This window comes from Elephas maximus, chromosome 4, assembly GCF_024166365.1.
Source record: "Elephas maximus indicus isolate mEleMax1 chromosome 4, mEleMax1 primary haplotype, whole genome shotgun sequence".
NCBI lineage: Eukaryota > Metazoa > Chordata > Mammalia > Proboscidea > Elephantidae > Elephas > Elephas maximus.
Window position 1 is genome coordinate 99,755,797 of NC_064822.1, and position 72,089 is coordinate 99,827,885.

The 72,089-nt window shown below is 38.6% G+C and overlaps 1 protein-coding gene across 2 annotated transcripts; it reads right to left on the minus strand.

Moving 5' to 3' along the window:
* Positions 1-3,247: 3,247 nt before the first annotated feature.
* On the minus strand, positions 3,248-37,597 carry DBX2 (developing brain homeobox 2). Of its 2 annotated transcripts, XM_049882894.1 has the most exons (4): positions 37,006-37,597; positions 21,078-21,173; positions 11,647-11,834; positions 3,248-4,651 (listed from the first exon to the last, which is right to left on the minus strand). In XM_049882894.1, exons 1-4 carry the CDS (start codon positions 37,412-37,414, stop codon positions 4,322-4,324), a joined length of 1,023 nt encoding a protein of 340 aa, XP_049738851.1. In that variant the 5' UTR covers positions 37,415-37,597; the 3' UTR covers positions 3,248-4,321. The 2 variants fall into 2 exon arrangements, with proteins under 2 accessions (XP_049738851.1, XP_049738852.1); XM_049882895.1 differs by lacking the exon at positions 21,078-21,173.
* Positions 37,598-72,089: the final 34,492 nt, after the last annotated feature.

Sequence of the window (72,089 nt, forward strand, 5' to 3'; positions counted from 1 at the left end):
AGTTGGTTCTGATTCCTAGTGACCCTATGCACAACAGAACGAAACACCGCCTGGTCCTGAGCCATCCTTACAATCATTATTATGCTTGAGCTCATTGTTGCAGCCACTGTGTCAATCCACTTCATTGAGGGTCTTCCTCTCTTCCTCTGACCCTGTACTCTACCAAGCATGACGTCCTTCTCCAGGGACTGATCCCTCCTGACAACATGTCCAAAATAAGACACAGTCTCACCATCCTTGCCTCTAAGGAGCATTCTGGCTGTACTTCTTCTAAGACAGATTTGTTCATTCTTTTGGCAGTCCATGGTGTATTCAATATTCTTCACCAACACAATTCACAGGCGTCAATTCTTCTTCGGTCTTCCTTATTCATTGCCCAGCTTTCACATGCATATGACGCGATTGGAAATACCATGGCTTGGATCAGGCGCACCTTTGTCTTCAAGGTGACATCTTTGCTCTTCAACACTTTAAAGAGGTCCTTTACAGCAGATTTACTTAGGAGTATATAGCAAGGAATATATAAATTTTTGTATGAGAAACTGACTTAATTTGTAAACTTTCATTTAAAGCACAATAAAAAAATGGAGGGGGGAGGAAAAAACTATGGCATATGCTTCATTATATGTAAAGGCCAACTGGGCCTGATGAAATCACTGGTCATCAAAGGACTGAGTCATAGAGTATGATGGGGAGTATGTGGCTTTTAATGGCATGCATCAGAAAAAGTGTAAATGAGGGCAGAAAGGACACATGTAGTTTCAGCAAACATATTTATGATTTTATATTTGAAAAGTGAAAAAAAAAATCTGTGTATCAGTTATCCTCAGGGAAGGGGTAGAATGTTGAAGGAACATGTATGGAGTGCATAACCAAATCTGGGCATAGGTCCAAAACTCAAAGTATGACATGTTCACATGTATGGATTTTTAAAGTTTGAGAAAAGCACTGCACTAAATAACTGGGTTTCTCATTAAAACCTTATTTATTACTAAGAAAATAAAGCTACCCATTGGACATTGATGGTCATGGCCTTCACTGTCTCCAGATCCAATGATCATCTATAAGCTGCTTATATACTTCCAACCCTGAACATTTACATTTATAAAAGCTTACGAGATGATGTTTGCATGTATTTCTTCTCATCAGCTTAAGATTCATTTGACAATGTCTTCTAAAAAATTTAAGATTTCTTCTGCCTCCAGGCATCTATGGTCTTAGTGCTTATTAGATCATTATTAGTCTGGAAAGCAGACAATAAATACACTAATACAATGTGAGCACGTGGCAAAAGAAGTCTGTATGTGGATAAGAGAGAAAAATACAGAAGTAAGTACATTAAGGGTGGAGGGGTGGTTGGCAGAGCAGAAGTTAAAAGGGAAAGGAGATGCTTTATCTGTTAGGATAATGGGGCTCAGCAGCTCTCTCCATTAAGTCAGGTGAGTGAAGCAATGTAAAGGCACACTAGGTATGTGTGTGCACTATGTGTGTGTGTTTGTTTTTCCTAAGTACAGGCAGTCCCCGGGTTATGAACATCCAACTTACGCACAACCTGCAGTTACCAACCAAACCCTGTAAAGCCTATTTCATTAAAAATTTGAGGTACATACAATGGTTCATAATAACAGGTGCTACTTTGCAACACACATCAAAACATTATTATTACTGAATTATTATGTTAAAGATGTTTTAGTGTACCTGGAAGTTTTTCTTTAATGTTTTTTATGCATAGGAGGGTACACTATACAGTATATACCAAGACATACATTTGACTTAACATTAGATATGAACTGTACACCTAGCTGTTCTGACTTACAAACTCAACTTAAAGGCAGACTTAGAAACGGAACTCATTCATAATCTGGGGACTACCTGTACCATTAATATATTTGCCCCAAGTGTACTTTTCCTAAGGCTTAATACATCCCCAGAGAAAGCCCATTAAAAGATTGATTTGTATATTTGAACATCACCCCAGTGTTGCAGACAGAAGCCAGACAGAATGGTCTCTTTTAGGAAATTGGAGTTCCAGGGTGAAATCTTAGGGGATGATCACTTTGGCCCCAAGTAGTCCACTTCTAAAACCTGATTAATTCAGTGGATATGACATAGGTTTCTCTCACTTGATTTTCAAGTTAGTCTCAAGAAAAAAATGACTATATATACGTATTTTATTATTTTTGGCGGCATGTGATAAAAGAATACATTTCCATTTCACACACTTCATAGGACTATTCTCTATAGAGTCTTTATGGCTAAAAGTTTTTGCAATTCCTTACTTTCCCTGAACTTCACAATCAAATCTAGTAGAGAATACTGAAGAAAAAACCATTTATCAAGAGAGACTTATACAATGTGCTTCTGAATTTGTTTAATAAATCTCACTGCAATTCCCAAAATACATCTTTTACAACACATCCCATAGCTGGGTAGAATACAATTTCACAATGGTATGCACTCCACATGGTTGGTTTGAAGAACTGAAACTGACTGCCAGGGTCTAAATCTCATTTATTAATCTCATGCCCTTGGTCAATTGCTCTACCCATACTCTGCCTTAGTTCCCTTGTCTGGTTAACAGGAATCATGATATTAATAGTGCCTACACCTCATAGGGTTATTGCCATGAGAATTAAATGAGTTAATCCACCCTAAAGGCTAAGTACACTCTCTAGGATGTAGAAGGCACCCAATAAATGTAAACGAGGTTAATAATATGTAAAGAAACCGTATCTTAAATCACTTTAAGACAGGCTTTAAAATCCCTCCCCAAACTGCCCACTATGAGGCACTGAGACAATCCTCTCAGATGACCTTTAAGTAAAAAAAAATCTTGTGATAAAAGACACAGGCTACACATAAATGGCTACACATAGGCAGGTTCAAATACGACTCGTACAAAATAACTCCTTGCTGTTGATTAAAACCGTTATCTTCTGAACTACTACCTTTTCTAAACACTCAACTTTCAAAATCTATAGCTAAAAAGGTAAGCAAATTAGAAGCCACCATCAAGACTAAGCTTTCTCACTAACAAAATGCTACATAAGGAACTTCTAATAAGGTTTCTTGTCCACAGGTTAATAATAACCTAATTTAAAACCACATCATTTCTTTCTTCTGCTTCATATCCTTCAAAGTGATATACAATTTCTTCTTGGACCTAGAATAGAAGTTTCTGGATGAACTAAGCAAATTGTTACCAGAAATGCAATTTTATAATAATACAATTTTTCAGAGTAGCCAGAAAGCATAGAACATCTGTGTAGCGTTTGTTAATATATAACAATAACCTAATATATATAGCGTATGCCACCTAAGTGGAAAAATGAGTCTACCATGAGAAGTGCAAACAAAAATCGCTACAGATTTCATCAGTATTACGTTCTGAAGTCTAGTTGGGAACATTTTAAAGAGGGTGGTATCACAGCTCCCTTTAGTCTAGGCTGGAGGTCACAAACTGCCTGGCATAGATGCTTTGCTTGGCCAACACAGTATTTTAAACATTACTAAACTCAAATATCTTTAGGTGAACCATGCCCTCTATTTACCTGACAGGCCCATAAAGGCACTGTATTTTGTAAACCCTGGTCTCCTTTCGGATAAGAAATGCAAAAGGTAATCACGAGTTAAGAAGGAACCTCATTTGCTGATGCCTGATAAAGTCCAAGGATTTGAAAATGAAGGGCATTAATAACTACATTTGGAAATTCTTCTAATTTGCTAGTTGGGTAAATTTTAAATATATGCTTTCAATGTATTCAATGTAGCTCACTTGGTTAAGATTGCTGAGCAGAGTTACTACAATTAATTTACAGCTGGATACCAAAAGAAATCAAAGACTAGAGAAATTTAAACATGTTGTGGTATCAAAGTTTGGGCTACAATCCAAATTTTATATTACTTTCAAAAAATAACATTCAGTCAATGGTTTCTTTTTCTTCATATAAAAGGGAGTGGATTTGCCTCGATGCAATATTGAAGAAAGAACTAGTTCCTACGATTTTATTTTAATGAATATTTATATATATATACACACAGAGACACAGAGATATACACATACTCAGAGCAGGGACTGAGCCAACCATTGCTCTTTTCAGTTCCATCATGCTTCCTGGGAGAGTCTATTCTACTTGGGAACTAAGCCTGAGTCTAGGGACAAATGAGAGGACCCTGGAGCGAGTTTCCTAAAGCATTAGTTCATGCATCATTCCAAGGGTGTTAGGTTTTAAGCGTTGATGAGGCACAATCTAGCTGGCTTTAGAGTCCAAACATTATTAGTTAAATGTTCTTTTAAATTAACAAGGAGGACTGCTTCCATTCAGATGGCTGTAGTAAGTACACCCTTGTCTCCTGCTTCTTCAGAACACAAATACAAGGCACCTTGCAGTGAATTTGCTTCCAGGAGTGGTGCCCCTGAACTCTCCTGAATCAGTCTTTCTGAAGGTTCTGGCGAATTCTCCCTCCATCTTGGACTTGAGTGTTGTTGGGAGATTTCCCATATTGATGGACATGGAGAAGGGAAACCCAGAGCAGATCTTGAGAGGGGATCTTCCTGAAGGCCTACTTCTTGGATACACCTGTTGGAAAGCACCTCCTTTTCTTTGGAATTTCGCCATTTCATCCTTCTGTTCTGAAACCAAATTTTCACCTATTGATAAAATAATTGGACAAAATGACCACTTATTAAAGATTATTTCACTTCATCATTTTAAACTAACTTCCTTTATAATCCTTTCTAAAGAATGCTTTATTATAAAAGCCAACTGACACAGTTCAGGTGGTTTTTTACGTGGGTTCCTTTTAAAAAACTGAGAAATCACTTTAATGGCCCCATAAACATGTCTGAAGCAAAATGACTGAGATAAATTGGCTACATCCTGTAAGTCTGACATCTTTCAAAACTGATTTCACCCTCTTAGATATTTTAAAGCATCACTTAGTCTGTGCTAAATTAATTACTCAAAGGAAATATATTGACTAGTAAGAGAATCTGAGTGTTTCTTATGTGTCAGGCATTGGGCCATGTACTTTACATGAATTGTATATCTGGATCCTCACAATGACTGTACGAGTCCCCATTTCACATTTGAGGAAACTGAGGCTCAGAGAGGTTAACCAGCCCAAGGTGACACAGAGAGTAAAATGGAAGCATTGAGACTAGAATCCACGACTATCCAATCCCAGTGCCCAGATTCTTATAAACATTCAGGCTTTATCGGGAGCTTTTGTGGAAAACATTTTATAATGCTTTGATAAATTGCAGGCTTTATACAGTTTCCAAATCTGTATTACTCCTAGGATTTATCAAATTCCAAGAACTGGGCTCAGTAAATAACAACTGATTGTAATTAAGCTGGAAGTGCTTATGATCCCAAAAATCCAGTGCTTATGATGGTGGTTCCTAATTTGAATCATACCTTCCCCTTGCCCCATCCTGGCATTTATCCACTGTGTAGTCAACTGTGCTTGAGAAGAAAACTTCACAATTGGTTTACTGACACCTTAAAAGCCAATCACATCATTTTCCTGTGCATTACATGGCATCCTTACACCAAAAACTTAGTAAATTTCTATTTTTAAAACAAAACCTGAACCACATTTACCTGAAACCCATTGCTGTTGAGTCGATTCTGACTCATAGTGACCCTAGAGGACAGAGTAGAACTGCCCCATAGAATTCCCAAGGAGCACCTGGTGGATTCTAACTGCCGACCTTTTAGTTAGCAGCCAAACACTTAACCATTGCACCACTCGTAAAAACCAAACCAAACCCATTGCTGCTGAGTCGATTCTGACTCATAGCCACCCTAGAGTACAGAGTAGAACTGCCCCATAGAGTTCCCAGGGAGCACCTGGTAGATTCGAACTGCCAACCTTTTGGTTAGCAGCCATAGCGCTTAACCACTACACCACCAGGGTTTCCCATTTTTACCTAGCGAGACGATAATATTGAAGTATAAAGTATATTAACCAAATATTTTTCCCAATAAAGGAAAAAATTCTGAGGTAGTTTTTCCCAATTGGCAAAACAATTTCTTCATTCTTTCAACTCGATTGGCAATGTTCACAATGGCTACAAAAGAAATATACCCCAGGCAATTGAGTCCTAAAGACTGCTGTCTCAGTTACAATCCTGTGATTATGGCTTTTCATAAGGAAAAGATTAATGTGTACATACCAAAGCCTTCGGTTCTACTCCTGAACATTTCTTATTTGCACTGGGTACTGACTCCTAGGAAGTGTGCCAAAGATTTCTAACGGGTTTTCACTAAGACAGTTAATTGTTCCCATTAGTGGTTCTTGTCTTTCTCTCATATTCAGTATTTTCTTCTCCCCTTAGTTTTTCCATATATTCAGAAATCTTTGTTGAGTGACGCGGCATGAAAAAAAAAAATCAAGAAAGGAGCTTCCTCACAATCAATGGTGTTGGGCTAAATGCATATGTTTAGGAAAAAATAAAAGTTCTACCTCCCAACAAATACAAACACAAATTCCACATAGGTTAAAGAACATAAAAACAAAACTATCAAAATTCTAGAAGAAAATATGAGGTTATCTGTAAAGTCTTGGGGAGATGAATGTGTTTTTAAGCATGGCATGAAACTCTGAGACCATAAAGGAAAAGATACACCAATCTGACTACATAAAAATCAGAAATTTCTGTATAATCAAAGACATCACGAACACATGAAAAAAAACCCAACAAAGCTGGAGAGGTTTTTCACAACATCTGTAACAGGAAAATGTTAATAGCTATAATGTTCCAAATATTTTGATTAACAGCCAAAATAATTTCCACATGTCAATAAAAAGATTAAAAATTGTACAACAGTGAAGTGGCCAATTCCAAGAGTATAAGTGGCCAGTATAACAATGAAAAGATGCTCGCATTAACAATACGTTGCCGTCGAGTCAATTCTGACTCACAGTGACCCTATAGGACAGAGTAGAACTGCCCTGCATAGGGTTTCCAAGGAGCACCTGGTAGATCTGAATTGCTGACCTTTTGGTTAGCAGGTGTAGCTCTTAACCACTATGCTACCAGGGTTTCCAAAAGATGCTCAGGATCTGGTAATTTGGAAAATTCAAATAAAAAAACAGCAAACGTCATTGTCCATGAGATTGGATACATTTTTTCAATGGAAAACAGCAATTTGCAAAAAAGGAGTGTTTGTTAATAATACTATTTGATATAATTCAGTATGTAATTTGATACAATACTGTATTTGCAAAGGAAATTTTTAATCTATTACAATTTAAAATGCACATAAGCTTTAGCACATAAATCCCACTTCTAGTTCCCAATCTTATCGAAATATTTTTAAGGTGCATAAAGATAAGCAATAGTGCAAATTAAAGTTAACTTAAACTTGAAGATGACTAAAGAATTATGATATATCCATGTGAAAGTTTATTAAGAGACAGTTGCTAAAAAAAAAAAAAAAGGGATAAATCTCTATGTACTAACACGGAAGGATGTCCATTAATGAATGGAAAAAAAAAAGTACAAAACAACATGCATTGTTATCAGTACTGTTCATAACAGCCTAAAACTGGAAACAATCCAAATATCCACCATTAAGAAGAATGGATTAATCGTGGTATATATATGGCTGCTAACCAAAAGGTCAACAGTCTGAAACCACCAGCCGCTGCTTGGAAACCCTATAGGGCAGTTCTATTCTGTCCTACAGAGTCGCTGTAAGTCGGAATCAACTCAGCAGCAACGGGTTTGGATTTTTTGGCATCACGTAGGGGGATACGACACAGCAATGAATTCAAATGAGCTATCTGCTACACACAACAAATGAATGAATCTCACAAACATAACGTTAAACGAAAGAAGCCCTTTATAGAAGAATATGTACCGAATAATTCTATTTATATAAAGTCTAAAAGCAGGCAAACTAGTTTATGCTGTTAGAAGTAAGGATGGTGGATACTTAAGGAAGGTGTCAGTATGATGGGGACTGAACATGCAGGGGTTTCCAGCCCAGTGGTAATGTTCTACTTCTTGATCTGTGTGCTGGGTATACAGGTGATTTGTATTGTACTTTAGTTAAAAGTTAACATATGAACAGTACAAGCCCATTTTTACTTAAAAACACATATAGTGGAGCCCTGGTGGTACAGTGGTTAAGAGCTTGGCTGCTAACCAAAATGTCGACAGTTCAGATCCACAGTCACTCCTTGGAAACCTACGGGACAGCTCTACTCTGTCCTATAGGGTTGCTAGACATCAGAATCGACTAGTCAGTAACAGGTTTTGTTTGTGTGTGTGTGTGTATACAATTCTGTGTCTCGTCTTCCTCATTTATAAAATTGTTAGTTGCCATCAAGTTGATTCCAACTCACAGTGACCCCATGTGTACAGAGCAGAACTGCTCCACAGGGTTTTCAAGGCTGTCACCTTTTGGAAGCAGATCGCCAGGTCTATTTGTAAATCAGGGATGAAGAAAGTACCTACCTGATAGGCTCATTGTAGGAATTAAGTGACTTACCAAATGTAAGGGCACATAGTAGCCATTATGCAGTATTTGTGTTATTAAATGTTTGTGCACATACAAAAAAAAAAAAAAGTTGCTGTTGAGTCAATTCTGGCTCATGGCAATCCCATGTGTATCAGAGTAGAACTGTGCCCCAATGGGGTTTTCAATGGCGGATCTTTAAGAAGTAGATCGCCAGGCCTTTCTTCCAAGGACTCTAAGTGGACTCGAACCACCAACCTTTCAGTTAACACCCAAGCATGTTAACCATTTGCACTACCCAGGGACTCCTGGGTATACATACACAATACCCCTATATACTTAATTTAAAAGTAATACATGATATGTCTATAAATTCAAATCAGAGAGCCTACAGTTGGGTTGGATTGGAAGGGGAAGTAGATGAGTTTCCATTTTTAACTTTACCTATTTCCTTTTTGTTTGAATTTACCATAGCTTCATTCTGTTATACACAGGATTGCTATGAGTTTGCAAATGACTTGAGGGCACCTAACAATAACAACATACCATGTATTGTGTAATTAGATATATACACAATTATGAAAATGTTAAATTACTTCTGAGATTTTCCCAACAAATTCAATAAGATAAAAAGTATTCATTCCTGAGGCACCTGAATTTTAAAAACAACATAATCAACTTTGTAAAACTACTTGCCGGTGCATAAGCACTGGAAGATAACATGCAGAAAGGGAAATAATAGGTATTTTGGGGGTGGCAAGATTATGGCCGTCCCCCATCAATATTTTACTATGGTTGTTTCACTACCTTTTCAACAGATAACTTTTAAAGAACACAGTATATTCTACTGGAGCTCTGGTGGTGCAGTGGTTAAAGTGCTTGGCTGCTAACCCAAAGGCCTGCGGTTCAACCTTAGCTGCAACTCTGCGAGAAAAAGATGTGGCAGTCTGCTTCCATAAAAATTTACAGCCTTTGAAACCAGATGGGGCAGTTCTACTCTGTCACTATGAGTCGGAATCGACTCGACAGCAGTGTGTTTGGTTTGGGTTGGTATATTCTACCCGAGATTTTCACACTTTTTCAGAGCACTGTCAAATCTAACAGAGGCACTTTCCACCTTTCTTTTAACACCTACTTCAAGTTCTAAGGAAACCCTGGTGGCGCAGTGGTTAAGTGCTATGGCTACTAACCAAAGGATGGGCAGTTCGAATCTGCCAGGTACTCCTTGGAAACTCTATGGGGCAATTCTGCCCTGTCCTATAGGGACACTATGAGTCGGAATCGACTCGACGGCACTGGGTTTGGTTTTTGGTTTTCAAGTTCTAACTCAACCAGATGCTCCCCGGTCTACTGAGCCGGTGCATTTTCTCCTGACTATGGAAATCTTTTCCAGTGAGATGCAGGCCAAGCCTACTGAGCCCTCGTGTGGTCCTCACTCAGGCCCAACAGCTCCTCTGAGGGCCAAACAGTCCATCACTAAACTTAACAGGAGTATATATACCAGTCATAGAGCTATCCTTTACAGAGATGGGCAGTAACATAAGGCTCCAGAGAGATGCATATCTTTGAGGATCTAGCTCCCCTAAAAAAACTAGTTGGCAGTAAATGTAACCTACCAGGTGATGCCCCCTGTATTATTATCTCACACTGTTATCTAATTTTTCATGAGCTTCTGCTTTGTTTTCCCAATTGTGTATATAAGTTCCTGGGGTACAAGAAATACAGCTTCATCAGTACTTATCCACAATCTCTCTAACTGCCTGTGCAGCACAGGGTCTTACACAAAGTAGACCATCAAGGTATAGCTAATGAGTCATCTATTATATACAAAAAATTGTTCTGTGACATAGACAGAATATCTGTATTTGTCCCCATTTTGTGAGAAACTGAGGCACAACTGACTTGATTAAGGTTATGGTCTCATAAGTTAGGAGCTCAGCTGGTAACCAAAAGGTCAGCAGTTCAAATCCACCATCCACTTCTTGGAAACCCTATGGGGCAGTTGTACTCTGTCCTACAGGGTTGCCATGAGTCGGAATCAATTTGATGACAATGGGTTTTTGGTAAAGTGAACACGAGGGAACCCAGATGGCAAGCAAAGAACCTGCTGCATTTCAGCTGCCACTGAGCCCCTTGCCCAGGTACCCCTGTGCAGTGGACACTCCGTTTAATCTCTAGGTTAAATGGAAAAAAACTCCAGAGTCAGGTTGCCTGGGTTGGGAGCCTACCTCCAAAGCAGCTTCATTATGTGACATGAACCTATGTCTACTTCTCTACATTTCTTCATCTAGAAAACTGGGGTGATTACCGTGCTAATTTTATATGGTGACTATAAGAATTAAATAGGAAAATGCCAGTGCTTTGCAGTGTTAACTGTTATAATAGGCCAGTCTTTAAAGGAGTATTCTGCACTCCCCCAAAGTCCAAAAAGTTTCACTGAAACTTATATGAAACATCAACATACAATGACGGTTCATGAAGTTTGCAAATATGAAATTATTTGATGGCCAAAAAAAAAGAAAACCATTGCTGTTAAGTCAATTCCAACTTATGGGAGCCCTGGTGGCACACCGGTTAAGGGCACAGCTACTAACTGAAAGGTCAGCAGTTTAAACCTGCCAAGCGCTCTAGGGGAGAAGATGTGGCAGTCTGCTTCCATTAAGATTACAGCCTTGGAAGCCCTATGGGGCAGTTCTACTCTGTCCTATAGGGTTGCTATGAGTTGCATGAGTACTTGACTGTACTTGATATAAACCCAAAGCAGAAAATAATGAAGCCCATTAAGAGGTATTTATGAGTCATGAGTTTATGCTTTCATTTTTGGATTGGAAATGAAGAGAAAGACAAGAAAATTGGTTCCTGCTTTTGTAAGGCATTATTAAGCCTGTTTCTCTGAGTGCAAACAATCTAATGATGTAAATGCCATGTGCTTTAGCATTTCTCCTCATTTGGAATGAATTAAACAGCCCAATGGCAAAAAGCTAGGCATATCACCAAATGGACCTATTTCCAAATAGGAATTTTGATGTGTATTTCCACCCACTAAAAATGATGAAAATTCATTGCAATATCACCTGAGGGTCCAGCACCATGCCCAGGACATTAAATATTTGCCAAATGAGCGTAGTTCATTGTACTCCTTCAGAAATCGGGAGCATAGCCTGCTCGTTAGTACCTGTGATTCCTTTAGTCCCAAATTGATGGCAAGTTTCTTTCGGTCTGTTTTGCTTATATATTTCTGCTTCTGAAACATTTTCTCCAGGGCCTTTCTCTGGTCCTCAGAAAAGACTGCTCTTCTTAAAATGCCCCTCCGAGCTTTGGAATTAGAGTCCTGTGTCAAGAGAGGCAATACACTGTCTTCTCCTGGAGGGAAAAAAACAAAGAGACACAAAGCCCAGTTATCAGCTTTAGAGAGGAGAAGTTGTCTATCTTTCCCAGGATAGCATCCTCTTACTCTGTACATGGACCCATTATCTCTTATCTGAACTCTGCATACTCAGAGCAATTCTTTTTAACCTCTTGGGCTCCACTGAGAATCTGGTAAAAGCTCTTTGTTTTTAGGGGGTCTCTCTCCTGTGCCTAAATTGCTTCTTTACTCAGGTATGAATGATCAAGATGGGAAGGAAGAAATATTTATAAACATAGCTGGGTGCCCTTTCTGTGATGACAGACTTCTGTACTCTGTCCTGGTTTGGTCCATGAGCCTCAACTATTACATACTATTTCTTATACAGCCTGTAACCATGTCCTCAAATACCAGAGCGGCCTTTTCGCTTGCTGTTTGGATTCTGACATTCTTAATTTATAAATGTATCTGACCTGCCATCATCCAACTGCCTAAGTATAAAAAATCGGGGGGTGGGGGGTGGGGGGTGGGAAGAGAACCCTTGAACGTCCAAAGGTAAAGAAATGCATAGGTAAATTGTTATATCCAGTCAACGAAATTTCAAAGAACAATTAAAGATGAGTAGTACTACGAAGGTCAGGCAGCTGCACAGAAAATACTTACGCTGTAATTTTTTAAAGCATGATATATAAGATACATACCATGCTTACGACTAAGCAAAAATGCTGAGAAAAAAAGACTGAAAAGGCAAAAAGAAACACTAAGATAGGCTATCGTTATAGCATTAGAAGGAGCCCTGGTGGTACGATGCTTAGCTGCTAACAGTTATAACCACTCAATGGGAGAAAAGACCTGGTGATCTGCTCTCATTAAGATCATGGCCTAGGAAACCCTATGAGGCAGTTCTACTTTGTCATATAGGGGCACCATCAGTTGGAATAGACTTGACGGCACACAACAACATAGAATTACAAATAATTTCTCTCCACTGTCTATGTTTTAAGTCTGGTTCTATTTTCTAATAAAAACAAATATTTTAGCAACCTTTTTGGAAATAAACTAGCAGTGGACTGAGTTTGTGAGTTTTGGCTAAGGGATGATCAGAGATGAATACAATCCATCCTGAAGGTGCTCAGAGCTGACAGGGCAAGGCTTTTTAAGAATACAAACAGTCACAATCAGCAGAACACAGCCAGAAGGCGTTTATACCCAGTTAAGAAGCCATGGAGTCTGGGGGGCAACACAGTAGGCCCTAAGAAAGAGAAGCAGCTAAAAGAATGCAGTTCCTCTTTGTGGCAGCCTAGAAAAAGGCAGGCAGAGCAGAGGGACTGACATTCACAGGCCCACGTAGCAGGATGAAGACAAGTGTGAAACATGGTGAATCTAGGTGGCTCACTATGGTATGTCCAGATTGTGGGGTATGAGCAGGAAGATTGCAAGAGATCAGCTGGGAAGGTAGACTAAGGCCAGTGGAAACTGAAACAGTGTGAGGTTGTTAACTGCCACAGTGGGAATTCCTTTGAGATGCTCCTGACTAACCTAGCATTTTAGAAAGGAAAATATTTTCTGAGTTAATAAAACATTTTTTATCAATATAAACAAAACCAAACTCATTGCCATCAAGTCGACTCCGACCCAAAGCGACCCTATAGGATTCTAAAACAAATTTATGGACCTATAAATCTAGGCCCCCCCAAAAAATCTACATATATCTTTTTCTTTTAAATAGAAGTTTTATAAGCAGGTTTCATGATTCTGACCTTTTTAGCCCCTTCTTCATCAAGATCTACGCATTAAAATAAAACAATGGGGAAATAAAACACATTTAAATGTCCCTAAAATTTGAAATAGAAAGCAATACGTTTTCTTAACGAGTTATTTTTAAGTAAAGAGAAAAAGGATTCCCATTAATCTACAAATAAATTGCTCTCTCCAATGTGGCATATACTAACATTTTGTAGGTCATGGACCAAATTAAACCTCGATCTCTAAAGTAGATACATGAAATGATTGTGAGGGTCAATGTGTTAACTCCTGTGTCTGGCCCTCAGGTTCCAGTTTCCTACATTAAACCTGAGTTCAACCAAAAGACAAGCAAAAAATATGACAAACATTGGCTGCTGTCGAGTCAATTCTGACTCATGGCAACTCCATGTGTGCAGAGAGTAGAACTGCTCCGTAAGGTTTTCACAGCTGTGCCCTTTTAGAAGCAGATACTCAGGCCTGTCTTCCGAGGCACCTCTGCGTGGGTTTGAACTGTCGTAAAGAATATCAAATTCTTCTATTCTTTGCTAATTGTCTAGTTTTTCTTAGCACTGCTCTCAATATACAAACCTTGCTTGTTTTCATAAAATGACCTACCTCAAGTTCCTATAAGAAGCACATTACAATGCTGCTATTTCTACCATGAATGTTTCTCCCCATGTCCTGCCGATGGGTCTTTTTAGGGCTATCCCTGGATCTACCCATGAAACACACAGATGAACTTACACCCTTTTTTAAACCTTCTAAGCCTATGAATAGGAGCCCTGGAGGTGCAGTCGTTAAGAGCTTGGCTGATAACCAAAAGGGTGCAGTTCAAATCCACCGGCCACTCTTTGGAAACCCTATGGGGCGGCTCCTACTCTGTCCTAAAGGGTCACTATGAGTCAGCATTGATTCCATGGCAACGGGTACGGGTAAGCCTATGAATAAGTGCTCAGATCCCCACAAAATGAATATACGGACTTTGAGAACTTGTTAGTGACTCAAAAATGTCTCAGAAGCTACTGAACAGCATCAAACATCTCTCAAACTATGCTGAAGTTCATGACAAATGTCTCATTTGTATGGAAATGCCCAGGTGACTGACATACATACATAAAAACAAACATAAAATACTCAGAGTTTAAGGCAGGTAGCAGAAAAGAAGCTTTACAAGCTGAGGCCACCAATTCAAGGTGCTACAGGCTCTAGCAATTTGGAGATGCCTGATTATTACTTTATAACGCACTGGGTTTTTTTGGGTAATGCAGCTTCCATATACACTGGGGGTCAGCATGTGCTGATTTATGTTCAAGTACATACAAAATCTCATGTAATCTTTTCAATAATCCTCAGAGGTAGATAGATATCATCTTCATTTTCCATAAGAAAAAAAACTGAGGTTCCAAAAAGTTGAGTAGTAGAATTAAGGCCAATGCCCTTTAAAATTACTTCAAAGATTGTCTAAGTTATAAGTGGGCAGGGAAGGAGGCGGCTAAAGAGTCATATTAAAATGGCCGAATGACCTGAGACAGAAAGTATTTAAAAGGCGTGTATCCTTGGATCCTGAGATGCTTTCCAAGCCCCATCCCCAGAGAATGGGCCAATAACTAATGTTACTAACAGAGGTGTGCTGTATATAAATGATATCATTAGAAAGGTGGGCAGGAGGTAGTTAGGGGAAATAGAGAAACGCTGCATTACATAAACTACTGGCATCATCTGCCTCTCACTATTGCCTCCACCTCCAGAAAACATGATGACAGGGTACTGCTATTTACAGCAGCCAGAAAGCCTGAGAGGACAAAGAGGGAGCCTGATGGAATCACAGCCCAAGAGCAAACAGCCACAGCTCCGTCCTGTCTTGATACCACTGCAGTCCTGCAGAATCCAGTTCCATGAACAGTATGGCATTAATTTCTGGGATATTTAGACTCATTCTGACCCATTTCAGTCTCTGGATCATTGATCTCATTCTGGGGGGCTTCCTCTGTCCCATGTCTTTTTCACCTGATTGCTTCAGAAAGCTCTGGAAAGGCCATTCATACCCCAGTGCTGCCCTTTGCTCCATGGGGGCCTCTGGACCCCATGGGGTACAAACCCTGCTGTTTCCTGTTCCAGCCTTTACTTCCAATTTGGCCTACCCGACGATCACAGCAAAGTAGTGCTATATATGCATGCCACTTCTAATCGGCCATGTTCCTGAAGGTTTTATTTCTTAGTTTATATGATCTTTCTGTATTAAAAACTAATTCATAGCCCAATATCCTTCTGATTTTGTAAGCTAGTTTACAACAAAAGTCCATGAAGCACCACTGAATCTGGACCACTCAAGGCCTTTAGTGAAAAATATACAAGATTATTTCAGGAGAATTTAAGAATTTAAGCTGGAGTTACCAACAAAGCTTCCAGAAACAATTTTTTTTGCCCTTTTATATAGATTCAATAGCTTCTCAGAGATAGAAGAGACCAGAGGTCATCCGTTTAGTTCAGGCCTGTCCAACAGGCCAATTAAGATGCCACCAGCCTCCATAACTATTTCCTCAAACGTAAGTTACTTCAAACCTTGAGTCTGGGTCTCTCCTTCTTCAAGTGAGCTTTCCACAAAATGTGGGATGGTTTTTTCTGTGTGCTCCTTTTCTTTGGCAACAGCACTCCCAACGGCTGCGACTTCCCTATCTCCTATCTTTCAGGGACTCCTCAATTTCTCTTACACGAAGAGCTTTCTTATCCTTATTTTCAAGTTTGGGGATGTAACACGCGCGCGCGTGTGTGTGCGTGCGCATGTGTGTGTGCGTGCGCATGTGAGAATGCCCGTGTGTTTATATGTATTTACATACTTTCTGTGGACTTCAGATTTAGAGAGAGAAGATGTAGCATTTGCCTGTCCTGTCCTAATTTAAACTAAAAGTCTACCCTCCAATCTCTATGTAATCTATAATATTTGGGAACGCAATAATATTTCATTATCATACAACTAGATTTGCTACAAATTTTTCCCTGATACTGAGCCCAAATTTAACTTCCCTTAAACTCCACTCCTTGGTCCTAAATCTACACTTTATATCTAAATTGCATACAACGTACGGTTTTTTGAAGGTAACTCTCATCTTCTCTTTTCTCCTCTCCAGGCCAAATATACTCAATTTCATTCAAACATTCCTTACCAATCACACAGTTCTTTCACCTTAATAGTTGCCTCCTACCTCCTGACCTGGTTTCTGTATTCTAGTTTGTACAATGTGCCCTTAAAAGTGTGCCTCCAGGATGCAATAGGTGTAGACAATCTGGCCATTAGAGTCTGATAGGACTATGATCTCCCTTATTCTGGATATTCTATTTCTAAAGAGCAATCCAATATCCCCACATCACTCGGTAGACACATAGTGAGCTGCTAGTACATCCCTTCCCTACTGTGTTACAGTAAGCCAATTCTCCCCTATTCCGTACTCACGCACTTGGGTTTGGAAACCTTAAGTCAGGATGTTGTAAGCAGCCCTATTAGATTTCATGTTATGTTGAGATAAGAGTTGTAGACAAGCTCAAGGACGAGCATCCTATATCATAAGCAGTTCCCCCAACTGCTTCTGAACATTTGGGGAGAAACGGGACTCTATTCCAGGACCCCCACTCAAATACTTTCACTGCCTCTCTAGAACTGCTGAATAGAGCCATCAACTCGGAAAATCTATTGTCTTTGAGTCTCTGACTCCTTTAAACATTCTTCCTGGTTGACTGACTGTCATTTATCTATGGAACACCCCCGTCTTCACTATTGAGAAGTCAGGGCCTATAATCAACTTACCGCATAAACTTATGTTTTAGACAATCAGGCTTTTTTCTCTATTAAAACAAAATGCTGCATCTCTCTGAAGATCTTAGTGATCTTACAGTGTAAGAAGATCTTACAGTTTCTTAAAGGAAACTCTGCTGCAGCCTTTTGAGAACTTCTATGCCTCGGTCAGTTTCCTCAGCCCTCTCCTCACTCCAGCTGAGAGCCGTAAATGAGAACATAGCCAGGTCAGGTGGTAAGAATATTAATCAAAGCAATACCCATCTCTGACAATGAAACTAAGAGGACCCACCTACATTCACAACCATAAAATTAATGCCCCTTCCCTGTTGCCTTCAACAAAAACCCTCAGTTCAAACTTGGAGAGTATATTACGTCTTTTTAAGCTTTAACAAGAAAGAGAAGATAGTAAAATGGTCTCAAAATTTTCCTGGCTCAGATTTTTATAACGCAGCTCCAAATTTAAGCTTTGTCTTTTAAAGCGCAAAATTTTCTCAAAAGGTCAGATTTGAGTTGAGTATTCAAAGACAAAATGAAATAATTTATCTGATTGATTAATTCAATTAGCCAGTCTACATAATTAAGACTCCTCCACTTTTTCAGGTTTTTTTTTTTTTTAAGGTCATTATCTGCATAATTTCCACAACTTTCCATTTCATTTTAGCGAACGAGAAATACGTTATTTTGAAAAGAACCTCATGGATGTAATATCAAAGGTTTTCCATACACTGATTTGGGGGAAGGAGGGAACTTTTACCACTGCCTTTTCATTTTTCCCCACTACGGGTTGTGCTTAAATAGCCTATTAAACTATTTACTGTGTGTGAGAAGGGCACTCTGTGAATGATTGTTTCCATATTGCAACAATGAGTCAATCATAAATCTAAGAAGCTAACAAGAAAAACTAAATCAATGCTAAACAAATGAAGCATGCTAAGAGAGCCAAAATGGTATTTCACTCGCATAGATACAGATGTGTTGATCCGGTCCTTCTCTTTCAGAAAGAGTGAAGCCAATATTCAGAAACAACGATGAGGGCCATTGACTTCATCGGTTATTAAAAATTTTGCTATAAAACTTAATTTTGGCTGTTTTAGCTGAAACTTAAAACAAGTTTACTTGGACAGTTCATTTTCCTTCTTTTGTATAATGGAAAAAATTTTAAATGCTCGGGCGTAAGAATCGTTCTTATAAAAATGAAGAAAACTAGTAAACACCTTAAATAAAAAGGTGCAGAGGCAAGCTTTATTAACTGCTCCTAGGTATCATGGTAATTTATGTAAAATCTTTATTGACAGCATAATTCCACCATTTCATTATTATGTGCTGCCAACAGGAATGAAAAGTGTAAACAAACAAAATAAGATATTCATTTTCAAGTTGTAACTAATAATATGAGACACCACAGTTTATTAAATACACCATTTCTAAACTGTTTTAAAATGCAAACATTAGAAACGGAGACAAACCAAGCGCAATATTGTCTATCCTTCATCTGAGAGCTGTGATTTTCAGCTTGTACATTTTATTTTAAAAAATAAATAAATATATGGAGAATTTTATGAGCCTCTAGAGGTAGACACCACAATTTATAACATTAAGCAAAAGACACAAAGCATGAAGGCCTGAGAAGCAGATGGAGGAAAATGAGACCTGCTTAAGGTAATTTTTCAAGCACCTGAAAATATAAAGTTATCTAGCAAGTGTCTTTAGAATTACTTTTAAAAACTTTTACGTCCTGTTTATTAAAATGGCCCAAGAATTAGTATATTTTATAGCTTAATGATGCTTAAAACACCCCTATAAATACATACACAGACACATGACTGTCCACCTGTTACACGGAATTTTTTTTGCCATTTCTACACACCTGAACTGCATCACCAGAGGTTTTTGAAAGTAAAAGAGCAGTATCACATCAGGGTGAAGTACCTAAAACTAAGCGTGGAACCTCCTTTAACCTCTACCCCTAAAATACAATTAAAAAAACACCAAAGATTTAATTCTACACAGATGCCACTGTGATATGGTATCAGATACATGGGTTTTAAGACCTTATTCCAGAAATCTTTTCCTGATAACCCCAATGTTTGGTGATAAATGTCTCCTTAATTTGCACAACAGATTTCAATTGCCCTCACAGGAGACCACCTTGAAGGAGCGAGTAAAAGGTTTAGTCATGGTTTCTATTTTTCTATTTGAATTCAAGACATTCTACTTAAATGGACAATTAATAGGTCATTTCCAAAATAGTAGTGTATCAGTCCTGGTTAATAAACAATCCTCACAGTTGATAATGGGCCCTACGTATTCAGCAAGTCCCTGTATACACTCAACTCAGCCACTAAATCCCTTTTCAGGTGGACAGGGTTATATGGGAAGATGAGCTAGAACGAGTCTATAAAAGTCAGTTTCATTCACTGCTTTATTTTTCAGTCAAGTGCTTTCAATGGTGTCCAGAAATTCACTTGGAATGTGAGACAGGAGAAAAGACTGACACAGAGAGCCTTGCTTTATGACTGTACAAAAGGGCAACTGACCCTTACCCAAGGCTTTTCCATGTGAAATGGTTCCTAAAGTTCATCTGCACAGTGAAAAATCGTGGTGAGGTCGCGTGTGGATGAGTCAAGTGAAAGTGACGATTGGTCACGGCTCTGTCATCCTTTGTGACTTGGCCCCAGCCATGTGAAGCGCTCTGTGGGAAAGTATCAGCCCCCTAAAGAGATGCTCAGAAGCTCGCAGCTCATTAAACAGCCAGCATTTGCTGCCTCACTTGTCAGGAATCATTCTGTCGAGCAACTGCTCCCCTGAAACATTCATAAAATACAGGCACAGAGGCAACAGGGACCTGAATTCAACCATGATAGAGCTCGGTACTTTAGAGCGGCTCAACTCCTACTTTGCTTTTCACCTAACAGAGCTGTTAACCTGAATAAATGCTTTCTCTTGGGCAGTGGAAATAAATGCACCCTGTGTTGGACTTCTTTATCATAAACTCAAACTCTCTCCCTAAATTTTCTTATTTGACCTAGAAATCTCAAAACCAAGGTGAATTTTACTTACTTTAGTTCATTTTTTTTTTCCTTTGTGTGTGTGGGCGGGGGGAGCTGCACACACACTGCAGATTTTTGAAAATCCGTCATTCTTACCCCATCCCAGAAACTATTACAACTTTGCTTTTATAACGTCTGGAGAAAAGTTCCTCTTGAAAATATTTCTTAAGGCTGAACAGCTCTGGTTGGTTTTCTTCAAGGCGATAAAGAGGAGGGTTTTATCTCTTTTTAAAATCTTGACAATTTTAAATAATTTTCTGTAGATACCTAGTCACTTTCTATGTCTTATTTTAAGCTGACTGGAAATTTTACACAGCACAATTTCTTTAGCCTTTCCTTCCTTTTGTTTTTCTTCTTTAAACAAGTACTGCTACACATTTCAAAAAAAGCCAAACGGGTCCCTCAGGGATCTTTTATATCAAATAGAAAACAAGTAGCTTTCCTTGGTGTGTCAGCCTGGATTTCAATGCCATGAGACACAGTGCGCAATTGCTCAGTGTGCTGGGGTTTGATAAATCTCTGAAAACCTCCTGAATAGGATTGCCGTGATTTTTAGTGAGGAATTAGCTCCTTGCCATTGCATTACCAATTAGTTTTCCAGAGCACATTAAATCCTGCTGCTTTGGTTTACAGAATAACTGAGGCATTGCTGATGAAGCATAAAAACTTACTTGGAAAAGCAGTGGGGGACGCAGGGCGTCGACAGGACCCACCACAGCACTCTGAGTAGAAGGGCGAGGAGCTCAGGAAAAAGGGTTTGGAAGGCGCTGCGGAAAAAGCATTGATCTCATTGATTATCCATTTCTTTTGGACAATTTTCAAAGCTCCAGTTTCCTAAAAGCCAGTGAGCAAAAGTACTTCATTTTCTCTGAGTCTGAGTTAATTAGTTAGGTACCACTTTTACTGAAATTAAAATCATTTTCAAGTAGCCTTGATCTGTCAAAGAACTTACCAAATCATTCTACCAAGGTTTGGAAGATGTGGTGGAAAGGCTCAAATAAATTATCAAATACCCAACTTAATAGTGAATTTTCAGTGAGGTTATAACCATAAGTATGAACTATTCCTTTATTTAAAATCTTGATCAGCACTGTTCAATAGTACTGTCTTCAAGGACAGAAATGTTCCGTATCTGCACTGTCCACTATGGGCTCCATTAGCCACATGTGGCTCCTGAGCACTTGAAATGTGGCTAGTGCAACTGTGTGGCTGAATTTTTAATTTAAATAGACACCTATGGCCAGGGACTAGCATACTAAATAGTAAGCTCTAATTATTATACTTACCAAGAAACAATCTAAATGTTATATATGCTCGTTTCATTTTTTAAAGAGATTATATCACTGTACTGTTTATTTTCAGAAAGTTACTTTAAAATATAGTAAGCTGAATTCCAGAGGTGGTAATAGTTTTTACTGAGAACTCCCTAACAAAAAATGGCATTTTGCAAACACGTTTCTGATTCTCTTTAATGTTTAAGTATTTGAGAACAGTAATAACATTCAATCTCAAGAGAAATCCAGTTAATCTGAAAGCATTTTTGTTTATAGTATAGGGAGTTGCCACATGATTCTGTTCTGTTCATTTTATTAAAATGCGCTATTAATAAAATTTTCAATTTATATACATGGAATGGTTATCACTACTGTTATAAATGCAGTAAGTGAAATCTGAAACTCCTTTCCTCAGAAGATGAAATAGAGTATGAAGGATAGCACAGAACACTTAACAGTTTCCTTTATTGAGTGGTTACTATATGCCAGGCTTTGGTTAAATGCCTTAAATATACCATGTTCTTTAATACAATAGGTTTAATACAATATAAATATCAGTTGAGATTTCCTGAAGCTGAGCACTATCAAAACATACCCAGCAGAGTGCCTGGTACATTCTCAGTAGTCAATCCATTTTCAGTAAATGAATAAATGATCTGCAAAACCAAGAAACAGGAAACTTCTACTGCTCTTCTTAAGTATGAAGATCAGGAATTAACCCCTTCCCTAACACCCCCCCCCAACACGTACCCTGTAATATGGTATTTTCTAGAACAGATGGCCTTGAAATCTTGAGCATGACTTGAAAATGTTTTTTGCTACTCTTTCTTTAGAGTCATGTGGCAACTTTTCTTTTTAGTCACATAAAATGAACACTGTTTTGATATGACTACATACCTTGTTCAAGAACACAGTAATTTCAGGCTTGTATATCCATCAACTAATAAGCATGTGTTCATTTTCATCAATGTCTTTAAAGGGTATACCAAAATAAGTATACTGCCCCAGAAGAATTTTATAGTATCTCAGGGTCATAATGCCTTAAAATTGAAAATTAATTATCAATGCAGTTTTCTTCCTATACCAAATGAAAAGTTGTCAGTGTTAATGTTTTCTATTTTTTAATAACTGGATTTTCAAAAAGGGTCTGTTTTAAAAATATGACAACCAAGCAGAGGTATGAAAAGAAGACTCACTTTTGGGTTCAACAACTTCTATAATAATTTTTCAGAAAGTTTAATTGCTACCTTAAGTTGTTCTAACAGTGTCTATAAAAAAAATCATAAAAATGATAAATCGTTCCATTTTTAGTTAACATCTTAAATAAAATTTACAGGAATACGGCATTGTTTAGTCAGATTATATTTTCCATTATTTCTATGGATATATGAAGAATTTTGAAAAATGAAAAACATATTTCTAAGCATAAAGGTTGCTTCATTATGTTTATTCTCAAGCATTTCTGTTAAGTAACTTATTTCACACCAAAATGAGCTCCACAGATAATTAAGTTATGGCTACTGTGTTGTTTGACATTTTTTAAATGGAGGTAGGAAAAAAAAAAAGAAAAGACTGAGCAGTGTTGCATTTACACAGATCTACATAAAATTAAACATTTACCTTGTTAGCTGGAAACACAATTAAATATTTTTTGCTAAATCTAGAATATAAAAAATAAGTACACTAGTAATACCATTAAAATAATGATGCAGGATAAGTATAAATTACAACTTTTCCTATTCTAGCCAAAATGTTTCCCAAATAGTCTAACTCCAGTTTAAAAAAAAAAAAGTTTAATTTTAAAAAACATATGGTTTGAGACAAGTGATCAAATGTGAAGTCATTTGTGCTAAACGCTCTTAACGTTAAATTTAACCAGAAAAACAGTATTAATTGAACACCAGCCTGTGTATATTGCTATATATTATCCTATCTTAATTAAGTGATGCTGTTACCAAAATGACACACTATCTACAGTAACAACTCTTGTTTTGGCTCAAGAATTGGCTTTTACATTTTGTGACATGACCAGGCTGAGTTCTATTGTGTAGACTCGTCACCATTCTAAATCACCTCCTTGACACACATACATTTACACAGGAGATTAGTCAATTCCTGGTTGCTATACATAAATACACCTTGTTTAAACTGGTTTATGTGGAAATCACTGTGAAATTCCAATTAAGTGCTTCATTTTTTTTGTGTGTGTGTGTGCTCCTACTTTGACATAAATCAAATGCTACTCTAGCTGACCATGTGATTGTAGCAGTGCTGGATGGCTTTAGAAAGTAACTATCTAAAATGATGCAATCCATTAGATACATATATATTACATTTTTAAACATTTGTAAATAGCATACTTTTTAAACCAATTAGTTAAAGAGTAAACCCAAGTTTGATAAAAACAAAGTGATAAGTTGACAGGCGCATTAAAACTTTTTTAATCCATTAAGAACTATTTGAAGATGCTCTGAAAAAAAAAAAAAACAGCCAGAAAACAAGGCAATTTCACCCTGGATGATACACATTTCAAAACCCACCAATCCTGTCTACATGCAGTTACTTTATTATTTCTCATGTTAGCAATGATTCTCTGAAGACTTACCAAACAATATTTATAACGATAATAATACTGAGGGTTTGCCTGCTTTATGTCAGGCACTGGACAAGCTACCTGTTTAACACACTGTCTCCTTCATTCACTGATGTTCAGCATCAAATGGGCATGCATCTGGAATGTGATTATGACTGCTTTCAGCAATCTTTTTTAAAAAAGAGAAACAACAAACATTTTAGTATAACATTTAGTTATTAGCTGTTGAGGGAAAGGGATTTCATGCACAGACTCTTTGCCAATTATTCTGTAAGAGGTGGAGCTTGGACTAGGGACACATCTCCCAAGCTTTCCATACGAGAAAAACAAATGGCCTTTCCCATGGAAAAAATACACACTGGTCAGGTTCTACAGTATGTGAAACTCTACTAGGAAAACACTTCAGAACACTCCAAATTTTGTACACTGCCAGCAAGTTTAACTTTCAGTTTCTCTGGGAAACTGTTACAGGTTACAAAAGAATGACTTAACATTTTTGGAACTAAACTGAGGCCTGTCTGAATCCAAATGACTAAAATTCATTTATTTACAAAAAACTTCACAGGCTTTCCACTTCTTAATCAGATGTTCTGACTTGTCTGAAGACACAGAATCAAAATAACTATTAATTACTTTGAATATTTACTCAATATGGTCACTTGTACCCAACCTAATGGTGGACTGTCGTGGTAATTTTTAACTTAACTAACTAGATGGTTCTGTGCTATAACTAACCCGAAAGTCAAGGATGGTCACAAGTCTAGCAAAAGACTTAGATTTAGAATTTTTTTTTATCTTTTTTTACTATTTTCATTCCTCTCTACTGATGGTAAAGAACAGCAGGTATCTGAAAAGGGGTAAAACCCCATTTTTTTCATTGTCCATGCTACCTGCAGTACTGACTGACTTGAGCTGGCCTTTCAAAGGCAGAACACTAAAGACCACTAATAAGACTTTCAAATAAATCTCAGGAGCCCATCATGATGCTGTATAGATTGGGCAGCACATTTTAAGACAAATAAGGAGAAATGAGAAAGATTCCTAGATGCCTTAGTGTAGGGTAATGCTATTCAGCTGTATGCATGCCCTCCTAATAGAGTCAGCTCTGCTCTTCCCCAAAGTATGCTGGGGATGAACTCAGGATGGACTCAGGCTAAGGTACAAGGCTGGGAGTGGTGCGACTGGGTCGGTGGCCGAGGCCAAGGAACGCCTTAGGGACAAAAAGAAAAACATCTGGGCCTGGACGTGAAGTCCCTGGGAATGCTGGCTGCCCAAGGACGTAGGAGGGCCTTAACCCCAGCTGGAACGGTATTAAAGCTTGTGTTCCCTGTTAGGCAGTAGCAGAGCACTACTCTGGTCCAGCGGCCACCTGGACTGTCCCATACATAAGTTCCCCTAATAAACCATATGTCCCTATCGCTGGTTCCGGAGTCTTTCTTTGGTCTCCTGGAGATGTGGCTGACCTTTGGTCCTCATGTTGCTGGGTTGTTACTCAACACTTAGTAAGGCAATCAAGGGGTCAAAAATATACCTCTGTGGAAGAATAAGAAATTAAATAATTCCAAAAGGATGGTTTTAATAACCTCCTTCAAGAGCTAGGTACATGGGCACTAGAAATAATGCAACCTAAACTTCTGACCTGAAATAATACAAAATTGAGTAGACTATCTGGAGTAGGATGGACCCAAGAATGTGTCTTTAAAGAATGGTAATCATCTGTCTCGAGTAGGTAAACCTAAGAAATACCAATTATCTAACAGGGTTTGATTTATTTTGTTGCCCAACTGGAAGTTAAATTTTCATTTATGTGATCCACTTGCAGACCTTGTTTTCAATTACAAGTGGAAGCAAGTTGGGTAAATTCATCCTTTACCTTTCTGCTCATCAGAAAACAACAGAAGTCAGCATTTTTGCCTTCTGTATTTCAAAGACAGAGAAACAAAGGCCTTAATGCTCTGGTACAGCTCTTGAGAAGATAAATCATGTGCAGTGTCTGCTTGTTTGAATCTGTCCTTTAACTCAGTGCAAATAATATTTATTGCATATGTATCAAGTGCCAAGTACTGCACCATGTGTTGGGACTACAAAGCTGAAAAAGGACTGTTTCCCTTCCTGGAAGAATTCATATTTTAATATTCCTTAGCTTACAGATTTAAATCTGCTGGTCAAAGAAATGAAATATAAATTTCTCAGTCTCCTTAGTATGCCAAATTCAACTTAGGGCTGTCAAACTCAAGGCATTCCACAAGAAAGAGATGGGATCTGAAAAAATTCATATTGTGTTTCCCAGTGGTTCTGAATCTTAAAAACACATTAGAATCACCTGCTTTTCAAAGATGCAGATGCCTGAGCCCCACCCCAGACTGATTAAATGAGGCTGAGTAGGAATCAGCCCCTTAGCACACTATTGTTTCAAAAGCTCCACAGATAATTATAATTTGTAACTGAAACAATGCCTGAAACACAGCAAAACCAAAAAAACCAAACCTGTTGCAGTTGAGTCAAGTCTGACTCACGGCAATCCCGTGCGTGTCAGAGTAGAACTGCACTTCATAGGGTTTTCAACGGTTGTATGGGAATAGATTGCCAGACCTTTCTTCCACAGCTCTGCTGGGTGGAGTCGAACTGCCAACCTTTCAATGAGGAGCCAAGTACAAACCATTTGTGCCACCCAGGGACAATAAATGTTAGCCTTTGTTATCACCATTATTATACAATTTGAGATAAACTATAAGGCAACATATGAAAAGAAGCAATATGGTAAATATTTCTACTGAAATACAGAAGCAAGTAAAAAGAAAAAAAATACTGTTAGGAAGGCCAGGTCAAAGGAAGTTTTTGGCAGGGAAAAAATATTGATCTGGATCTTCGTTTGGATTTAGAATGGCAAAAGAAGAAAAATTAAGGCATTCCAGGAAGGAAAGTTTGCATGAGTAAAGGAAAGAAGGCAAGGATACCGATGGCATGAAGGGCATGTTAAGGAGGCCAGCTTGACTGCTGGGACAAGGCCAAACTGGTGAACATCAAGCACTGTGGTTAAAAGAGTTAAATGCAGCTGGTGGAATGAAGGTCTTGAAGGTCAAACTGAGTATTTGTATTTGATCTAATAGTCAAAGTGGAGACATTAAGGTTTTCCTGAGTAGCTTGGTGATATGACAAAAGCAACATTTTAAGGAAATTAACCTGGCAGTGTTGGATGAGCTGTAGTGGAATAAGGAGGGGCTAAAGAGAAGGGCCCTATCACAGTAATAATATGCGGTAGCAATTGGTAATGATAACCATTTGTTTGGACACTTTGACCGGTATCTTCTCATCTGTCCTCACAATAACATCAGTGGGTGGATGGGGTCTGGCCAGTATTCAGGGGCTTCTCCTCAAGCTGTGGGATCCTAGTTTATTGTAATTACCAAAGGTGGCCAGGTCACCACCTCTGCTGCCTCACCCTTCGAGAAGTCTAAGCTCTGAAAAAGTGAGCTAATTTTAGAGACATCCTTCTCTCTCTTTATTACAAAGTCAATGTCACAGAAGAGAATACCATGACAGATTGGTAGCTGTAGCTCTCAAAGCTCTAATTTTAAGAACCTTTGTGAAGGGTCTTTCAGCTCCCAACTGTACTACTCTATGTGATTAATTCCTGCATAGGTCTACTCCAGCACGAGACAGACCTAGAAGGAATTATGTCTGATGGTGGTTATCATGATTTCACCCTGTGGCAAATTTAGAATGACTGCAAATTACTTGATACTCCTCCCATTGAGGGGTGGGGTATATTTCTTCTCTTCCTAAATTTGGGATGGTCTCAGTGCCTTGTCTGATCAAGAGAATATGGCAAAGGTAGCATTCTGGAACTCGTGAGAAGCTTTGCAGTTACTGTCTGGATTTCTTAGAACACTTGTTCTTGGAACTCTCCCTTTGAGAACCCAGCCACCATGCTGTAAGAAGCCCAAGACTCTTAGAGAGGCCAAGTGTAGATGGTGCAATGAATGGCTCCAGCCGAGTACTCAGTAAGCAGCCAGTATTCACTGCCAGTCATACAAGTGAGCCATCTTGGAAATCCAATTCGGTCAAACCTTCGGATGACTACAGCCCCAGCTGACATCTGACTGTAACTGCATAAGAACCACCCAGCTGAGCCCAAACAACCCACACAACTGTGAGAAAAAATAATAAATTGTTCCTTTAAGCTACTACTTTTGGGGATGGTTTCTTACACAGCAAAAACTCTTTTACCAGTAATTTACTTATGGAGGAATGGCAGAAGGAAGTCTTTCACATTATTACTATAATCTTATCAACAGGCATTGTAGGAATGTTCTTAAAAGTCAAATGCTGACCCTAACATCTGTTCTCATTTTGAAATGAAGAAAGAAAGGTTCAACGAGGTTATGTGAATTGTTTGTTGTGGTTCTGTGCCTTCGAGTCAATTCTGACTCAACAACCCTATACGACAAAGTAGAACTGACCCATAGCGTTTCCAAGGCTGTAATCTTTATGAAAGCAGATTGCCAGGTCTTTTCTCCCATGAAGCCGCTGGTGAGTTTGAACTGCCAACCTTTCAGTTAGCAGCCAAGCGCTTAGTTGTGAATTGCTTCCAAAACCAAATCTGTAGCTGTTAGGTTGCTTAGGGTTATACAATTAATAATATAAAGACCTTAGACTTTAAGCTTTAAAATTATAAAATGAGGTTAAAGCCAGCTCAGGAAACTACACAGTATTTTAAAATTTACCCAATTTGCCATTTATGCTTTAGAGCAGACACTGGCAAACTTTTACTGTAAAGGGCCAGACAGTAAATACTTCAGGCTTCGTGGGCCAAACTCACTGCGTCATATTACTCAATTTCGCCATTGTAGGGGAAAAGCAGCCATAGAAAATACATAAACAATATGCATGGCTGTGCTTCTGCTTTGCAGAATTGCACTACCTTTCTGTTTCAGGCCCAGCGTGACTAGAGAACTGGTTCAATGCACCTAAACTCAAACCAGCCTTAGGTTAGTCTGTTAAAAAAGTTACCAGGCAGCCAGCCATCTAAGACACATCAATTGGTCCTAACCCACCTGGAGCAAAGGAAAATGAAGAATATCAAAGACACAAGGAAAATATTAGCCCGAGAAACAAAAAGGGCCACATAAACCAGAGATTCCATTACCCTGAGATCAGAACTAGATAGTGCCTGGCTACCACCAATGACAGGGAATACAACAGAGAGTCCCTGATGGAGCAGGAAAAATTGGGGTGTAGAACTCAAATTCCAATAAAAAGATCAAACTTAATGGTCTGACTGAGACTGGAGGAACCCCAGAAGACATGGCCCCCAGATTCTTGTTAATCCAGAACTAAAACCATTCCCGAAGCCAACTCTTCAGACAAAGACTAGACTGGACTATAAGACTTAAAATTATACTCGTGAAAAGTATACTTCTTAGTTCAATTAGATACATGAGGCTAAATGGGCAGCTCCTATCCGGAGGCGAGATGAGAAGGCAGAAAGAGACATAAGCTGGTTGAATGGACACGGGAAATCTGGGGTGCAAAGGAGGAGTGTGCTGACATATTATAGGGAGAGCAGCTAGGGTCACATAACAATGTGTGTATAAATTTTTGTACGAGAAGCTAGCTTGATCTGTAAACTTTCACATAAAGCACCAACTTAAAAAAAAAGTTGCCAGCAGTCGTTTTTATTCCCTTCATAGACATAAATTTTCTCGAAGAATAACTTACTAACTCCTTCACATATTTCAATTTTAAAAAAGTATTAGAGATTTAAAGTTTTAAAGAACAAGAAATCTGTCCTCAAAAGAAGTGGCAGAAATGTGTGTGTTATATATTCTATTTTTGATAGTCACTTAGAATTAATAGAATTAATGTTGCTACGGCGTCGCGCCTGAGTATGTAAAAAACCTCATCTTCAAAAAAAAAAAAATTTTTTTTTTCCCAAGATATTTATAAACAACAAGGCAATTAAATACCCAGTAACAGAAAAAGACGTGAACTTTTTCTTCTTTTCCTGGTTCTGAAAGGGTCGCTAAGAGTCAGAATCAACTCAGTGGAAATGTCTGGAAACCCTGATGGCGAAATGGTTAAGAGCTACAGCTGCTAACCAAAAAGGTCAGCAGTTTGAATCTACCAGTTGCTCCTTGGAAACCCTATGGGGCAGTTTTGCTCTGTCCTATAGCGTCACTATGAGCTGGCGTCGACTCAACGGCAACGGGTTTGGTTTTTTGGGGTTTTGGTTCTGAAAAATAAGTTTAGAAACTTATAGAGGTTTTTTGATCTTCGACTTCAGAGGGAATTTTAGTGCCTTTTTTTTAAGTTTACTATTCACAGAACTCACAATACTGTGCCCCTGAAACATTCCCAACTAATAGCTGGTTGACAAAATGAATAACGCTATTAAAAATGAAGTCAGTTATGGTAACTTTATATATGTGATGAATCACTCTGCATTGCAAAATCAAGCGCTGACTGGAGGCTAAAAAGAATGAAAGGCAAAGATTTCATTAAAAGTGGAAACATTACTGAAAGTAAAATATTTCGGAATAAAACATACAAGGGTCTGGTAAGCATGTTATGTGTTAAGGCAAAAATCCAATTTCTTACTAAGAAAGAATAAAATAGAAACATACTCTAGTGAATTCTTAAATGAGGATTCTAACAAGCATTCCTAGATAAAAATCATATTGTTTCTTTTTACAATTTGCCTTTTTTATTCCTGGCAAACTCCAGGTGCATCTGAATGAAAACTGAGTTATTTAAATTGACTTAAAAGTCGTGTGCTTTCATTAAGAAAAATCATTTTAATTAAGAAAAGAAATTTTTTAGAGCCTCCGTTACACCATGATTAAGTGGACATATTCCAAAACTAAAAAATCACATGGCCATCGAGTTAATTGCAACTTATAGCAACCCTACAGGACAGGGTAGAACTGCTCCATAAGGTTTCCAAGGCTGTAAATCTTTACCGAAGCAGACTGCCACATCTTTCTCCCATGGAGTGGCTGGTGAGTTCAAACCATTGGCCTTTCAGTTAGCATCCAAGTGCTTAACCACTGCGCCACAGGGCTCCTAAACACCATATTAAGGCCTGCAAATTAAGTCCCCTTGAAAGATATAAAAAGACAGGTTCTAAAGTTATGGACAATGTCAACAGCAGAAATGTAGTAGAAAATAGGTTGAATGAGGAGTGAATAAAGTATTTGCCGTTTGGTCTAACGTAAGGATACACTTGATTAAATATTTTAAAGATAAAATTTCACTTCTGTGAAAACTTTTCATAGAAAAGAGTTTCAAAGCATTTTATAAACACACTATTGAACAAATTATGTGTGGAAACTGCTTTCTTTATTTTTGAGTTGCTACAATTTCTATCATTGTTCAGCAATAAACCTAACCGTAAAGTGTCTTCTTACAGCAAAGAAAGGCTTTTTCTGATGGGCACAAAAACAGGTACTAGATGGTACAACCAAAAAGAAGTACAATGGAATATAATGAAGCCCAATTAGGTTCCAATACCTGAGCCACAAGTGTAGTTAAAATCACCCTTGACAATCCCTTTAAATTGCCTATAGCATCCTTTGGCACCATACATGCAAACCATACCGCTCTGAATGCTAACTTTAATTCTCCATAAATCCATTCGCAGATTTCTGGGCATTCAAGCTATTGTGCCTCTTAAAATAACCCTCAAATCCCTAAAGTGAATATGAGGTAAGTGGGAAGTTCTAAAATGTTCCTACTTGCCTGCTGGATTCACTCCTGCTGTTCTATTAAACCTCAGTAGCTTTGATACATGTTAACAGATTGGGATTCACTTGTTGTTAAAGAAGAGATGCGCATATTGTGGGATTGGGGGAGGGGGTCTAATGGGGAGGTGGTTAGGTTCTAAATTCAGAGGCAAATTAAATGCACATAAGTTGCCATCCCGTTTCAGATCCACCTCAGACATCATTTTGTAAGGAGTGTGGCTTACTCAATCAGGACTGGAAGTGAAGGGACTGTGTGCTAGTTCTACCGGTTCTATTCACTGAAGGAACTTCTCCTTGAACCTAAGAAGTGTATTAACTTAGTGACCATACAGTAATTTGTTCAGAGCTGGTTACTCACAAACTTTGTAAAAGTTATCAGTAAGTTAATTTCAATACAAAGATATGCTCAACAGATTACAAGTAACATATAGATACAGTCAGAATATGGTTCTGGTATTATCTACAAATTCCACCAAAGGCTGGCTGGGGTGATGGCCTGAGCTCAGTGGTTTCCAACACCATCCTGTTCTGAATTCTCCATTCTCACTGTCCTGGCTCTTGGCTCAGCATCATCAACTTTCAGACTGTGATTTTAATTTGCCAAAACAAATCAGGAGCGTGGTCCTAGCAACAACAACAACAAACCTCTGGCTTAATTAATCAGGTCACAGAGTCCTCAGTCAGACTAGGATCCCCACTTTGAGCACAGATCACCCCCACTCTGCCCCAAGTCCCTAACATACAAGAGAAGCTATTTTATTTCACACTCTCAGTGTATCTCAATGAAGGAGATACCAGTCGGAATACAAAACATAAATGCACTAGTTTAACACAGAGTCAAGGATTATTAGGTACATGGTAAGTGGGACTGGGAGATAGACAGGAAAACTAGAGTGCATGTTAACTATTAACAGTAAGAGATAACCCTAGCTAGGTGCCTGGAAAAAAATTACTATTGTTCTGGATCCATTTCTGCACTACACAGTACAACTTACTTGAAAAAATTACTTTCTAAAAAAAAGTACAGTACAACTTGCCAATCCAGAATGAGTATTTGCTTTCTAATCCTTTTATTCTGACCTTAAAAAAACTAATATTTTCAGCACACACAGTAGATTTAATAACCATTAAAGAGAATCATATTCAGGGACTTCTTTTTATAGCAAATATTTCCTAAAATATTTAAGGTAACAAATGTTATTTAAAAACAAGACTATTTGTTTTCACTTACTTTGAAGAAAATGGATGAGAAATTTTAATTTATTCAGCTTTTATTTTTACTCAGTTAATTTGGCCAAAATTCTAGACCCTCTTTTATACATAAAAACATAAATGTTTTAATCTAGCCCAAAAAACCAAACCAAACTCACTGCCATTGACTTAATTCTGACTCGTGGAAACCCTGGTGGCATAGGAGTTAAGTGCTACGGGCTGCTAATAAAAAGGCTGGCAGTTCAAACCCACCAGGTGCTCCTTGCAAACTCTATGGGGGCAGTTCTACTCTGCGTTATAGGGTTGCTGTGAGGCGGGATCTAGCCCGAGATTCCTGTCATGACTTTAAAGAACTTCTAGGGAACAATCTCCAATGATTAGGATTTACCTGCAAAACCTCACAGTTGCCACTAGTAAACTACAGCAGATTAAAAAAAAAATTTTTTTTCAGATACAATCCCTGGGGGCAAACCTACTTACTATCCTCTATTGCACTAAATGTAAGCCCTTTCAAGTCTTGAGGAATGCCTCTTCATTTTTACAGTTTTAAAACTATTCCATATAAATAATTTGAAAACACGTTCCTTTCCTTGCCTTGAATAGTTAAAGACTTGGCCAACTTTCAGGCATGAAACCCTGACTGCTGTATTTTATCCCTGACCTGTTAGTCTGTGTTACTGCCTGACTGTCACCGCCTTTCAGACATGTCTCATAAGATGAAGGGGAGAGCTAATTTCTTTCCTTGTGGGCTGCGATACAAAAATCACAATCTGATTTATTACTGTGATAATATATTATATATAGTATATACAATATATATTACTATATATAATATAGTAATATATATTACTAGTGTCTCAAATTCAATGAAAGGCTAAGGTAGAAAGGAGCCTGAAGATGTGGGACAATTTTTTTCTCTTTCACATGAGCACAGAAGTTTAAACTGATATTTCCAAAAAACAAAATTAGCAAGTGAAATAATCATTGTACAAAAAAACTGGGATACCAATAGCCACCTTATTGGCCTATTATGAGGATTAAAGGGGCTAACAATTGTGAAAATGCTTGGTAAACTATAGTATGGGAACATGGACTGTAAGCTCCACAAGGGCAGAGACAGTCATCTGTTTGGTTCACTGACTATCCCAAGGGCCTAGAACAGAGCTTGACACATGGGAGACAGTAATTGCTGAATGAATGAAATACATGCTATGTTAATAGTGGATGCCAAAAATAACTTAGCAGAAATGCACGTGGTGGCATAAATCCCTGCGTTAAATCGTGCTGTGTTTACCCATGTATTAAGAATAACTTTTTCATTTCTTAAATATCTTATTCAACATTTAGATTGGTACACTCAACAAATTAAGGTTGAGGAAAAATGGGTGGTCAATATGCTAAAATTATTAAAAATCACATTTTTGTGATCCATAGCCAAGTTAGTCTGTAAAGCATCAGAACTGGTTGTTCACTGACTGTTCAGAGAGAGAGAGTGGGAGTTCTCTAAAAACAATAGCTTTTCTATCTCTTTTATGCTCTCTGCAGGACATGAATCACTGTTCATTCTCATGTAATTTTCAGATGGTAGTTCAAATGGTTGGCACACATTATAAACTTCATAATTCTACACCATATAAGAGAGTTCCCACATATGGTAAGGCAAGAATCTGTCATCTGGGTAAAACCAGGGCAATGTTCAGAAAACAATATTCTTTGACAAATTACAAAGATAAATGAATTAAAACGCTGGTTTTAAGCAGGACATTTCTGACAAATTTATGGGATTTTGCAATTTTTGCTTAGTGTTCTTCTGTAAGTGTTTTTCTATTTTCAAAAATTAAATGCATTCTTTACAAGAATGATTTTACTAAAAATAAAAGGTTGTTTGTTCAAATGAAAATTAAACAGGAGAACATCAAATCTTCAATGAGGGCTCAATAAAATATTTAGAAAAATTTTTGCTTAAACTATATTAAACTATCTCAAAGAGAAATATAAATACTTATATTTGCTTAATTATTCCAAAAAATTATCTTTGCATTTGGACACTTTAATAAGTGTACAAGAACGAATATGTTCTTGAAAATAAAGACTGTAGTTAGAAAGCCCTTTACCCATGAACTGGAATATTCTGAATAAAATGAATAAGTAATCAAAATTATTTTCAAAGGTTAATGAAATACCTGCATTTGATTTGCATTTACTTTCATCTGTAAAACCTATAAAGGTAAAAATTATGTAGATTTTCCATGGTGAGTAGTTAATCACAATCAGGAACAATTCAAGAATTCTCGAAAAAATAACTTCTATGAACATAATGCCAAGTCACCAAAAGTTAGGCAAATCACCGGATGATTTTAAAAATGTTATTTTTTAAAAGTCAGTATTATTCATTTACTAACTCTTCTCTACATGACCCTGCTGCATACATTTCTAATTTTCCTAATATCTCCAAAAGAGCCGACTGGTCCAAATTTCCAAGGCACGAAAACTTTCCCTTAACTGTAGTTCCTTCTCTCCCGGTGCAAGAGGCTTCCTAGAATTTAGATTTTACACTAAGTGAATGAGACCGGTGCTTCTATAATTGGATTATATTTGTTCCATTCTGTTAGTAACCATTTTAAAACAAAAGACCAGGGAAGGTTCTAAACATGTTAACTTCTACAAAGCCATTAGCAATAAATTTGTTCCAGTTTGCTGGACTAGGGATTCCGCTGAAAAAGTGTCTATTAGTCATTCTGGACTACCTAACTCGTCGGAGTAAAAAGAATGAGTTAAGATCGTTTTTAAGGACGTGGAGGGGTGGGGCGGGGGGAAACTTAACCCCCCCCCCAAAATTTTTTTTTCAGTCTCAATTCCTGAGTGTCTAAGGGGCTCTTCTTTTTATCACCGCCAACTTCAGCAACCCCTTCATAAACTTCGGCTAATATCTGACTAAACTGTCCGCATCCTTCTTCCAAGTGCACCTGATGAAGTTTTATGCAGGAATTACAACAACCAAATCCAAATTGCCCTCCTTTTGGTAAATCCCCATTTATTTTTTAAGTCCTCTCGGGGAACTTCCTATTCCCGCTGCCAATTTAGCTGTTTCCGCTCACCACGAAGAAAAAGTCTGCCTTGATTTCCTTGCTCCTTAAGCGATCCAAAACGGCACTGGGTTTTTTTTTAAGCGATCCAAAAGGTAAGCATGGACAAAGCCAAAACTTTGCCCAACTCTCCGTCCGAAGATCTTTGCGCGCGTTCTTCAATGGCCCCAACTGTAGCAAAAGTTTGAGAGGCGAAAGCCCCAGAAGGAGGCTGGGCAAAACTCTCCCTGCCAAGAACTTTCCCGGGAGCCGGTGCCGCGCGGCCTTCGAGACAGGAGCGGTCGGGCTAATAACGCTGAACTTGGGAAACCACGTGAAACTAGCCCAGCGAACTCAGGGATCACAGGTCTGGGGCTGCCCTTTCCGGTAGACACAACGGGGTGCCTCTAGGGTTTCCCCATGAAGGCCAAAAGTCAAGGTAGCTTTACTACTCGAAAGAAAAGGACCGGCAGGAACCTGGCCGTACCGGATAGGAAAGAATCACTAGAACTAGTGGTCTCCTCCTTAGTCCCGAAGTGGCATCTCCACAAAAAGTCGAGACGCTCTACGAAAGCCCTAGCCCACCACGAAATTCTGCGCACAGGGACCGTCGCAGCCTCGGTGCAGTGCGCGCAGCCGGCGCGCCAAGACCTTTGGGCCGCCCGACTGGAGGATGCCAGACGCTCAGGGGAGGTAGGGAGCTGGCTCACCTGGGGCTGAAGGCTGGAAGGTACAGTCTCTGTCTCCCGGAGCGCGGCCCGAGAGCCTCGCGCAGTCCGCCGAGGGGCCGAGAACCTGAAAAGCCCACCTTGTGCCGTAGGGCGCCCCGGCGGGGCTGACTTGTTCGGCCGCAGGGCACAGCTTGAGGGGAACAGGACTGGCGGGCAGGGGCCGGACCTGAGCGGCGGCGGCGGCGGCGGACACGGCGGCCGCTGGGCCCTGGGGCTGGGGCGGCTGCAGTCCGGTCGGCGGGGCGCCGCCGGCCCGCAGCAAGTTTTCGATTAGGAAACTCTTGCCCAGGTTGCCAAAACCTGGCGCTGCTGGGAGGTTCAGGAGTGCGGAGGAAGCCACCACGTCCCAGTACGCACCAGCGTGGGCGGCCACGGCGCTGGGGAGCATAGTGCGGCGCCGTGAGCCCGCTGCGCGCCCGCCTTTCGTACGCGCTCCGCGCACCAGGCCCCGCGCGGCCGCCTGCAGCCGCCGCCTCCCGCAGGGCTTAGAGCGTGCTGAACTGGGAGGGGAAGACAGGGGACAGAGGCGCCGCGAGGCTTGGCACGGTATTATTTCTGTTGGGCGCTTTTTTAAGAGATGGGAGGAGTGAGGGTGGGAGGGGGAAGCTGTGCGTTTCCTTGGCCCGCGGCGTAGGCTCTGGAGGCGCCTGGGGAGTCTCTCCCGCTGTCTATGCAGATCCGGACGAGTTTTTTTTTCTGGTAGGCTGAAAGGTGTGTCCAGTCCATCCATTCATGTCACCCGGCCCATAAAGTGATAGACACGGCTAACAATAAGCGCAGCCCTAGAGTCCGTGCTTTGGCAAGGGGAGGGGACTCGTAGCTGCAGGAGGTGGGTGTGAAGGCGACGTGAACCCTGCGCGCTCGCCCCCTTCCAGCGGCCAGGCTGAGACGTGGCTCTCGGCCCGACCCCCTGCGCGGGGGGCAGATGGCGCTCAGCTCAGGAGAGCGCTCCTCGTACTGCCGGTTGGACACCTCTGGCTCTCGCGCGTTGGTGTCGCTCCTTCAGAAATCGACCCAGGGCCAAAGGGAAGTAAACTAAGTCTCTAGTGGTTTGAAGGGTTGTTGTCACCGGGGAAAGTCCCAAGTGTTACTGAGACTGTTATGGTTGTACCAATGAAAAGCTACCGTTCAAAGCGTGGGTTGTTTGCATATTGAACGAGGCTCATGTTTTTTTTAAGAGGAAATGTGTTTTTCTTGCAGACCTCTTAAGAAATTTGTTTCCAGTGATTTATTTCTGTCACCTTTAAGAAGGTTTGTTTTAGGAATCTGGAAAGGTGCCTATAACTCCTTCACTCCAAAAGAGACATCTAATAGATTTTGATCTAGAAAAGGGGGACCTTGGAGTTGGTTAAACCCCAAAAGACAAATGGTTTGGTCCAAAATCCAGGGAAGACAAGCCATCATCAAGTCCTTCTAGCTCCATGATTGGGTACTCCTGCGCAGAGAGATGGGGAGGAAAACAGTGCGTTCCTTGGGATTATAGTTGCCCTTTTTTTTTTTTTCCTCCCTGGAAATTAGAATATCTTCTTAACAGTTTGGGAGCACTGCTGGTGCAGTGACAAAGTGTTAGGCCTGCTAACCAGAAAGTCAATGGTTCAAATCTACCACCTGCCCTTGGAAACCCTATGGGGCAGTTCTCTTCTGTCCTATAGGGTCATTATGAATCGGCATCGACTGGACGGCAATGGGTTTGGTATATTTGTTTTTTAACAGTTTGGTAGATGGAAACTGGACAGAAGAAATTTGTGTGTGTGTGTGTTTAGAAGTTCCATTAAAAGCACCTCCTTTTGGAAACCATCTATATCAATGGAGTGTTAAAGCTTACTTTTCTGTCAGTTAACACTTCCCGTTGCCACTCTCTTTGCCAAATTTAGATGGATTTATTTAGAAGGTTTTTTTTTTTTTAAAGCAGTCTGCAAAGTTTGAAGTCACATGTGTATAGTTTTCCTTTTTAATCCTAAGAGTAAATTTGGTCCCTGGCTTCAATTTACTTAATGCTGGCTGGAGTTGCCAGGCTTGTGAGGAGTAGATACTTTCAAATGAAATAAATTTCCTTTTCAAATCACATTTTGGTGAATTCATTTATGTTTCATTTACATTAGCTTCAAGTTTTTTAAATGCCCACTCTCCCCAAAGATGAGCATAGGTAGCTAAATTAATAAAGTTGGAATTCTTTTCTCATCTGATGTACGATTTTATCAACTGCTGCAAAATGGCAGGGAAGTTTTTGTAATGCTGATGTCTACTACAAACACTCGTTAATTTATTCATTTAGCCAACAGAACTCTACTATTTCATATTCACTGAGCACTTTGATGTGGTTCTGGGAATACATAGAGAGAAGAAAAGTCTAGTCCTTGACTGAGAGAAGCTCATAATCCTTGTGGGAAGAAAAAAAAAATCTGAGAAAAGGCTTCTAATTTGGAAGGAAAAGTGTGAAAGAAAACTTCCCAGAGGAAGTCTCCCTTGAACCAAGTCTTAAAAGGTGAGTAGTGGTTAGGGATAGGATGTGAAGCATCACTGTCATCAGAGCTACAGTTTGTCCATTGTTTACATTCAGTAACGCACTGTCCGTGCGTTAACGCATTTATCATTAACAACAATCCTGTAAGTCATAAACTATTATTACCCCAGAGTTTTCTGAATGTTGCAGATGGTTAAGGGTTCAGCCGCACACTGAAAGGTTGGCAGTTTGCAGCCACCCAGAGGTGTCTCAGAAGAAAAACCTCCTTCCGAAAAATCAGCTTTGGAAAACCTACCGAGCACAGTTCTACTCTGACACGTATGGAGTCACCATGAGTCGGAATCGACCCTATGTGAACTGGTTTGGTTTTTTGGTAATATTATCTCAGTGTTACTGATGGAGCACAGAGAATTTAAGTAACTTTCCTAAGGCTACAAAGCTGCCGGAGATGTAAGGCTGAGATACATCCCAGGCTGGATGATTCCAAAGACTTCGCTCTTGACCTTTAAGTTCAACTGTCTCCCCATTATGAACCTGGCTTGCCATGCCAAGTTGTGCCACCTGTCCATGCCTCACTGCAAAGGAGGCTGAAAAGTATTCCATTTTTCTTTAGCAGAAGGCGGCAAGGAAGATGGCACTGGGAATGACTGTTGGGTCAGCCAACTAACTTATCTGCCACAGGCAGATGGGAAGCAATTGGAAAAATGTGTATATGAAATGCCGTGGGATTTAATAAAATTCGTGGAAAGAAGAATGGAATGAAGGGGACAAATGTTGCAAAGGCTGAGTGTGTACGACTAGATGATAATATAGAACACTAGTTCTCAACCATGGGGCAATCCCTACCCAGAGGACTTGGCAATATCTGGAGACTTTTCGGGTGTCACAGCTAGGAGGTGTGCTACTGGTATCTAGTAGGTAAAGGCTAAGGTTGCTGATAAACATCCCACATGCACAGGACAGCTCCCTACAACAAAGAATTATCAGACCCAAAATGCCAATGGTGTCAGAGTTTAAAAAAAAAAAAATTGGTTATGGAGGATAAAGGAGGAATGTAGGGTCATTTCCAGTGTTCTGGTTTGGTGACTGAGCAGATGGTAACATCATACTAAGATAAAGATTTATGGGAAAATGAACAGAGTTTACATGCAGCTGTGAGCAGAAAGATAGAAACTCTGGTTGTTCATGAAATCTTCCAGAGAGAATAACATATTGAGAAGAGAAATGAGTCAAAGAGAGAATGCTGGAGATACCAACACTTAAGCGGATAGAGAAGGGAAAGATGAGCTGTGAAGGTAACTTAAAACAGAATGTGAAGAAGAAACCAAGAAAGAATGATGTCATAGAATACAAAGGACGGAAAGTTTCAGAGAAGGAGAGACGGCAGACTCTGGTGAAAATTGGTATATGCACAGCAGTTTTTTTTCCACCTGGGTGGACAGCTACAATGCATTTCCCAGCCTCCCTTGAAGAGTCTGCAGTGGCCAAGGAATGAGCATAGAAGCAATACATAGTCCTCCTCCAGACCTGGCCCCTATTAACAATCCACACATGGAAGACAAACAAATACCTAATTAGATGATGATGTAAGTTGGACACACACACAAAAAAAATTTTTATTAGGCATTGCCATTGAGATTTAGGAGTTGATTTCCATACTTTATCCTCACCTACTTTAAGATACCAAGTCTATAAATACCTTGAGTATGATCTTTAATGTATCTCACCTGAATTTAAAGGCCATCTCAAGAATCGATGCACTGAACACAAATGATCAAAGACCAGAAGAATTGTGGGATGACATCAAGGAAATCATACATCAGGAAAGCAAAAGGCCATTAAAAAGTCAGGAAAGAGAGAAAAAACCAAAATGGATGTCAGAAGAGACTCTGAAACTTCTCTTGAATGTAGAGTAATTAAAACGAAAGGAAGAAATGATGTAGTAAAAGAGCTAAACAGAAGTTTTCAAAGGGCAACTTGAGAAGACAAAGTATTATACTGAAATGAGCAAAGACCTGGCATTAGAATACCAGAAGGGAAGAACATGCTCAGCATTTCTCAAGCTGAAAGAACTGAAGAAAAATTTCAAGCCTTGATACAACCTTGCTGGCTAAAAGTGAAGAGGGCTTGAAGCACTTACTGATAAAGATCAAAGACTTCCGCCTTCAGTATGGATTACACCTCAACATAAAGAAAACAAAAATCTTCCCAACTGGACCAATAAGCAACATTATGATAAACGGAAAAAAGATTGAAGTTGTCAAGGATTTCTTTTTACCTGGATCTACAATCAACACCCATGGAAGCAGCCATCAAGAAATCAAGAGACGCGTTGCGTTGGGCAAAACTCTGGATGGTGAACACCAGGGATGGTTTGCCGACCTCTGACCAGCAGCCTCTGAGAACCTGCTCCCTCTGAGCTCCTGCTCCAACAATCAGACATCTTTTAAAAGAAGATAAGACGGTGATGACCTGAAGTTCTTAGCTGAAAGCAGAAGGTTCAAGGGAATCATTGTGGCCATTTTAGAAACCCCTGGAAATCTGCCTGGTGCATGGTTACTCAGGGAGAAACAAATAATTTCCAACAGCTAACTGTGTGGATTCTGCAGTCCACTCATGGCTCAGAGCCTTGGGCAGATTATATCCTAAGAGCTCTTTTCTCTTCAGGAAAAGTATGGTAGCATGTTAAGAGTTAGACACATTCAACCACTTGGATAATCAGAAACCAATAAAATTCTATATAATTCTATACTTTCTTAAACGTTCTCACATTTCCTCCACCCCATCCTGCTCTCAAATGCTCTTCGGTCTTTGAACCAAATTCTAAAAATCTGGCTCACCTCTGAAACACGTTTAAAAATATGTTTTCACTTTGGGTCTGGCGGGACTCATGCTCTTATTGTCCTGCTTTTCCTGCACATGTCTTTGCTGGCTCGCCCTGTTTGGCTTTTTGTATAGTATTTTGCCATGCCTCGGGCGTTGTTCATCTCCGTGCCCTGCATTCTACCTTCAAGCGCTATTTTACTGACTTTTCTTCTATAACTGGGAGACTTCCCAGTTTTTTTCCAGGCCATTCAGTTTCCTTGGCATTACTTGCTCATTGACCATTTCTAACCACTTTTCCACTTGTACAGCTTGGCCCAAAATGAAATGCAAGACTACTGAAAGATTTTGAGGAAATTACTCTGGATGCTGGTGAGCAGCAGTCTTTTCAACTGCTTCTCATTATCTCGGTGTCCCCAAAGTCACAGGTGCCTCACATTCATATTGAAATCCTACAGGCTTTTCTGGTTTGACCTGAATTACTGCTTTGGACAAAAGCAAAGATGCACATTGCATCGTGAATTTTGCCATATTCGCCATCATTTACACTAAAGTAGTCCCTTGGGATGAACGTTAAAATACAGGCAGTCCCTGGGTAACAAATGTCTGACTTACAAACAACTTGAACTTGCCCGTTAATGTTAAGCAAATTTGCCCTCACTTTTTTTTTTTTTAAAACTATTGAACCAACCCCCACTCACAACAAATTTCTCATCACAATCACCTTTACTTGCTTCACGTGCAGCTTTTAAATCACTGAAAAGGGTTCAAGCCTTTTCTTGCACAAAACCCATTGCTTCTGAGTCAACTCCAACTCATAGTGACCCTATAGGACAGAATAGAACTGCTCCATAGGGTTTCCAAGACTAAAACTTGACGGCAGCAGACTGCCACGTCTTTCTCCTATGGAGCAGCTAGTGGGCTCAAACCGCCAACCTTTCAGTTAGCAGCTGAGCGCTTTAACCACTGCTCCACCAGGGCTCCTTTCTTTCACTAAAAGAAGGCTAAATAAAAACTGCATGCACCTGTTCCGACTTTCCTGAAAATTCAACTTAAAGACAGAGTTAGGAATGGATCTTATTCATAACCCAGGGACTCCCTCTAAGTGTTTTTAGACTGCCAAAACTATGAAGTACACACAGCGAAGTTAATCCCTTGTGAAGCTCTGCTCTAAGGATATGAATCTAGGATCTCTGGACTGAATTTAGACGTGTTAATCTCCTTGCTTCAGGGTATCGTTCCTCTGGTAGCAGTTTGTCTCATATAAAATACAATAGGCATTTTAAACACATGAACAAAACTTGATCCCTAGAGGTTTTTTTCTAGTCCCTCAGTTCTTGATTACCTTTTATAGCTTTGATTTATTTGGAAACTAGAGTAATATTACAGAGCTACCGAAGTTGGCCTTGTTTGACAGTAAACCAGTTAAAATTGTGTGGCATAATTCTCCAGTGGCATTCCTTATGTCCTCCTTTTTAAATTTTCGTACATATATTCCATTCTTTCCTTCATCATTCCATATACTAACTTTCCCTTTGCCCTAATCAAACACCTCTGCTCTAGGTACACTTTCTTTTTTCAGCCTAAACACCTTGACCAGTGATTTCACCAGTGGACTTGTTGACTGGCACGCCACTTAAACAAATGCCACACCAACACCTTTCATTTCTTGTTGGATTGCATTATTGCACCTAACAGATTGTGTTCTTTAATTAGATAGATTCTCCCCATGGCTCACCTTTCCAATAGAGTGTAACATCTACTTAACAGTCTTCCATATGGAGCTCTTATTGTATTTGAATGTAAGTTTAATTTCTTTAAAATATTCTACAACTCAGATTTTTTATTAATCAGAATGGTCTTCTCTCAGCCAACACCCCATCAATGTAAGATTTTACTATACTTGTCCCCAGTGTATATAATGTTTAAAGATAGGGATGCTCCGATAGTTTAAAGATAGCCTACTAGTTTATAGTCTGGTAGCAAATGACTCCAAATTCTCAATGGCTTAAAACAACAGAAGTTTATGTCCATCCTGGCTTAACTACAAATAACGAATAACCCTAAAATGTAGCTATTTAGAACAAATATTTATTACCTCAGTTTCTATGGATCAAGAATCTGGACGCAGCTTAGTTGGGTAATCAGGCTCAAGGTCTCTCCCAAGGCTACATCCAAGCTGGGGCTGCAGTCATTTCAAGGCTCAACTGGGTAGGGATCCACTTCCAAGCTCACCAAGTGGTTGTTGGCAGGATTGAAGTTTTTTCTGGCTGTTAGTCAGAGACCTCCCTCAGTTTTTTTCCATGTGGGCCTTTCCATAGGACAGCTGACAACATGGCAGCTGGTTTCTGTGAAAAAGTGAGAGATCAAGGCAGAGTGATCAAGAGAGACTCTAGTCTCAGAAGTAAAATCCCATCATTTTTGCCATATTTGTCATGTTTGGAAAGGAGCCTGGGTGCTGCAATGGGTAAGCATTAGGCTGATAACCAAAAGGTCAGTGGTTCAAATTCACGAGCCACTGTGTGGAAGAAAGATGTGGCAGTCTGTTCCCAGAAAGACTACAGTCTTGGAAACCCTGTGGGACATTCTACTCTGTGTAGGGTGGTTATGAGTTGAAATTGACTTAACGGTACACAACATTTATTTAGAAGTGAGTCACTAGGCTCAGCTCATACTCAAAAGGATCACACCAGGGCATAAATACCAAGACTTGCAGACTATCAGGAGCCATTTTAGAAGCTGCCTACAACACCTGGAAAGTATGGTGCCATGCATAGAGGCTGAGAGAGTTGCAGAACGTACACGAGGTCCACTGATTAAATGCTGCTGAGAGGTTTGAAAGACAACTATGGAAAACCATTATGTAGTGGGGGTTGAAATGAAGAATGAAATGGCAGGAGGATAAGTGGAGACTGTGCAAAGACCACTCAAGAATTTTTGCTGCAAAGTAGAAGCTAGAAATGAGAGAGCTGCTAGAAGGGGGACTATGAAGTAAGCAAGGGTTAAAAAAAAAAAAAAAGATCAATATTAAAGCATGTTTTTTTTTTGCTAATGGGAATAATGTGGTAGGAAAAGGGAAATTGGTGGTACAAGCTAGAAAGGGAAAAACTAAAGAAGGACTGTCATTAGGAATAAAAGACGTGATAGAATCCAGAATACTTGTAGAAGGATGGACCTCCAATGGGAACGAAGATCCATCTTCCATTTTAACTCCATAGAAAATGAGAAGAGATAAACTCAAGGAGTTTTTCATTTTGGTGGTAGAAAGTACCTGGCTGTCTTTTATATTTTTAGATAAGTGTGAGATGGAGCAAATTGATAAGGGAGGTTTGAGGATGGATGTGTAGATATGAAATAAAATACTTCCTTGAAGAGTAGGAAAGTAAACTTACTTAGAAAACATTGCAAGATTGCCTGGCATGGTTGAGCTTTGTGGTTATGTTTTTAATATGAATCAGCTTAGTGACTTGATTTTCAGTAACTTCCAGCTGCACTTCTCTGTGCATGGAGAAAATGGATAGTTTGAGGTTTTGCTGATAAGTACAATACGGTGGTCGGAGGGAGGCGACACTGCTTGAATTCAAAAGGACTAAATACACCAGAGAATCGAGATAGGGTCATAGAAAAGTGAAACCAGGCCTATCTGATAGTGAGAAAAAGTGGCAAAATGATATAGCGAATGCTTCTTGATAGAAATTGAGATTCAAATGAGAAGTTAGCCATTTTAAAATGTTCCCCAGAAATAAAGTATCATTAATAAGAGAATATTTTACATGTGAAAGCCGTGTTTTTTGATTTATTTGATTTGATGGCATTAAATTACTCAAAAAGAAAGTGAATTTTCTCCTTTAAGAAATGTGGTATTATTCCCCTTGAGAACAGGAGCCAGAGAAGATGCCCTTTATCACCACTCTTATTCAACATTGTGCTGGAGATCCTAGCCAGAGCAATTAGGCTAGAAAAAGAAATAAAGGGCATCCAAATTGGTAAGGAAGAGGTAAAAGTATCCCTATTGCAGATGATATGATCTTATACACAGAAAACCCCAAAGAATCCCCAAGAAAACTACTGGAACTAATAGAAGATTTCAACAAAATATCAGGATTTAAGATAAACATACAAAAATCAGTTGGGTTCCTCTACACCAACAAAGAGAACATCGAAGAGAAAATCACTAAATCAATACCATTTATAATACCACCCAAGAACATAAAATATCTAGGAATAAATCTAACCAGAGATGTAAAAGTCTTATACAAAGAAAACTACAAGACACTACTGCAAGAAACCAAGAGACCTACGTAAGTGGAAAAACATCCCTTGATCATGGATAGGAAGACCCAACACTGTGAAAATGTCTATTCTACCCAAAGCGATCTACAGACACAATGCAATCTCAATCCAAATTCCAATGACATTTTTTTAATGAGATAAAGAAAGGAATCATCAGCTTCATTTGGAAAAGGAAGAGGCCCCAGATAAGTAAAGCATTACTGAAAAAGAAGAACAAAGTTGGAGGCCTCACACTACTTGATTTTAGAACCTATTATACTGCCACGGTAGCCCAAAAAACCTGGTACTGGCACAACAACAGGTACATAGACCAGTGGAGCAGAATTGAGAGTCCAGATGTAAATTCATCTACCTATGACCAGCTGATATTTGACAAAGGCCCAAAGTCCGTTAAATAGGGAAAAGACAGGATCTTTAATAAATGTTGCTGGCATAATTGGATATCCATCTTCAAAAAAATGAAATAAGACCCATACCTCACACCATGCACAAAAACTAACTCAAAATGGATCAAAAACTTAAATATAAAATCTAAAACAATAAAAGATCATGGAAGAAAAAATAGGGACAATGCTAGGAGCCCTAATACATGGTATAAACAGAATACAAAACATTACTAACCATGTACAAACACCAGAAGAAAAACTAGATAACTGGGAGCTCCTAAAAATCAAACACCTATGCTCATCCAAAGACTTCAACAAAAGAGTAAAAAGACAACCTCTAGACTGGAAAAAAAAATTTGGCTATGACATATCCAATCAGGGCCTAATCTCTAAAACCTACAAGGTACTGCAAAACCTCAACAACAAAAAGACATATAACCCAATTAAAAAATGGGCAAAGAATATGAATAGGCACTTCACCAAAGAAGACATTCAGGCAGTTAACAGATACATGAGGAAATTCTCAGGATCATTAGCCATAGCCATTACAGAAATGCAAATCAAAACTACAATGAGATCCCATCTCACCCCAACAAGGCTAGCATTAATCCAAAAAACACAATAAATGTTGGAGAGGTTGTGTAGAGACTGGAACACTTAAACGCTGCTGGAGGGAATGTAAAACGGTACAGCCACTTTAGAAATCAATTTGGCACTTCCTTAAAAAGCTAGAAATAGAACTACCTTACGATCCAGCAGTCCCACTCCTTGAAATATATCCTAGAGAAATAAGAGCCATCACACAAATAGCTATATACACACCCATGTTCGTTGCAGCACTGTTCACGTTAGCAAAAAGATGGAAACAACCTAGGTGCCCATCAATGGATGAATGGATAAACAAATTATGGTATATTCACATAATGGAATACCATGCAATGATAAAGAACAACGATGAATCCACAAAACATCTCACAACATGGATGAATCTAGAAGGCATTATGCTGAGTGAGATTAGTCAATTGCAAGAGGACAAATATTGTATGAGACCACTGTTATAAGAACTGAAGAAAAGGTTTAAACACAGAAGAAAACATTCTTTGACAGTTACGAGAGTGGGGAGGGAGGGAAAGGGGCATTCGACAACAAGATAGTAGACAAGAATTATCTTAGGTGAAGGGAAGGGCAACACACAATACAGGGGAAGTCAGCACAACTGGACTAAACCAAAAGCTAAGAAGTTTCCTGGATACAACCGAACACTTAGAGGGACAGAGTAGCAGGGGCGGGAGTCTGGGGACCATGGTTTCAGGGGACATTGGAGTCAATTGGCATAACAAAGTTTATTAAGAAAATATTCTGCATCCCACTTTGTTGAGTGGCATCTGGAGTCTTAAAAGCTAGCTAGCTGCCATCTAAAATGTATCAATTGGTTCCAGCCCACCTGGAGCAAAGGAGAATGAAGAACACCAAAGACACAAAGAAAATATGAGCCCACGAGACAGAAAAGACCACATAAACCAGCCAGAGACCAGAAGAACTAGATGGTGCTTGGCTACCACCAACAACCACCCTAATATAGGGAACACCATAGAGAGTCCCTGAAAGAGCAGGAAAAAAGTGGGGTGCAGAACTCAAATCCTAGTAAAAAGACCAGACTTAATGGTCTGAGTGAGACTGGAGGAACTCCAGAAAACATGGCCCCTGGACTCGCTGTTAACCCAGAACTAATATCATTCCCGAAGCCAACTCTTCAAAGACTAGACTGGACTATAAGACATAAAATGATACTCATGAAGAGTGTGTTTCTTAGTTCAAGGAGATTCCTGAGACTAAATGGGTAGCACCTGTCCAGAGATGAGGTGAGAAGGCAGAAAGGGAGTGGGTTGAATGGACACAGGAAATCCAGGGTGGAAAGGATGAGTGTGCTGACATATTATAGGGATAGCAACTAGGGTCATATAACAATGTGTATATAAATTTTTGTATGAGAAACTGACTTGAGCTGTAAACTTTCACTTAAAGCACAATAAAAAAAGAAAAAAGAAATATGGTATTAAGATACAGTAGGAGTTCACCCCAAGGGTAGAATCATGAAGTTGAAAAAGGAAATTTATGATCTCTAAAAGGAAAGGAACATATGATGAGAAAGGATAAGAGAGATGGTGGATGCTGAGAAAAACTGAGAACCAGCTGGGGCAATCAGTGTTTCTCCTCTCATTTCTTAACCCTGGATTTCTAAACCTGGCTATGCATGAGAACCACCTGTAGAGCTTGCTAAAAGTCAGGTATCAGGCATCACTCAACCCTTTTTGAATCAGAATTAGAACCACTACCTTTAAAAATCACTCTAGGTGTTGCTGATGGATAGAGGTACTGGGAATAGCCCTTACCTGAGCTGGCATCTTCTTACAGGTAGCAGCTTGTGGCAGCTTCTGCTTTCTGCTTGTTGGTAGTAAGTCACCATATAAGAAGTGTGTCTACTGTAAGAACATCATACTGAGAGAAGCCAAAGCCACATAAAAAGACCTTAGTGAATAAGGTGTCACTTGGAGAGAGAGAAAGAGGGAGACGGAGAGAATCAAAAAGAGACAGACAGAATCTAAGACACATCAAGACAATATAAATATGAATGAGCCATCTTGGATATTCAATGCTATTGAGCCTTCAGTTCACTCCAGCCCCAGCCACTATCTGACTGCAATAGCATACGGCCCCAAGTGAGAACTATTTAGCTGAGTCTAGTCAACCCAAAATCACGAGAGATAACAATGACTTGTGTTTTAAGTCACTGAATTTTGTGATACTTTGTTGCACAGTAGTACAGCAATAGATGACTGAAACACCATTCCCTACTACCTGTTCAAGGACTTTATCATCAACAACCTCTGTTCTTTCCTATGTAAAAATAAAAATAACTAACATTTGCTGAGGTTTCCTATATACCATACAATGTTGTAAGCACTTTTTATGTAATCCTCTCGATAACCCTATTGAAATAGGTGCTGTTTTTATCTCCGTTTTACGGGAGATGAAATTTACTCAAGGCCATGCAAATAGAAAGTATGGAGCGAGGCAATGTGACCCCAGAGCCTGGATGCTTAATGTTTCTTTCTATTTTGAGTCTTTCCTGTCCACATTTAAACATGCTCAAGTCTCTTCTATCTATCTAATAAAACAGAACTCCTTGATCCTAGAGATTTTCTCCTACCAATCACTCATTTCTTTCTTTTTTACTCACTTCTTTCTTTTTACCTTCAATGCTAGCCTTCTAGAAAGAATTATCTACTTTCTGTCTCTGCTTCCTCGCCTCCCATTCACTTCTCAAGCTACTGAAACTAGCTTCCTTCTCTATCCTAGAGACCTGCTCTTGCCTAATCATCAATGATCTTCCTTGCTAAATCCAGTGGTCACTGTTCATTCCTTATCTTACTTGATTTCTCTTAAAATGATGACAGTCATGACCATTTCCTCCTTCTTGAAAAAGTTCCCTCCTTTAACTTTTATGACCCCACTCTTTCCATGTACTTTATTTGGTTTAATTCTTTTATTCCTTGTCTAATTCCCTAAGTGGATATTTAGTTGATTAATTTTCAGCTTTTTTTTCCCCCCGCTAATAAAACAATCACTTAAGGCTATAAACTTTTCTGCAGACATTGTTTTGGCTATACACCTCAATTGTTGCTAAATATTATTTTAAATTTTTTAGTTAAAAATATTTCCTAATTTTCCACAGAAACTGCATTTGACAAAGTCTGACACCAATTCCTGATAAAAACTCTCAGCAAAATAGGAATAGAAGGGAAATTCCTTGACATAATAAAGGACATTTGTACAAAACCAAAAGCCAACATTATTCTCATTGGAGAGGGACTGAAAGCATTCCCCTTAAGTACTGGAACCAGACAATGATGCCCTTTATCACCATTCTTATTCAACATCATACTGGAAGTTCTAGCTAGAGCAATAAGGCAAGAAAAAGAAATAAAAGACATCCAAATTGATAAGAAAAAGGTAAAACTATCCCTATTTGCAGATGATATGATCCTATACATAGAAAGCCCAAGAGTAATGATCAGTCTGTGAAATATCTCACAACATGAATGAATCTTGAAGGCATTATGCTGAGTGAAATAAGTCAATCACAAAAGGACAAATATGACACCACAATTTAAAAAACTCAAGAAAAGGTTTATACATAGAAAAAACAACCTTTGATGATTACAAGGGAGGGGATGGGTGAGAAGGGGAAGTCACTAACTAGATAGTAGACACGTGTCAACTTCGGTGAAGGGAAAGAACACACAATATAGGGGAAGTCAGCACAACTTGACCAAGGCAAAGTTATAGAAGCTTCCTAGATACATCCAAATACCTTGAGGGACCGAGTTGCTGGAACTGAGGGCGGGGACAATGGTCTTGGGAAACATCTAGGTCAGTTGGCATAATATAGTTCATAAAGAAAATGTTCTACATCCTACTCTGATGGGTAGCATCTGGGGTCTTAAAATCTTACACACGGCCATCTAAGATACCTTTATTGGTCTCATCCTGTTCAGAGGAAAGGAGAATGAAGAAAACCCAAAACACAAGGAAAATATTAGCCCAGAATACTAAAGGACCACATGAACCTCAGCCTTCACCACCTTGAGCCCAGAAGAACCATATGGTGCCCAATTATCACCACCAACCACTCTGACTGACAGGGATGACAATAGAGTCCGGGACAGTGGGGGAGAAAAACAGAGAACAAAATTCACACAAAAAAAGACCAGACTTACTGATCTGAGACTGGAGGAACCCTTGAGACTATGCCCCCTGGGCACCTGGCTAACTCAGAACTGAAGCCACTCCCATAGCCCACTTTTCGGCCAAAGATTAGACAGGCCTATAAAACTAACAATAATACACGTGAGGAACATGCTTCTTAGTTCGATCAAATATATGAAACCAAATGGGCATCTCCTGCCCAAAAGCAAGATGTGAAGGCAAGAAGGGACAGGAGAATTGGATGAATGGACACAGGGAACTCGGGATGGAAAGGGGGAGAATGCTGTCACGTTGCAGGGATTGCAATAAATATCACAGAACAATTTGTATATAAATTTTTGAATGAGAAAGTAATTTATGCTGTAAACTTTCACCTAAAGCACAATTAAAAATGTATATTTTTTCTAATTTTCATAATAATTTCTTTGACATGGGGATTATTTAAAACTTTTTTTTAATTTTCTAAATGTATAAGATTTTTATGTCACCTTTTTGTTACTTTTTTCTACTGTATTTACATTTTTGACAAGAGAATGGCATGCATATGATGCTGATCCTACAAGACTTGCTTTGTAGCCTGGGATATGTTATACTTTTATAAATTTTATGATGTGTAGTGGGGGGAGATGTAGCCTCTACTTGTTAGTTTCAGGGTTCCATATATGTTCATCGGGAGTCCCTGGGTGGCACAAATGGTTGAACACTGAACTACTAACTGAAGGCTGGCCATTCAGATCCACCTAGAGACATCTCAAAAGTCATGCCTGGCTATCTACTTCCAAAAGGTCACAGCCTAGTAAATCCTGTGGAGCTATTCTACTCTGCACACATGACATCACCATGAGTCCGAATCAACTCAATGTTAAGTAACAACAACAGTGTATATGTTCATTGCATCACGCTGTTATATAAGTTTTCATAGCCTTAACAATAATTAGCTGTTTGATTTGTCTTTACTTGAGATGTATTAGAATCTCCCATTCCATTTAGATATATATACACACACAGAAACACACACACCAGGAACAGACTACCCAATAAGCAAGATGTATGCCAGCTTAGTTGTGCTTATTTACTAATCCGCGGTGTACAATTTCACCTGTGTTTCACCACATCAAGGATTGCATTACTAAATTCCTGGTATATTTTTGTATCGTTTTAGTTTTAAACTTTCTGTGTCCTTATATTTTAGATGTGTGTTTTAGATATAACTGGATTTTTAAAAATCAACTCTGGCCACCTCTTTTTTTTTTTTTAATGAGTTGAGTTCATTTATATTCAGCAAGTAGTAAGTGTTCTACTTATCCTTCTTTACTGTGCTTTCTCTGTCATTTTTTCTTGCCTGTTATTTGATTGATAATGTTTTTCTCTACTCCCTTTTCCCTCTCTATTGGCCCAGAATATATGTACTCTCTTCCTATTCTTTTTCTGGTTAATCTTTATATTTTGACATGAACCTAAAGTTAATGACTAATCCACTGTTGTCCTAAACAATTGAACTCTGAACACAACTCAAACTTACAAGTTATTTTTCTGCCCTCATTTAGTTCGCCTTGTTTTTATACCCTTAATATGATTATTGCTTGTTTAGATTTACTAACACAGTTACAAATTTCTTTACTTACTCTTCCTTCTTTCACATCATTGCCTTTTTTTTTTTTTTTTTTACCATGTTCATAACAGAGCTTTGAATCTGTTCATTCTGGTTCAAACCCCTGCTGAGAATTTGCATTTCCAACCCCCGATATTATACCGAATCAGAATCTACATTTTTTAACAAGATCCTTAGGTGATTCTTATGTATAACCTTCTAGGAACTTGTTAGAAATGCAAATTCTCAGCAGGTGTTCAAACTGGAACGAACCAGTTCATAGCCCTGGTTTGTAGTCCATCTTTATAAAATACATTCTTTTTTCAGTGAGGGGAAATTGCCACTGAATGTCTTCCATTTGTTGTCGCTCTTGAACTTGAATGATGCTTTGGCTGTGTATGGACTTCTAGATTTAAAGTTATTTTCTCTAGACCTTTGAAGATATCATTCCTTTGTCTACTGGAGTCTATCGTTGCTGATGTAAACTCAGCTGTAAGTCCAGTTGTCATTCTTTTGTAGGTAATCTTTTCTCTCTTGGTTGATTTTTAAGATCTTCTCTCTGTTTCACTCTGATGTATCCAGGGATTTCCCTTTTTTTTTTTTTTTTTACCTTTTAAAAAAAATTCTTAAAACTTTTCAGTGCTTTTGAATCTGGTAATTCATGTATTTGATTAATTCTGGGAAATTCTCAGCTTCTATCTCTTTAAAAATTGCCTCTCTTTTCCATTCTCTAATCTCTTTCTTTGGAAATCCTGTAAGACCAATTCTAGACTTTTTATTCTCCATTTCTCTCTTCCTTTTCTTCATAACTCTTCAGCTCAATATGCTGCCTTCTTATGAGGTAATTTCCTTAAATATGTATTCCAGATACTATTTCTCTTTTCAACTATTTAACGTGCTGTTTTTCTCGAATTAATAGAATTTCTATGTAAATGATTACTTTTTCAATTTTAATTTCTAAATCTTCTACTTAGTTCTTTTTTCAAATCTTACTGGGCATTTTTTATAATATTATTATTTTATCATGTTTTAATCCTTTTAAATGTTTTTAAACAATTTAAGCATAATTATTTTTATAGTTTCTATCAATAATTCTGTTATCTGAGGATCCTGAGATTATAAACCTGTTGTTTTTTGTGTCCTTTGAAATTTACTTCTGTTAGATTTCTTCCTTATGTGTTGCAATTTTGGACTCTGATGCCATTTTAAAGGAGTTTATTTGAGGAAATCCACTGTGTCTGAAATTGGCATGTATCATTCTAGAGGTGCTTTGTGTCTCCTTCTCTGCTCTGCCAAGATAAGGTTTTGGGAAGATGCAAATTGAGAAATTAAACTAAACTCCAGCTATGTATTTAAAATAAGTAGGTTATTTTATCCAGTATTTTTAATTGTTTTATACCAGTAAGCTTTTCAATTTAGTATACCCATATTACCAAAAATATAAATGCTCTAATTTAATTTTCACCAGAAGCCAGATTAATAATTCTGTATAGTATAAACCTTGTCACATAACTGCTGTGCTTAAAACCCTTCACTGACCTATTTTTCTTTTTCTAAAAAGAAAATTTTAAAGATTCTAAAGTCTCTAATATGTTCTTTAAAATCCTACATGACATGAAACCTGGCAACCTTTGCCATTCTCATCTCAAATAAGTTTTTCCCTCAGCACTTTGTTCCAGGTTGTTTAGTTCTTTTCCACCTCTGAGCCGTTAAACATACAGCCTGAAAGCCTTATCCCCAGCTTTGCCTAGCAAATACCCACTTGTCCTTCTGGCCTCATCTTAAATGTCTCTTCCTCAGGCAGCCTTCCCTGAACTCCCTAATTACACAGTCAGCCAGGGTTAGACTCTCTCTCATGCCATTCACTCTCAAAGCACCCCTAGACTCTTCTTTAACCTGTTGCAGTCAAGTCAGTTCCAATTCATGGTGTCCGCATGTGTGTCAGAGTAGAACAGTGCTCCATAGGGTTTCAAATGGCTATCTCAAAAGTAGATTGCCAGGCCTTTCTTCTGAGGTACCCCTGAGTGGACTCAAACCAACAACCTTTTGGTTAGCAGCTGAGTGCGTTAACTGTTTGCACCACCCTGGGACTCTGAATTCTCTTTGCCTATGATTAAATCATTATTTGTGATTTTTTTTTTTTTAATTTAATAGCTGCCTTCTCCACCTGAATACACTCCTTGTGAGTGAGTTTGGGTCAGCTTTGTTCATTCCCAGCAGCTAGTACATTGCTTATATTGAATACTAAAATAAACAAAGCATATCATTGTGTTTTATGTTTTGAATCAGACAGACACACTTTGATTTGATTTAAACTTGCTGCAAAGAACTGTATCAGAAAATCAAACTGCCATTTCAAATACAAGGAATTTTACTGACCCCTTTAAAGTGTGGACAATAAAAGGACTTAATTCTAGGCATGAAAATATATTTTTTAAATACTAATTTCATGTTAAATTTAATTGTTTCTGGAGTAATCAGTAATAAGTACAATTTATAAGCTATTACAATTGCCTATGCTAGCCATAGTTACTTTTTATTATCTAAATTATGTTTCTCAAATCTTAGCATCCATAAAAATATTGAGAAATATTTATCAAATAAGAACAAGCACTGTTATAATGATGATACTATCTAAGCAAAATAATGTATGTCCGTTCTTCTTTACATCAAATGACAGGAAACTCAACAAAAAAATCTGTAATTTATGATAAAGCACAGAGCACAGCCAAATTTAATCTTAAAATGTGATTAGTTAACCAAATTTAGCCTCCTTAATACACAGACATTTTATAAGAAGGAATCTGAATAAACAAAGTACTGTTTGGTTTAAGTGATTTTCTTCATCTCCCTTTAATTAAAGCTGATTTGCTTCTTAAAGGGAGATTCATATTCCTGCTTTAATATTTTTTCCTTCTCTAAGAGGGAGCTTCTCGTACTCTGTGTCCACATGTGCCACGTTACAAAACCCAAAACCCATTGCCACAATGGGCCACATTATGGGTGTTCATTAGATATATGCCAAACAAAACAGTAAATTAACAAACTGAATGTGATTTCACAATGATTGATTGGATTTTATTGTGCTTTTACTTCCAGAAAGGCACCAAAATGACTCTTGGATTCTTCAGCTTACATCTTTGTTTTCCTACTTTCTTCGGAAAACTATTCTCAAGGCACTGTTCTAGCACTGATTCTTATCCCTGACTGAATTATTGGAAAAGCATCCCAGCCACTTTTCTTGATTCTTGTCTCTCTTTTCTCCAACCACGTCACCTTGACAATACATTATACAGGTAGTTCCCGACTTATGACCAGGTTACATTCTGACAACTCTGTCATAAGTCAGTTGTGACATAAGCCAAATACTTCTTTTTTTTTTTTTTTTTTTAGTTTTCATTATTATTGCATTTTTATTATCATTATCTTTATAAATCTTATCTTTGAACATCTGCTAGTGAACATCTGAAAATGATAACATCAGCCAATTACACTCTGCAACATTGTATGTAGTACATATTACTAACGATAAGATGTACAGGAAAAAAAAATAGATGGTTGCAAGTGCGGTTCACCGTAACTCAGATATGTCTAAAGTCAGGTACTACGTGTATACATTTCCAACATTCATTCATTCATTCATTCACAATTTAATAAATGAATATTTACTGAGCACCCATGGGCCTGATACTGTTCTGAGTTCTAAGGACCCAGGAGTGAACAAACGAGTGCTCCCTTGCTTTCATAGAATGTAGTTTCTCCAAGGGAGACAGACGACAAACAAATAAGCAAATAAATATAAATTATGTTGACAGGTAGAAATAACTGCTGTGAAGAAAAAGCAGAGTAAGGGGATAGAATGTGAAAGAGTATTATTGGGGTTGGAATTGTCATAAAAGGCCCCTCTGAGGAGAGAGGCAGAAAACTGAATGAAGACGGAACACAAATCATGGAAACATGAAGGAAAAGAATTAAAAGCTGAGGAACACCAAGTATAATGCTCTGAGGTGAGTGCACACTTGGTGATTCTGAAGAACGGTAAGGAGGGCAGACTGGATGGAACATGTTTCGCTGAGGAGAGAGAGATGATATTGGAGACATAGCCTGGGGAGTAGGTCATTTATAGCTTTTTCATTGTGAAAAGGAATTTCAGCTTTATTTTAAGTGTGATAGGCAACTAATGGAAGGTCGAGATTAGAGAAGTGACATGATTTGGTTTGCAGTGTAGAATAATCACTCTGGCTTCTAAGTAGGGGACTTGGGAGGGGATCGAAGTGGTTCAAGTAAGAGATAGCAATGGCTGATGAGAGTAAAGTGGTGGAGGCAGTGAGAAGTGTTCATATTTGGGGACTATTTTGAATGTAGCTCCTAGATTTGATGATGGATTAGGGAGTCAAAAATCAGTTCTTTTTACCTGAATGCTATGAGATGCTATGAAATCAACTTTGGATATTTTTTTTGTTTGAGGTGTGTATTAAATATTCATGTATAGGTGTTGCTTAGGAAATTGGGAACAGGAATTTGGAGTTTAGGAAAGAGTTTGGACCTAGAGATATAAATTTGGAAGTCATCAACACATAAATGGTATTTAAGGCTGTGCAACTTATTAAGATCATCCAGGGCAGTGCTTTCCAATCTTTTTCATGTCGCATGATGTAAAAACTTGCAATATTTGTATAACTTGAAGCGGTAAACAGGCAAAGCTGCCAGAAGATGGAAGTGATATTCCAAAGCCTCTAGGAAGAGTATTGTGGAATACTTATAACTCATGTGTTTACATTGGTTAAGACAATTGTAAAAAGAAGATGTGCTGTGGGGTACCCCAACATTTAAAAGCCAAAAAGTAAAAGCAGATTTAGTAAAAAAAGAAAGAGAAGGAGTTGCGGGAGAATTAGGAGGAAAACCAGGACCTCGTGGCATCCCAGAAACCAAGTCAAGAAAGTGATTCAAGAAGGAGGATGAATCAGTTCATCAACTGTTGCAGAAAGGTTGAGTAAGATGAGGACCAAGAACTATTAGATTTGGCAAAATGAAGATTTTAGGGTCTGCAGTGCAGTTGATGAATTTGTGTATGACCTTTCTGGCCATGATCTTGTAACTCCCACCCAGGTGATTGGGAATGACTGTGTGGTAGGGTAATTGTGGCCCATCAAGGGGATTGGTCAGTTTTGCCTTAAAAGAGAGCCAATTCCAGAGCAGGGAGGAGGCGCCCACCATCACCAAGGAAGGAGAGACCAGCAGCAGGAAACGGTACGGTAGGCTTCCCGGCCCATGGAGAAAGAAAGCTGAATGCCTTTGGGCAGAGACTGAGAGGCGTGCCTGCGAGCATAGCTGGGGAGAGTCTGTCCTGATGTAAGAAATGTATCCTGAGTGTTCCTGACCCTGAATTATAACCGTTACTTCTCTTATAATAAACCCTATAATCGTGAGTATGGTTTTTGAGTTCGTGTGGCCATTGCAATGAATTATGGAACCAAGCAGAGAAGTAGAGACTGCTGTGTAAGGAATGGTTGGTGTCAAAATTAGTTAAGATGGTGGAGAGAGGAGGCTTATCTGGCCTCTGCCTCATGGAAGTCAGCCTTGTGCTATTGATCTTGGATCTCCCTCCCCCGTGTGGGGCTGAAGGAGATCAGACACTGCCCCCAAGCCATTTTTACAGGGTCTTTAACAATTATTGGAAACGCTGGTGGCGTAGTGGTTAAGTGCTACAGCTGCTAACCAAAGGGTCAGCACTTCGAATCCGCCAGGCACTCCTTGGAAACTCTATGGGGCAGTTCTACTCTACCCTATAGGGTCACTATGAGTCGGAATCGACTCGACAGCACTGGGTTTGGTTTGATTTGGTTTAACAATTATTATTTTAGTATAGCCATGAAAATGAAAACCTGATTGGAATGAGCTCAAGCGGGTATAGGATTAGGAAAAAAAAAAGCAGTAATGCATTTAAAGAACTCTCATGAGGAGTTTTACTACAAGGGAAGCAGAGTAATGGAGTGGGATATGTGAAGTTTTTTTTTTTAAGGGTGGTATTACAACATGGAAACTCTGGTGGCATAGTGGTTAAGAGCTATGGGCTGCTAGCCAAAAGGTTGGCAGTTCGAATCCACCAGGTGCTCTTTGGAAATCCTATGGGGCAGATCTACTTTGTCCTATAGGGTCGCTATGAGTTAGAATTGACTTGATGGTAGTGGGTTTGGTTTGGTTTATTACAACATACTCATAGACTGACAATAATAGCCTGATGAAAAAGAAAAAAATGTTTCTAGAGAAAGTAGGGATAACTACAGTAGCAAAGTACAAGGATAGATGAGAGGAGGTAGGGTCCATGCACAACTTATATAAGTTGGCCTTATATAAGAGTGTGAAAAATTCATCTGTTTTAATCAGTAGAAAGGCAGAGGCTATGAGTACAGATCTAAATGGGTTAATAGATTTGGTGGGTAAATAAGGACGTTCTTAACCAATTAATTTTTTGTTTAGCAAAAATAAATATATCAACAATGAGAGTGGAAGAGAGAAGTTAATGTTATATTGGAAGAGAAAGGAAATGGTGTTTTAAAAAAAAATATTCTCAGAGAATAGGAAAGTGAATTGTCTAGGTAAATTTGGAGATCCACTTAAGATTTATGGTCATAAATATAAAATGAGAGCATTCTCTATGGTTGTGAGTTTAACTGCACAGAGCAGGAAAAGAGCAGGCAGAGAGCTGGATTTAACCATGGCTTGGGGGGGGGTATGCCAGTGAGTACGCCAGAGGGAGAGAGGGGTAGGAAGCTGAGGTTAAATGAAAGGGAGTGATTATAATGATGAACTTTGACATTTAAGCTGGTTAAAAAGAGGAGTGAATATATAAGATGGGTGAAACTGAAAAAGTTAGTCAAATCTATGGCCGTCAAGTCAATTCCAACTCATAGTGACCCTATAGGGCAGAAGAGAATTGCCTCATAGAGTTTCCAAGGCTGTAATCTTTATGCCAGATCTTTTTCCCATGGAGTGGCTGGTGGGTTCAAACTGCCCACCAAAAGCTGAGCTCTTAGCCACTGTGCCACCAGGGCTCCTTGAAAAAGCTGATAGTGTCATGAAGTAAAAGAACTGTTGAAGTCAGAGCACTGGAAGAACTGAGCTAAAGTGATAGGAAGTGGCACTCTCTGGAGAGTGAGGTGCTTTCTATTGAGTTATGGGGAGCATCTTTTGGTAATGAAAAGTTCAGTGGTAGTAGGTGACTGAGGTGGAGTGAAGAACAGGATCACTGGAGGTAAGGAGGCCAAGGAACCAAAGGTCCATGGTTTTGGATGAAACAGTCATGTGGCAATGAAAATGACCAAGGATATTGACAGGTTACTGATGGAATGACAAGCAGCATGGGAAGTGCTAAAATCTTCAGGGAATAAGGAAAAATGATCAGAAGGAGGTGGATAACTACAACATGGTGAGGTGGAGAGTGGTAGTCCAATACAGTGCTTCAAAACAACAGGAATTTTTTTAGTAAGGAGATAAGAATAATGGTTGGGAAACACAGCAATAGGAAGAAAATGGGTACCTATCCCACTTCCAGGCCCAGTGGTTTTTGAAAGGATAATAGGGAGCAGCCATCACCTGAAGACTCAGATGATGCTCCATCCTTAGAGGAATGCTGGATTTTGGTTAGTAAGTGAAGGAACTGTTAAGAGAAGGAATGTGAGGATGGAGGAGATTTTGCCGATGACAATGATAAGTTTCAGAGGGCAAAGTGGAAGGGTTTGAGGACCAACAAAAGGTAGAATTTGGGTCAGATCATGGGATATACAGTAACAATAAGGGTCCAACCAGTGGGGGGAAACCCGAAAGGCTTAGACTTCTTGTTACAACTTAAATACAGAAGTATTACATAAGAAGGATTTGGCAGGGGATTTGGTCTCTACCTTTCCAGATTATAGGCATACCTCATTTTATTGCACTTTGCAGATACCGCATTTTTTACAAATTGAAGTTTTGTGGCAAACCTGAGTCGAGCAAGTCTACCGGCACCATTTTTCCAACAGCATGTGCTCAGTTTGTGTCTCTATGTCACATTTTGGTAATTCTTGGAATATATCAGACTTTTTCATTATTATTATATCTGTTATGGTGATCTGTGATCAGTGGTCTTTGATGCTACTATTGTAATTGTTCGGGGCACCACTAACTACACCCATATAAGACAGTGAACTTAATCAATGTTGCATGTGTTCTGATTGCTCCACCAACCTTTCTCCCGTCTCTCTCTCTCTCTCCTTGGGCCTCCCGATTCCCTAAGATGTGACAATATTGGCATTAGGCCAATTAATAACTCTACAGTGTTTTCCAAGTGTCCAAGTGAAAGGAAGTGTCACACATGTCTCACTTTAAATCAAAAGCTAGAAATGATTAAGCCTAGTAAGGAACGTGTGTTGAAAGCTGAGATAGGCTGAAAGATAGGCCTCTTGTGACAGAGAGCCAAGTTGTGAATGCAAAGGAAAAGTTCTTAAAGGAAACTAAAGTGCTGCTCCAGTGAACACATGAATGATAAGAAAGCGAAACAGCCTTGTTGTTGATGTGAAGAAAGTTTTAGTGGTTTGGATAGAAGATCAAACCAGCTACAACATTTCCTTAAACCAAAGCGTAATCCAGAGTAAGGCCCTAACTGTCTTCCGTTCTATGAAGGCTGAGAGAGGTGAGGAAGCTGCAGGAGTTTGAATCCAGCAGAGGTTCGTTCATGAGGCTTAAGGAAAGAAGCCATCTCCATAACATGTAAGTGCAAGGTAAAGCAGCGAGTGCTGATATAGAAGGAGCAAATTATCCAGAAGATCTAGCTAAGATAATTGATGAAGGTGGCTACACTAAACAACAGACTTTAAATGAAATAGCCTTAGATTGGAAGAAGATGCCACCTAGGACTTATATAGCTAGAGAGGAGAAGTCAATGCCTAGTTTCAAAGCTTCAAAGGAAAGACTGACTCTCCTATTAGGAGCTAATGCAGCTGGTGACTTTAAGTTGAAGCCAATGCTTATTTACCATTCCAAAAATCTTAGGGGCCTTAAGAATTATGCTAAATCTATTGTTCGTGCTCTTAAATGCAACAATGAAGCCTGGATGACAGCACATCTGTTTACGACATGGTTTACTGAATATTTTAAGCCCATTGTTGGGACCTACTGCTCAGAAAAAAAAGATTCCTTTCAAAATATTACTGCTCAGGCATCTGGGGTCTTAAATGCTAGCAGGTGGCCATCTAAGATGCATCAAGTGGTCTCAACCCACCTGGAGCAAAGGAGAATGAAGAACACCAAGGACATAAGGTAATTACGAGCCCAAGAGACAGAAAGGGCCACATAAACCAGAGACTACATCCACCTGAGACCAGAGGAACTAGAGGGGGCCTGGCAACAACCAGCGACAGCCCTGACAGGGAACACAACAGAGAACCCCTGAGGGAGTAGGAGAGCAGTGGGATGCAGACCCCAAATTCTCATAAAAAGACCAGACTTAATGGTCTGACTGAGACTAGAAGGACCCCGGTGGTCATGGCCCCCAGACCTTCTGTTAGCCCAAGACAGGAACTATTCCCAAAGCCAACTCTTCAGACAGTTGGGATTGGACTGGACAATGGGATTAGAAAAAGATGCTGGTGAAGAATGAGCTTCTTGGATTAAGTAGGTACTTGAGACTATGTTGGCATCTCCTATTTGGAGGGGAGATGAGAGGGAAGTGGGGTTAGAAGCTGGCAGAATGGACACGAAAAGAGAGAGTGGAGGGAAGCAGCGGGCTGTCTCATTAGGGGAAGAGAAATTAGGAGTATATAGCAAGGTGTATATAAATTTTTGTATGAGAGACTGATTTGATTTGTAAACTTTCACTTAAAGCACAATAAAAATTGAAAAAAAAAAATATATATATATATATATATAACTGCTCATTGACAACACACCAGGTCACCAAGAGCCCTGATGGAGATGTACAAGGAGATTAATGTTGTTTTCATGCCTGCTAACGCAACATCCATTTTGCAGCCCATGGATTATTTAAGAAATACATTTTGTAAATTAGATAGTGATTTCTTTGATGGATCCAGACAAAGTAAATTGAAAACCTTCTGGAAAGGATTCACCATTCTAGATGCCATTAACAACATTAGTGATTCATGGGAGGAGGTCAAAATATCAACATTAACAGGAGTTTGGAAGAAGTTAATTCCAACCCTCATGGATGACTTGGAGGGGTTCAAGACTTCAGTGAAGGAAGTAACCGCAGATATGGTAGAAATAGCAAAGAGCTAGAATTAGAAGTGGAGCCTGAAGATGTGACTGAATTGCTAAAACTTTAACAGATGAGGAGTTGCTCTCTTATGGATGAGCAAGGAAAGTGGTTTCTTGACATGGAATCTATTCCTGCTGAAGATGCTGTGAACATTGTTGAAATGACAAAAAAGGATTTGGAATATTACATAAACTTAGTAGCGGCAGGGTTTGAGAGGATTAACTCTAGTTTTGAAAGAAGTTCTACTGTGGGTAAAATGCTATCAAACAGCAACAGATGCTACAGAGAAATCCTTCATGAAAGGAAGAGTGAATCGTTACAGCAAACTTCATTGTTGGCTTATTTTAAGAAATTGCCACAGCCACTCCAGCCTTCAGCATACACCACCTTGATCAGTGAGCAGTCATCAACATCAAGGCAAGACCCTCTACCAGCAAAAAGATCATGGCTCAATGAAGGTTCAGATGATGGTTAGCATTTTTTAGCAATAAAGCATTTTTTAATTAGCATATGTACATTGTTTTTTAGACATAATGCCATTGCACACTTGATAGACGACAATATAGTGTAGCCATAACTTTTATATGCACTGGGAAACCGAAAATTTATGTGACTCACTTTATTGCAATACTTGCTTTATTGTGGTGGCCTGGAACCGAACCCACAATATCTCTGAGGCATGCCTGTAATCTCAGCCACACTCCCTGAAATTTTCCACTCATTTAACTTAAAATCTCCCACCTTGTGCTGCAGATACACCAGTTGCCCCAAAGTGTCCTGAAGGGCTAGTCTTTTCTCAACCTGAGCGTTCTGTTGCATATGCCTTATCACTCCTCACTCCTGCTTCCTCTAAGAAATATGTCCATATTCTCATGTACTCAGGATTCATCTCTTCTCACACCTCTAATATTGCCTAACACATCTATCATTTACGTATTCATTTATGTCTGATTATTTTTCTTATAATAGATTATGAGCTCCCGGAATACAAATATGGGTGGTTCATATTCTCCATAGTACCTAGCACTGTGATTTACAGTTGAAACTCAAAGATCAATAGAATTGCAATGAATTAAATTCTCCCCTTTATTCACCCTGAGGCCTCCAGGCCTCCAAGATGGTGGTAGGCAGCCCACAGAAGACCCAAGGGGTGGTGGTCCTGTTGCCCCCACCTCATTCCCTGAGTCCCATACAATCCTGGCCAGTTCATTTTGGGGATGAACAACAAAGGGCTGGAATAGTCACGTTTGATTTGTGAACCATGACAGTACACATGCAAGATATGGGAAACAAAATACTGCCCAAGTAGGACTGAAAACTGGAAAAACCTAGCATTTAAATGCTGATTTTTTTTTTTTAACATAAAAATACAACCGTTGTTTGGTGCTGGTGAGTCAATCATGACTCATAGCAACCCCATGTGACAGAGCTGAAGTGTTTTATAGGGTTTTCTTGGCTGTAATCTTTGTGGAAGCAGATTACCAGGTTTTTCTCCCGTGGAGCCACTGGGTGGATTTGAACCACCAACCTTTCGGTTAGCAGCCAAGTACTTAACCATTACACTACTTAAAAATAAAAAACAGCAACAATCAAACCTGTTGCCATTGAGTCGATTCTGACTCATAGCGACCTTATAGGACAGAGTAGAACCACCCCATATGGTGTCCAGGGAGTGGTTGGTGGATTCAAACTGCAGACTTCTTGGTTAGTAGCCAACCTCTTAATCACTGCCCCATCAGGGCTCCTAAAAATACAGCTATGGAGGCCTAAAGACTCTGGTGCACAGTCACAGCTACAACTAAGGCTAACTTAATTTTACAAGATTATCTTTTTTATCAATACTAAATACACACAGACACACATACAAGATTATAAAAACTACTCTATATTTAAACTATTTTAAGAGCATTGTGCATCAATTAACTATCTCTGCTTTTATTACAACAGCTTATGGATAGATATAATTGTTCTGTTGTAATTAAATATGAATATAATTAGAAATGTGCTGTGATATGAAAATGTGATGCTTTCTCGACTTAAAAACTTTTTCCCTACATAAGCATATTTTTTTAAGCATATTTTACTGTTTTAACTTTACTGAAAGGATTTATATTAAGATGTACCCATTTTATTTTTAAATGGGTCCTTGTATTTTGTGTTTCTTTTTCCGCTTAGTGATACTTAATCTTATTATAAAACTTTTATGCGATTTGTATGCATATTACTGCATTTCGGAGTTGATGAGCTGTTCTTATATTCTTTCAAACACGTGTGACAGATTTGATTTTTTAAGTGCTCAAATGTTATAATTATTTCTAAAAGCATTCTATGTGAAATTAAAACTTTTCTGTGGAAAACAGATGAATGTTAGTTTATTTAAGCTTGACAATTATTGTCAATTACTTGCTGTGAACACTGTAATGGGGTGCTACAAAGACTCTGAGAGGAGCACTGAGAGTCGCACCCAGATTATTTTGTGGGTTCTGGGTGGAGAATAGGAGTCCCTGGGTGGTGCAAATGGTTAATAAGCTTGGCTGCTAGCTGAAAGGATGGCGGTTCAAGTCCACCCAGAGGTGCCACAGAAGAAAGCCTGGTGATCTACTCCAAAAAAATTGGCCACTGAAAACCATAAAGAGCACAGTTCTACTCTGACACACATGGAGTCACCGTGAGTCAGAATCAACTCAGTGGGAACTGGATTGGATTTTTTTGTTTGTTTCATTTTTGGGGGCGGGGTGGTGGTGGTGAAGGTAGAGAATTAAGTTATAATTAAAACACATTGCTTTCCAAGTCACACATAAGGCTGAGAATACATAGAGGTTGAGAATGTGGTCTCTGGAGTCACACCACTTGGGTTCAAATCCCAGGCCTATCACTTACAAGAAGTATAACTTTGGGCAAGTGGTTAAAGCTGTCTATGGTAGACATGTTGTTCTCTATACAAAAGATATTCTCATCCTACCCTCCTCTGCCTTTTTCCTTGTTGACAAAGCCTTTACATCCTTACAGAGACCAAAGATACCAACTGTTCGCCTGGCTTCCCTTGGAGTTAGGTTATTGGCCTGTGATCCAGTCCTGCTATGTAAGATGTAAAGAGTGTCTGCCAGAGATATTCTGGGACAGGTTTTTCTCCCTATTAAATAAAGAAAAATAAGTGGCAGTGCAGTTTTTCTTTGGCCAAATATTGTTCTGACGCTTGAAACTGTGGCAGCCATCTTGTGACCTATGGGAAGGACAAGCCGAAGGGCCAAACTGAGGGGACGCCCCTGAACTACAGAGTGAATCCTGAAACGTTTTATCTTCAGAGGTTCTATTATGTGAGATAACAAATTGTCCTCATTATTTAATCCATGTTTAATTGGGTTTCCTGGTAATTGCACATAAAAGTATCTTTGAAAATATACTCTCCAGTTCAGTGTTGGATAGATACAATGATAATAGACACCCTAGTTTTGTTTTTTATTTCAAAGGGAAGGTTTCAACATTTCAGCATTAAGTACGATGATATCTGTAGGATTTTGCAGATACCCTTTATCAGTAAACAATTCCTAATTTACTAAAAGAGCCCTGGTAGTATAGTCGTTAAGAGTTTGGCTGCTAACCAAAAGACTGGTAGTTCAAATCCACCAGCTGCTCCTTGGAAACCCTGTGGGGCAGTTCTACTCTGTCCTCTAGGATTGCTATGAGTCGGGACCGACTTGACGGCACCTAACAACAACAACAATTTACTAAAAGATTTTTTTTTTTAATCATCATAAATGGAGGTTGAATTTTTCTGCATCTATTGAAATAATCATATGGATTTTCTCCTTTATTTTGTTAATGTGGTGAATTATTTATTTTTAAATTGTATCCAACCTAGAATTCCTGGAAACCCAATGTGGTTATGATAAAATTAATGTATTACCTATTTCAGATATTGCTGGATTTGATTTGCTCTTTTTATCCATGTTTATAAATAAGATATAAGTTTAATTTTTCCTTCTCATAATGTCCGTGTCAGATGTTGTATTGAAGGTATCCTGGGTTTGTAAAATGAGTTCATAAAAGTATTCCCTCTTCTTCAATTTTCTGGAAGAGTTTGCAAGAGTGGACCTATTTCTTCCTTAAATTTTTTTCAGAATTTTCCAGTTAAACCATGTAGGCTTAGAGTTTTCTTTGTAGGAAAATTTTAAATTACAAACTCATTTTTTGATAGCTATAAGAAAATTTAGATTTTTCTATTTTTTGGGGGGGTCAGTATTGAACAAAATATGTTTTTCCAAGAATATATCTATTTCACCTAATTTTTTCACATATTGGTATGTACCAATTTTACTGTCTTTTTAATGATGTGCACTTTTTTATTCTTAATATATTTTATTTATGCCTTTTCTATTTTTTCTTAATTGCTCTCTTTGTTTTCTATTTGATTTAGTACTGCTCTTATATTATTTCCTTTTATCTACTTTCTTTGGGCCTTTTTTGCTAGTCTTCCTCTAGTTTCTTGAATTAGGTGCTTAGATCATTAATTTAGCCTTTCTTTTTTTTTTTAAGTATTTGCATTTAAGGCAGCATATTCTCTAAGCACTGCTTTTGCTGCATCTCACAAGTTTTGATTATCAATTAGCTCAAAATATTTTCTCATATCCAATTTAATTTCTTATTTAAACCATGAACTATTTACAAGGGTATTTTTAATTGCCTAATATATTGGAATTTCATTTATCTTTTTATCATTGTTTTCTATCTTAATTGCATTTTGATGACAAAACATTCTTTTAAATTTATTGAGGTCTGCCTTATGGCCCCATATGTCATTAATCTTTGTAAATGTTCTGCTCGCGATTCAAAATAATGTGTATTCTGCTGTTGTTGGGTAGTGTTACATGTATTTCCATTCTGTCTAGATTGTTAATCGTGTTGTTTAAATCTTCTATATCAGTGTTTAGTTTTGGTTTTGGTTTGCTTTTTATAACGTTCCTCAGTATGATTATGGATTCATCTCTTTTTTCTTTGTAGTTCCATTTTTTCTTTGTATATCTTGAGGTCACATTATTAAGTATATTTACATTAATAATTGTTGGATATTTTACTCCAGTCTACCTTTGTGTTTTAATTGGAGCATTCAGCCCACTAATATTTAATGTATATGTTGATTTATTTGATTTAAAATATACTATTTTTCTCAGTTTTTCTATTTGTCCAATCTGTTCCAGTTCCTTTTTCTCTTCTTTCCCTTTTTTGGGGGTTGATTATTTTTTATTATTTCATATTTTTTCTTTGTTAACTTGGAAGTTATACACTTTTGTTATTGTTTAGTGGTTATCCAGGGATTTCAACATGCATACTTGAGTTATCAAAGTCTATTATTAATTGCTGCTTTTACCTTCTTCCTAGGCAATGAACGGACCTTGGAGTATTTTAACACCATGACTCTCCTCTCAACTTACATGCTTTTATTGTCATCTATTTTAATTCTGTATATACTGTGTAAGTCACAATAATTATTGTTTTATTCAGTCAGTATTTGTTTATATTTGCCTGAATTTTTACCTTTTTTATTATTCTTCTTCCCTTACTTAATCTCAGACTTTCTGTTTGGTATCATTTTCCTTCTTCATAAAGAATGTTTTAGGTTTCATTTCCTGTGTGTCTGCTTGCAGTGGATTCTCTTCATTCCTGTGTATTTTACCTTGACTCTGGAAGGATATTTTGATTGGGTAAAGAATTCTAGATTGGCATATTAGAGATTTTGTACTATTGTCTCCTGGCTTTCATTATTTCTTTTGAGAGATCAGCTCTCAGACTGTTACCTTTTATGATAATCTCTCTTCTTCTTGGCATTTTCCCTCTTTTTTTCATTGGTTTTCTCCAGTTTTACAGTGATATGCCCTGATATAGATATCATTTTATTTGTTGCGAAGCTAGTTTATAGATTTATAGAGCCTCTTGAACTGTGATTTGCTATCTTTTAGCATTTTTTTTTTTTTTTGGAAAAACTTTAGCCATTATCTGTTCAAATATTTCTTCTTACTGTATTCTCTCTTGGAAACCCTGGTGGTGTAGTGGTTAAGAGCTACAGCTGCTAACCAAAAGGTCAGCAGTTTGAATCTACCAGGAGCTCCTTGGCAACCCTATGGGGAAGTTTTACTCTGTCTTCTGGGGTCGCTTTGAGTCAAAATTGACTCGATGGCAATGGGTTTTTTTTAATATTCTCTATTATTTCTTTCTTATGCTCCAACTAAAAGTAAATTAGATCTTTATGTTCTATTTTTTATGTTTCTTTTCATCTCTCTTCCTTCCCTCCATTAAAAAAAAAAAAATTTTTTTTATACTTTGTATTATCTCTCCATTTGAAGTCATTTTCTTCTGTACTCTCTTCCAGTTTACTGTCTCTTCATCCATTATAATATGCTGTTTAATCTAACCACTAATTTCTTAATTTTGTTTATTGCATTTTTCATAATACAACTCTTGTATTGTGAAATTGTAAGATTTCTATTTGGATGGGTTTTTCTAGAGGGGCCAAATTTGCTATGTCATTTTTAGGGTGTTTAGCTCTCAACTGAAATTTTTTATTTTTTAGATCCTTTAGTTTTTAGACCCTAGCAAACAAGTTATTTTAAAATTAGAGTCTTATTAATTTAACATCTGGAGCTCCTGGGGTTCTGTTTTTATTGTTGTTTCTGCTGATTCTCTTTATGTAAACTAGTCTGTTATGTGTCAGGTTAATCTTTGTGTGTCAAACATTATATATAAAAATTTGCTTATTAAATAATTTGAGACTAGGATAATGCTGTCTCTCTAATGGTTTTGCCAGGTACATGGGGATACTAGTAATCAAGGATCATTTTTATTCCATTTCAAGAATTGAGATTTTCTAGGGCACAGAGATGTGAGGGCTGAATTACGTGTGGTTCACCTTTATTCTTAAAGTGTAGTCCTTCAGGGTTCCATCCCGAAGTATTTCTCAGAGTCCCTACCCTTGACAGGTTCGAGACTCCAACTTTTGTTGCCCTAGTCCTATGAGCCTATCAAAAGACTCCTTTCAGCCATCTTTTGCAAACTTTCAAGTTCCAGCACAATAAATGTACTCCTCTTCCTGCACACTTATCTCTCCTTCCACACACATACCAAATGCTAAACTCATCTCTCTGTATTTTTGTATTCTGGATTTTGGTCTATAATGATACTTTCAAGCAAATGTTTTGGGTTTTCCCCCAAACTTTTCTAGTTGTCTATGATTAGTCTGATTGCTCAGTGGGTAAGTGATACAGCTGCTAACCAAAAGGTCAGCAGTTCAAATCCATCTGCTCCTTCTTGGAAACCCTACGTGTACTTCTATTCTGTCCTCTAGGGTTGCTATGGGTTGAATTCAACTCGATGGCAAGGGTTTGGTTTGGGTTTTTGGTTTATGATTAGTCTAAATTGTCTTGTCTTCTATTTGCTAAAGCCATTGAAACACTAAGCTTTGACCTCCTCAACTAAAAATGAGGATAACAATGATATCTCTGTCATAGATGAGAGAATTAAATAAAGTAATATTGGTAAAGTGCTTACATCCAATAAGTGCTCAATAAATGTTGGCAATATTAATAATAACAATATCCTAATTATTATTATATTTGGGAAATATTTAAAGATTGTTACTTCTTAGCTATGATCTGTTCAAAACCAAAGTATTAAGACAAATAAAACTTTAGAGAACTGCTTTTTTTGAACAAACCAGATATAAGTCAAATCCACATCATGTTCCCCAAGTGTCTAGCAACATTCAATTCAAAATCGTATGCCAAATTCTATAGATCTTGCTATCAATTATTTTGTCATAGGCCATAGGAAGAATTTATCCAAATCATAAACATTCTATAGGTTCAAGCATATACTTGGGCTATCAAAAATATGTTCCCCAAAAGGAAATTTTGCTGGACAATGAATAAGGAAGATCAAAGAAGAATTGATGCATTTGAATTATGGTGTTGGCTGAAAATACTGAATATACCATGAACTGCCAGAAGAACGAACAAATCTGTCCTGGAAGAAGTACAGCCAGAATGCTCCTTAGAAGTGAGGGTGGCAAGACTTCGTTTCACTAACTTTGGACATTATCAGGAGGGATCAGTCCCTGCAGAAGGATATCATGTTTGGTAAAGTAGAGGGTCAACGAAAAAGAGGAAGACCCTCAGTGAGCTGGATTGACACGGTGGCTGCAACAATGGGCCCAAACATAGCCACGATTGTGAGGATGATGCAGGACCAGGTAGTGTTTCATTCTGTCATACACAGCATTGCTATGAGTCAAAACCAACTCAATGGCACTTAACAACAACATAAAAATTCCAGTTGAGTATAAAAATTCCACTTTTGGATGCGGGGCCAAGGTAGCAGACTAGGTAGACGCTACCTCAGATCCCTCTTGCAACAAAGACTCGGAAAAACAAGTGAATCGATCACATACATAACAATCTACGAACCCTGAACAACAAACACAGATTTAGA

Bases quoted from the DNA above. Each gene is read 5' to 3' on its own strand.
- DBX2 (XM_049882894.1), bottom strand. From the start codon at position 37,414: ATGCTCCCCAGCGCCGTGGCCGCCCACGCTGGTGCGTACTGGGACGTG. The intron at 21,174-37,005 runs GTGAGCCAGCTC...CTTTTTCCGCAG, and splicing joins CTTCCAGCCTTCAGCCCCAG to CGCCTTCCAAACCCTTTTTC. The intron at 11,835-21,077 runs GTAAGTTTTTAT...TTTTCCCTCCAG, and splicing joins GTCCCCCACTGCTTTTCCAA to GAGAAGACAGTGTATTGCCT.